The sequence below is a fragment of the Triticum aestivum genome, chromosome 6A (assembly GCF_018294505.1).
Source record: "Triticum aestivum cultivar Chinese Spring chromosome 6A, IWGSC CS RefSeq v2.1, whole genome shotgun sequence".
Classification (NCBI taxonomy): Eukaryota; Viridiplantae; Streptophyta; class Magnoliopsida; order Poales; family Poaceae; genus Triticum; species Triticum aestivum.
Window position 1 is genome coordinate 17,342,874 of NC_057809.1, and position 72,089 is coordinate 17,414,962.

A 72,089-nucleotide genomic window follows, 5' to 3' on the forward strand; every position below is an offset into this window, starting at 1 on the left:
ATATGTATATATGATTAAGGTGAGTGGTGTGTTTCTCAGGTTTACATTGCAATGACCACTGTTCCTAGAAACACGAACTGAATTTATGATTATACACTAGGCCCGCATGATTCAGTTTTATATAAATTCAGTTTTGTGTTTTGGCTACACATTTCTTTCGGCGCAGAACTGTGCCGAAGTTGATGACAGACGTATCGGGTATTGCGGGACTAGTTACCACCTTCCGTCACACGACATCACCCTGGGATTGGGAGAGAATGGTTAGTAGGTGGTGGTCGCAGTGTGGGAAGAATCCAAGCGTGGCGGTTGGGTTCTAAGCATGGAGGGTAGTAGTTCGTGTTTATCTGGGTCACCTCAGCGGTGGGTGAGCCGGAGCGAAGTCTGACAAAAACAAAGTGTGTACCTGTACCTGTAAGAAGCCGAACTCCATGCCGGCCTGGATGACATTGACATGGCTGAATGGTCTCATCCAATTATATTTTTCCAAAATCATGGTTGAACGAATTATGTGTTGTCAGTTCCATTTTTCCCATGTTCAGATTTTAAGAGTGATTTGGGAAGTATCAGTGTTCAGTGATGGGCCATCTTCAGATACTGGTCATTGGCTGATTTCGTTAGTGAAATTCTGCACTTGCTTTTCTTATTCTCATTGCGTCTTGTCATTAGTTAATTGCGCACATTGCAGTTAGCTCTCCATAGCTGCAGAATTGGAGAGAGTTCCATCCAAGAGTTTGCAAACTACAGGAGACAATATCACGTGGAAAATTTATATTGTCATGGTTATATTTTGCCTCTGTGACCTGATTGCTTTTATTTAGATTCGAGCCTCCTTGCTTAGTAGAGTGTAACAGCTATTTAGTCACTGCTATTGATTTTTCTTTTCTTTGAGATGTAGTAATGCCTAAGATGCATACTGCCTGAATCCTTTTAGGACAATGGCTGCTGTAGATATTTCTAATGCCTACTGCAAAATCAAATCATACACACACTGCTGCGAGTTTTTTAATGATATTATCTACTGTCGTCTATATTTTTTTAGTGGCTATTTTCAAATCGAAATCGAGGTTGTTTCCTGCTCATAAGCAGCCTGCCCCATCTCTTCCTCTGCCCGAGAAGCAAAGATGAATTATTTTGAACTTCGGATTATTTAAATTGGGAGCTATGTACGTACCAGTTACGTTTGATTAACAATGCATTCCACTTGTGTGATCATCTCCAGTGCTTTTTTTTTTAATTTCCAAATCCCTGTGTTTCACCGTTGCGGTGACCATCAGGCAGGCCTCACCGGCAAATTAAGTTTTGTGTATCATCAATGTTGTTCTGTTCTGATATATAGGCGAGCAGTAGTAGGAATCGTGGCGATGAAGCTTTTGGCTGGAAATTTGGTAGGAATCCTGAACTTGACTGGTATTTTGATACTGTTTGTTCCATGGTTTCCCATTTTGTAGAAGCTACAGTATGTAGATTTCAAAACTTGAAACCAGAAATTCCATATGTTTGAATGATGTATGTAGATCATCAGGCTTACAGTGCTCGAGAAAAGAAAATAATTAAGTTACATACAAGAGGCGGGCGGATTGATGGAATGGATGGCTACTTAGAATGCAAGTGCTACAGACTCCAACCAAAAGTGCTCCTCCACTTATATATGCATATTTGTTGAGTTCTAGGACCTTACTTTTTATCTGAATTTTAATTGGTGATCCTGTACAACCATACTAGAGCATAATATTTTTGTCTCTAATGTTAAACTCTGATTAAACAGGTTCTACAAACGGTCTTTTACTGCACTTGACTGAAGAAGTAGGTGCCCAGATATATGCTGCACTTGAGGTGAGTTGTGTTCCCAGGTTAACATTGCATTGCAATGGACACTCTTCTTCGAAACACAAAATCAAATTTCTACACTATGCACGCATAACTGTTTTTGTTAGGCACGACAATGCAGTAGTTGATGTATTTTGGGTTGATTATAAAAATCTAAAACATGGTTTACTTTGGCACCTGGATGGAATTACTGGTAATATCAGTTAATTTAAATTAAATTAGTATCAACATTCATTGTTTTACAGGATGTAGTCTCTTTTGAATTTATTAAGTAGACAGTACATTTAGGGGTACAAAGTTCCAAACTCAGGAGGTTCCATAAACTGATCCGAACACAAATAAACAGAACCCACACACAGACCAACAAATATTTATTCCCCTCTGCATGGCAGCAGCAGAAATCATGCAGTTTGTCACTCATCATCGAGCTGGTCATGGTTGATTTGAAGGACTGGAGCCTTCCTCCCTGCGTCATGCATATGCCTCCATGAACTCGCTGAAAGCAAATTCCCTGTACTTGGCCGGATTCATCGCCTCGTCCACTATTTCTGGCGCCGGTCTGATGCGGCACCCATCGGTGGGGTGCACGTGTGTGGCCACCGACATCCTCCGATCCTCGCCACAGCGGAGTTGGTGACGGAGCGGTGCTCCACGCTGGCCAGCACCCCGTTGGTGACGATCTCCATCTGGTGGCCAAAGTTGACGACGAACGCGCTGGGGATGGGATGGACGAGGAGCCACCTGTCACCGTGCCTTGCCTGGACATCAGCCTGCGAAAACACGGTGAGGAGGTGGCGGTCGCAGTGCGCGAGTAGGCCCATCGTGACGGTTGGGTCTGGGCAAGGCGGGTAGTAGTTGACGCTTATGTGCGTGTCGCCGCCACTGAGGTCGCCGGTGAAGAAGCTGCCGTCAAGGCCCAGCCCCTCGGCGATCAGACAGAGGATGGTCTGGGCTAGCTCGTGCACTGCCGTGGAGTACTCGACGAGGCTGGGCGTTAAGTTAGACGGCTTGGACGGCCAGTGGCGCGCGTTCTCATCGGAGGCCGGGTAGCAGGGGAACTTGATGTAGTCGCGCCAGTAGCGGGTCTCGCCGTGGTCGTAGGAGGTGCTGCTGGTGAGCCGGAAGCGCTTGCTCATGTCGTAGGAGCAGCAGGGGAGCTTGTCCTCCGCCGGAGCCCCCGCACCACGCCCTCCCCCATGCCGTGGTTCACCACCTGGAAGAAGCTGAACTCCTTGCCGGCCTTGACGATCACCTCGACCGCCTGGCGGCGGCGATGGTCGGAGATGGGGAGGTCGCCGCGGTGCAGGTCGATGACGGGGAAGGCGACGTCTGGGCTGTGGTCGTTCGGAGAGCGGGACGGGGCGCTTGTCGGGCGGGAAGACGTACCTGTCTGGCACGGAGTGGTGCGCCAGGGCATTGGACAGCAGCTCCATGCCTGATGGATCAAAGGAGCGTCCGTAGCCAGTGGAGTGGAGAGACCAGCTAAGAGCCTAATTAAGATGCGTGCTGATTAGCAGAGGACATGTGAGTATATTCCCTTCGTACTTTCAACTTCGTTGAAAAGTCAAAACTTTCTTATGTTTGACCGTATTTATACAATAATATATTAATATCTATGTCATTAAATTAGTAGCATTAGATTCATGATAAAATATATTTTTATCATATACTCCCTCTGTCCGAACATTGATATATTTTTGTATAAACTCGGTCAAATTTTAAGATAGTTTGACCCTCCAACAAAGTTGAAAGTACACTATTTTAAAAACGAAGGGAGTGTGTCGCAAGTGTAGTTAATTAACGAGGTGCTCTGTGCCTGCGAGTGGTGGGGATCACTGTCGGTTGTTGGATCATAACTAGCGTGATGTGCAACTACTATCTCGACATCCATGCACTCGTCTAGAAATTGATGACAATTCTGAAAAAAATCTGTAAAATTTAACTCAGAGCTTTAAACATTGCTCGAGAGAGGAAAACGACAAATCTCTGGGCGAATAGTGGCTAACCTATATGAGGCTGTAAATTCGGTCCATTGTCGGTACATTGGATTTCTTATTTTTGTTTCGGAAACTGCCGCTTGAATATATATATTTTTGCATAAGAGACCCTCACGTTAATCCTCGAGAAAATACAAATGAGGCCCGTTTGATTATCTAAACTCTGCATGATTATATAGTTTTTTCCCCAACCTCCAAGCATCTCTTCATAACAGAAAATTCTTAGCAAGCCTTTGCTGGAAACATCGAGTATTGTTTGGCGTCCCGGCCGGGAACCTAATTCATGTATTTGGTTGATGCATAGGGTCACATGTTGCATACTTGTATTAGGAGTTGGTGCCTACCGATTTTTTAATTTCTTGATGTTTGATTCTTGAAAGCCCGCGCCTAATTGTATTTTGTACATATGTTCATAAGATACACATACTTCTATGGAGATGCCCTCATGGCAAGCAAAATATGCATGTTCATGACACTTCTACTAATGTGCCTTACTTTTAATGATATGTGGCCATGTCAAATCCTCTGCGTGATTGCACTGGACGTTCTAGCATTATGTTGGACATTACAGGATTAGCCAGTTAAAACACACATACTTACAGGATAAGCAAAGCATCAGGTGTGTGAACTCAAAGCTCAGTGTAAGCTCACTCTAATTGAATGGACTGTAAGCTGCCAAATTTGTTTACGTGAAAAGTTACATGTGAAAATTGTAATGTAAAGAGAATGGCATTTTTTTCATTGTATTATTGTATAAATTGTATTTGCATGTCATTTATTTTCAGATAATGAATGTACTAGTACCTTGTTGAAATTGAGATTTTATGTTCATGTTGTCAGTTGATATAATGAATAGTATAATTGAGAGTTTGAGACTGGATTTGTTCATTAATAATTTATACTTTCATGGGAAACTACTTCTGGTATTAATCCCTGACGCTTTTTTTTGGGTTACTCCAGTATAGAATCAAGCTTGACAATGGAATCTTGGAGAGTATAGAACACCCTTCTCCTGCACATTCAGAATTTATGTACGAACTCACACCTATTAGCTGATAAATTGGTTCCCTTTCACTTTGATTTATTTTTTTACTAATTGATCAATTAACTTTATTCATCCAGTTTTGCATTGCTTTTCCTATAATTTTGTGTCTTTTGTCTCAGCCAGATCAAAGATAGTAAACCTCTTGTCGTAATGATGGGATTCAAATTTAGTAATGTCTCTTGATCTCTTATTTTATCGCTCTCTCCCGCCGTTGCCTTCTGAATCCACACCCTCCTCCGCACCACCTCGTCACACAGGCGCCACCCCCATCCCCCCTTGGGATGTAAATGCCCCAAAGCCCACTTATGGTCTAACAATTCAACAATTTTTTTTCCTGGGGAAAAATGAACTATCGAGCTAGCTAAAACTAACAAAAGCGCTGTTTATTTGCCATTTACACCCCTCCCCTCCTCATTCTCTTGCATCACCAGCGCTGCCCTCTTCTACTCCAGGGTTGCCAGCCTGCTGGATCGCTAATCAATCGACGCGTGTGGAGGGGGTTTGAGCAAGGTAGCTAGCAAGGCCGACCCTAGCATTATGGAGGCCCTAGTGCGACCGAGGCACAATGAACCTTAATAAAGTCTAGCTGGCCGGAGTGAGAGCTTCATGGCTATGCCTACTTGGCGCAGGCCTCGAGAGTTCGGATCTAGAGTCCAGGGGCGAGTCCGGCCTTTCAATGATAGGGGGAACCTGGACTGATTCCGAGTTCGCCGACAAGATCGCCTCCGAATCCTCGATAATGCAGTCTGTAGTGGAGAGTCCGGTGGGCTCCAAACTTCCGTCTTCGGACCTGTTAGTTTGCTCCGGATCTAGGGCCAGAGCTGTGGTTGGGGTCGCGAACCCTTCGAAGATCAAGTCTCGTCGGATATAAGTGACATAATTTAGGTTCCCAAAACTGATCTAATGACCAGGGGCATAGCTGTCGATCTGCTCAAGGTGGCCAATCGAGTTGGCGCGCAGTGCGAAGCCGCCGAATACGAAAATTTGGTCGGGGAGGAAAGTCTCCCCAAAATAGCGTCATTGTAGATGATCGATCGAGCCATCGAACCTTCTGTCGACAGCATAGTGGAACTCTCAATGAAAGCACCAATGTCGGTGTCAAAACCGGCCGATCTCGGGTAGGGGTCCCGAACTGTGCGTCTGAGGATCGAAGGTAACAGGAGACAAGGGACACGATGGTTACCCAGGTTCGAGCCCTCTTAATGGTAATACACTACTTCCTGCTTGATTGACTTTGATGTGTATAAGGGTTACAAGAGTTGATCTACCTCGAGATCGTAATGGCTAAACCCTAGATTCTAGCCTGTACAATTGTGATTGCCTCTACGGACTAAACCACCCGGTTTATATAGACACCGGAGGGGCCTAGGGTTGTACATAATCGGTTTAAAGAGAAAGGAATCTTCACATCCGAACGCCAAGCTTACCATCCACGCAAAGGAGAGTCTCATCCGGACACGGGGGAAGGCCTTCGATCTTGTATCTTCACAGCCCATCAGTCCGACCCAGGTCACATAGCCCGGACGTCCGGGGACCCCCCAATCCAGGACTCCCTCACCTACTATGACTAGCAGATTGTGGTCACTAATTACCTTTAACGACCACAATGTGACTTTTAGCAACCACATACATTGTCTTTAAAAACATTTTCCCTAGTAGTGATATGATGCATGTACTAAACAATAAATAAACACTAAATAAATACAACATGGTGGCGGGGCGGGGGCGTGGGAGGGGGGGGGGCATATGTCCCCTTCAATTCATACGAAAAACTCATATTAAACCAATCTATCATCAGCTAGCAAAAGTGTACAAGATAAAGCATCTTCGTAAAGTGTAGGCCCCTCCAAATGATCTCATCTTGATACGTATGAATTAATTAATTATAATAAATTAACCCCCACATTGCCGGTCACAGAAGAATAAACTCTACAAATCTTTTCATTCCATACAAAAATTGTGTTGTATGCAGAGGTTTGATAACCTTAGGGGCGACGATGTTTCGTCTCCTTAGGGGACGATGCGCAACAAGGACCACATGTGACGTATCAATCAGTTCGTTCTTATATATGTTCACCATCTTGTTTTCCATTCATTCACTTGTGCATATTGTCTATGTGGAACCGTCTGCTGATGTGTGTTCTCAACTTGCTCCCCCACTAGCATGAAGAACTAACGCACCACTATAGATGGTAATTGTAGTGTCACATAATCTTATTAGTTTTATGTATATGGCAATTGTAGTCTCATATAGCCATATTAGGTGTTAGCAAAAGTTCTGAAGATTTGGTCTTCTTTTCTTTGCCAAGCCTAAAATTTTGAGATTAGCATGCTAATTAATCCTTTCACTAGGCTGTGATATATAGCTTACGACTAAGAGTTTCATATATGTATGTATGCCACTTATTCTTGTGCAGAATGTAGTTTTTTCAAGCACAATAGAATAATGTCCAATGTTAATTAGTTGGGTATATACCAACAACCAAAAAGCTTAATTATCTTGCCCAGAAATAAAATAACTCAAGTCTTACCCGAATTAGACAAGAACCATAGAAATTAATATTTCCTTAAAATGTTTTTTTGTCACATATCAATTATATAAGAATTTGCATTAACACATGTTTAAACTATAGGTAATTCTGACTATAGGTAAAAGTATACAATTTTATTCACTTTTAACATGAATTCCTATGCTACTATCTTTTCTGCTAATTCATTTATATGTACTCACTTATAAATTATTTTTGGTTTTGTAGAATGGATGGTCCACTGTAATAGAAGCATCAACACGAGGGATTGTAGTCGACAACGAATGATGTGCACTCGAATACAATGACTTATGATGGCGTCCCATGACCAAAGATTATAAAAAAAAATCTCTTTTTTAGTTAGAGATGGACAGCTACAATGGTTGTCTAGAGTGTTTTTGGTATAATTTAAAAATAATTATATGATGCATGTACTCAACAATAAAGAAACACTGACTAAATACAATGTGGTGGGAGGGGGGGCATATGCCCCCTTGTCCATGTTGATTTTATGTTTTGCAAATCCACTTGCATTTACTCCTACGACCGGCTTGTACTAGACACAAGATGACCCATGTAGCAGAGCATAAACTCGAGTGCACTTGCCTCAGTGACATGCCGCCGGCGATGAATGGTGCCAACAACCTCGCCGAGCTCATCCTGTTGCTACTCATCGAGAAGCAGTTACTGCTGCCGCCTGTCAGCTCGCAAAGGCGACAATAACGTGGGTACTGGTTTCGGAGTGCCACCTCTCGGCCATGGCGGCAGCCAGCAACCACTTCGAGCCGAAGCCAACGGACATCTTCCTGGTGAGCTGCCCCAAGCCCGGCACCACCTGGCTTAAATCGCTGGCTTTCGCCACCATGCACCAATTTGTTGCTTTGAGCTGAGCTATAGGTCATTACACGACACTGAGACCTTCCACCCATTGTCCATTCTGACATGAAAAGTGGCAAATTGATGTGTTTAGTGATGTAATTGTATGTTTGGAATTTCTGATTGTGTTTAATGAGCAACCATGCCATTATATACAAACAGTCTCCACGTTCAAACACATGAAAGATCACAACCATTTCGATTATAAGAGAAAATTGATATAGCTATTGTTTTGTGTAAAAGATGCAAATGGCAAGTGCGGCTGATGATTGACAAGATGAGAAATAGTATATATTCAGTGGCAAAAAACTTTAATTTATGAATTAGTAAAAGTTGTACCCGAGTGCGCCTCTGCTCAGTTGCATCCACAGAGCATCAGCGGATCTAGGCTGTTGTTATTATTATTTTCATGCTCAGTGACTTGAACTGAGGTAAGTTCACTTTCTTTTCCTGAATTGCATGATCAAAATAGAGAAGAACTTAAGGGGCACAAGAGGGGGAAAACCGAACACTTGGGTAAGATCTACGTGTGCTTGTGTTGATCTGTGCTTTATGTTTATATATGGAGATGGATGCATTGGATATTAGGTTCAGATAGGATGTATCTAGGCCTATTACCACTAGGGATTCAGAAACTTTTCTTAAAAGTGTTTGACCTGAGCATAATTAATGGTTAAGGTAGCTCGATTTTCTTCACTGGGATTAGACTCATGTTTACTTAGAAGTTTCAGCTAACTATCTCCCAAGTAAAAGAAAAATAAACCTTATTAGTCTGATGTAATTTTTCTGCTGCACTGAAGCCTAATACGGTGACGTTGAATTACCATAAGTAAGCACGAACTGAATTTATGATTATACACTAGGCCCGCATGATTCAGTTTTATAAAAATTCAGTTTGTGTTTTGGCTACACATTTATCTCGGTGCAGACCTGTCCCTCTGTCTGGTTAATGTGAGGCGAGCCGCGAGCCCTTTCAGAAACCAGCATTGTGTTATGCCACAACTGTTTATGTTTGTATAGTTTCTAACCTCCAGCTACAATGATTTAAGTATCCACATGTTGCAAAAGAAAAGATTATCCACGTCCAGTATCTGGCATATAAATTCAGTACTTTTCTCCACACTGATTCATATCCAGTAATCATCTTGTTTCTTACAGCTAGCTCTGCTTTAGCTATATTTTATTGCAGTTAATAGTGCATCTACAGTGCCTTCTATTTTTTCGAAACGAAGGCAAAAGTTTTGCCACATATATTAATTAAGCAGAAGAGAGTTGGCTGGTTAATTAACAACAAACCGGGCTAAAACCGTCACAAACCGCCAAGCAACGCACACAAGATAACCCCACACACACCTCCACAAAGAGGACCTCATCTAGATACACTCTGGCGTTATCGTCATCACTTCTCCCCAACAGGCGTCATCGCCCTCCCTAGTCTCCGAGCAAGCGACTCCGACTTTGCCGAAGACAACCTCGACCCAACCCTCACCGTAGAGGCTGTGCAGAAACCCATAAGACTCGTGCCAGACCCAGCCACCCGCATCGAAGGCAGCGTGGCTCCGACTTTGATGTAGAGCTCCGAAGGAGGACCACGCACAGCTGGCACATGTTGGGGAACGTAGTAATTTCAAAAAAAATCCTACGCACACGCAGGATCATGGTGATGCACAACAACAAGAGGAGAGAGTGCCGTCCACGTACCCTCGTAGACCGTTAAGCGGAAGCGTTATGACAACGTGTTTGATGTAGTCGTACGTCTTCACGATCGACTGATCCTCAATACCGAACGTACGGCACCTCCGCGTTCAGCACACGCTCAGCTCGGTGACGTCCCGCGAACTCACGATCCAGTAGAGCTCGGGGAAGAGTTTCGTCAGCACGACGGCGTGATGACGATGTTGATGAAGCTACCGCAGCAGGGCTTCGCCTAAACACCGCTATAGTATGACCGAGGTGGATTATGATGGAGGGAGGGGGGGGGGGCACCGCACACGGCTGAAGAGATCTCAATGATCAACTTGTGTGTCTAGAGGTGCCCCCTGCCCCCGTATATAAAGGAGTAAGGGGGAGAGGCGGCCGGCCAGGAGGAGGCGCGCCAGGAGGAGTCCTATTCCCACCGGGAGTAGGACTCCCTCCTTTCCTAGTTGGAATAGGAGAAGGGGGAAGGAGGAGGGAGAGAGGAAGGAAAGGGGGCGCCACCCCCCTCCTTGTCCAATTCGGACTAGAGGGAGAGGGGGCGCGCGGCCTGCCCTGGCAGCCCCTCCTCTCTTCCACTAAGGCCCATCTTGGCCCATTAACCCCCCCCCCCCCCCCGGGGGGGAGGGGGGGTCGGTAACCCCTGGTACTCCGGTAAAATCCTGATTTCACCCGGAACACTTCCGATATCCAAATATAGGCTTCCAATATATAAATCTTTATGTCTCGACCATTTTTAGACTCCTCGTCATGTCCGTGATCACATCCAGGACTCCGAACTACCTTCGGTACATCAAAAGATATAAACTCATAAAACTGATCGTCACAGAACTTTAAGCGTGCGGACCCTACGGGTTCGAGAACTATGTAGACATGACCGAGACACGTTTCCGATCAATAACCAATAGCGGAACCTGGATGCTCATATTGGTTCCTACATATTCTACGAAGATCTTTATCGGTCAAACTGCACAGCACTATACGTTGTTCTCTTTGTCATCAGTATGTTACTTGCCCGAGATTTGATCGTCGGTATCCAAATACCTAGTTCAATCTCGTTACCGGCGAGTCTCTTTACTCGTTCCGTAATACATCATCCCGTAACTAACTCATTAGTTATCATGCTTGCAAGGCTTATAGTGATGTGTATTACCGAGAGGGCTCAGAGATACCTCTCCGACGATCAGAGTGACAAATCCTAATCTTGATCTATGCCAACTCAACAAGTACTATCGGAAACACCTGTAGAGCACTTTTATAATCACCCAGTTACGTTGTGATGTTTGGTAGCACACAAAGTGTTCCTCCGGTATTCGGGAGTTGCATAATCTCATAGTCATAAGAACATGTATAAATCACGAAGAAAGCAATAGCAGTAAACAAATGATCAAGTGCTAAGCTAACAGAATGGGTCAAGTCAATCACACCATTCTCTAATGATGTGATCTCATTGATCAAATAACAACTCACATGTCTATGGTTAGGAAACTTAACCATCTTTGATCAATGAGCTAGTCAAGTAGAGGCATACTAGTGACACTATGTTTGTCTATGTATTCACACATGTATTATGTTTCTGGTTAATACAATTCTAGTATGAATAATAAACATTTATCATGAAATAAGGAAATAAATAATAACTTTATTATTGCCTCTAGGGCATATTTCCTTCGGGTGAGGAAGCAAAACAGTGATGCCTCCAAGAAGGTCGACGACGCCCACAAACGTCGCCATCGCTGGTCATAGGCCGTAGGCCGAGCCATGGTTTTCACCCGAGCTTCCAAACACGCCCTCAACGGCCCATGCCGGCGTTGGCAAGAGCACCAACCAAGGACTGCCCATCGACGAAGAAGCGCAGAGCAGTCACCCGCACCTCGCGGAGGCCACCGACGGCCAAAACAACAGCCGCCAAAGTCAGATCCGGCCCAACAAACCAGCGTGGAGCAGTCACCCGCACCTCGCGGTTGCCCGGGGTTCGAGGGTCGTCGAGCGGACGAGGGTCGTCGAGGGGTCGAGAGTCGAGGATCGCCGAGGGGTCGAGAGGTTGCCTAGTGTCAAAGTATTGAAGAAATTCATGCCTTCATCATTTGCCGGAAGTAATCGGGGCATGTTGGTACAAATTTCTACAAAGTTGTTTTGGAACGGAGTCCCGGATAGAATAATTTGCCTTTTTGTACGAATTTCAGCAAAGGCCTTCCAAAAAGCGAATTATCCTATCTAGGACTCCGTTCCAAAACAACTTTGAAGAGCTTCGTACCATCATGCACCTGTTACTTTCGCCTAATGATGAAGACATGGTTTTGTTGAATCCTTTGACACTAGACAAACGTGACATGAGGGGGTCGAGGGTCGGGAACTAGGTTAGAGGGTCGTGGATTGCCGAGCGGTCGAGGGTTCGAGGGTTGTCGAGGGGCCTAGGGTTCGAGGGTCGAGGAACGCCGAAGGGTCGAGGGTTCGAGGGTCGAGGAACGCTGAGGGGTCGAGGGTCGAGGAACGTCGAGGGGTCAAGGGCCGCCAAGGGTTCGAGGGTCGAGGATCGCCGAGGGGTCGAGGGTCGAGGATTGCCGAGGGGTCGAGCGTCGAGGATCGCCGAGGGGTCAAGGGTCGAGGGTCGCCAAGGGGTCGAGAGGTTGCCTATTGTCAAAGTATTGAAGAAATCAATGGCTTCATCATTAGCCAGAAGTAACCGGGGCATGATGGTACGAAGTTGTGCAAAGTTGTTTTGGAACGGAGTCCCGGATAGAATAATTCGCCTTTTTTTGTACGAATTTCAGCAAAAGGCCTTCCAAATAGCAATATTCAGAAGGCTCTTGCTGAACTTTGTACGAAAAAGCGAATTATCCTATCTGGGACTCCGTTCCAGAACAACATTGCAGAACTTCAAACCATCATGCGCTTATTACTTTCGCCTAATGATGAAGACATAGTTTTGTTGAATCCTTTGACACTAGACAAACATGACATGAGGGGGTCGAGGGTCGGGGGTCATCCAGGGGTCGAGGGTCCAGATTTATTAAGAATGCCCCCAATATGGATGTGCACAAGTTGATCCAAACCCTAGAAGCGCTGCCGAGGCCACCCAAATTTACCAAGTTAAAAGAGCATTGTCGTCGAGGCCACCCCGAACCCTAAAAGCGTTGCCGAGGTCACCCCAAACCTCGTAGATGATTGCGATATTGCCAAGCTGTGTGTCCGTGTGCCGAGGATCATGAGCACCAACCCAGAGCGCGTCCGGGAGATGGCCGCATATGCTGAAAGATTAGGCGTGCCCCGGGGTTCTGGGATGTATAGAACTGCGCTACATGCCGTCGCATTCCTCAGCGAGGAGAAGATCACCAACAAAGTGGACTACCTGAAGAAGATGTTCAGCTGGTCTGATGCTGAGGTTGTCATGGCTTTGTCTAAAGCTCCAATGCTGCTGAAGAGGTCAAAGGACATCCTGCGGCGCAGGTTCGAGTTCCTTGTCTCTGAGGTGGGTTTGGAACCGGCCTACATTGCTCATCGGCCGGTAATGCTCTATTATAGCCTGGAGGATCGGCTCATGCCCCGGTGCTATGTTCTAAAGTTCCTCAAGGAAAATGGATTGGTAGATCACGACCTGAGCTTCTCTAGTGCACTCTCAATTCAGGAAAAGTATTTCATGGAGAAGTACATACGCCCTCACAACGAAGCTGCGCCACACCTCGCCGATGACTATGCAGCCGCTTGTAAAGGGGAGGTGCCAGCTAGTTTCAGATTTACTTGAACCAAAAGTGGGCTAAGGATCACTGTGTATGGCGCAACAAAGTTTTCACTCTGCGTATTAAGCTGGTAGTTCCTGTTTTGGTCTTCTTTGCCAAACTAGATGTTGGTTATTTTCTGTAGTATGCCTGCTACATGTCGGTTTGGTCATTGCTAAATGTTAACTCCTATGAAACTATAATTTTATTACTGAACCCTGATATGTTGATGTTGTCTTTCCTTAGAGAAGATCCCTGAAAATGAGAAGTACATGGATATGTTTACGTTTCTGACTTTTGTGGAATATTATGATAACCAGAAAAAATAAGAATAATGCTGTGTCGTTTTCCACCGAAATGTATCAGTATGATCTGCTTTTATGCCAAAATTTATCTATCATGCATGTTCCATTTTCATTTGATTATCTTTTAGGTTCCATCATACTCCTATGTTACTTTGTTTAATATCTAGATTATACTTGGAAGTAAATTTCTAATGGGTGTCTGTTTTTTGTTTGCCTTTTGATTTCTTTACCATTTTCCCTAAGGATCTATTGTCTCCTTTTCTAATTACCATAGTTGAGTTTACTCTAGTTGTGAATTTTCAAGTTGGAAAAGATAAAAAGATAACCTATCTGGGACTAAAGCATGATCTACCAAATGAATTAGCCTTATCATATACATCTGTCAGTAGTCAGTTGAGCTAAACCGGCGGAGGCCCCATAAAAACAAGCAAATCCAATGAAGGATGAATTTATATTTGTTGATGGAAGGTGAGGAAGAAAAGAATATGACAATTGGCTACTGCAAGCTGCTTGGACCAAGGACAAAGTTCTTTGTTCTTGTCTGTCTACTGTTCAGTGCTTGCATATGTGAAACCATATCCATTCACAAAACCACATATATATGTTTTGGTAGCAAAACTAGCCAATGTGAAACTGTAGATTTAAGAATCGCAAAGCCACAAAATTCAGACCACTTTGTTGCTTTGAACTGACCTATAAGCTATTGCATGGCATTGCCATCATTTTTTTTGAAAGGTCCATGGCATTGCCATCTTACACTGCTGTTCATTATAATGTAAAAAGTGGCAAATTGATGTGTTTAGTGATGTAATTATGTGTTTTGATTCTGTCTAATGATGCAAGAAGGGTAACTACCCCCTCTATTGTTCCATGCCAATATATATCATTTTCTGGAGATCAATGGATCAAACATTTTCCTTGTTAAATCACATGAAAGATCTCTGCCATTTCGATACGAAAATGAAGAGAAAACTGCAGCAATTACTTCATTTGCGTAAAAACTGCAAATGGTAACGCGCCTGATAGGCAAGATGAACAATATAGTATTGTATACGTTAAAATTACACTAATGTTCATGAGTGGCTGTAATTCCTGAAAGTTGCTTCACATTAATCACAGGATATGACACGATGAAAGCAATGATTCACCAGAGCAGATAGATTTGGTTACAAGCAAGGCCAAAACAGATAATTTGATTTTGCTTTTAAGTAGTACTACATGACACAGATAAAGGCCAGATGCAGCACTTGTATACAAGCAGCAAGCCTGCTTGCCCTTCCCATGCTAGGTTGGGGCACGCTAAGATGGTAAGCTTGATTTTTGATGACAAGATGTCTCCGAATATTAAATCAGTAAAAGCGAAATGATTAAGCTGGCCTTGCTGACGGCTGGCGGCGCCCTCGCAAGGAACATGATGAATCAGATGCCGTCCTCATGGGAAGACAAGGCGGTGATCCTTGATCTTGCTCCTTTGTCTGATGTTGATGTCCCTGCACCTCACCCTCTCCTCTGCTTAAGTGAAGGCGCTGGATGAGGTTAGCCCTTAATCATTCCATATGATGTATGATCCATTGTTCTAGCCTCCAATATTGTGCAACTACAGTACTATTTTTGTTAATGTCAAATTTTAACAGATGATGTGTTGCCAGTTAATTGGGATGTGCCGGCATTCGTTCCATCTTCAGATACATGGACACTGGCCAAAACCGCTGCCAAGATGGTGCTCAGGTATACCACACGCTGTCCTTCCACCAAGAAGCCGATGTAGCCGACCTCGGCTTACTTCTCATTTTTGGGAATTACCCCTCATTTTATCTGCTTGATTTGATCTTTTGTTAGTAAGAAATCCTTGTGTTTTAATGTTACTCAGATATGCTTCTTCCAGTCATTAGTTGATTTACTTAGTGAAGTTCTGCACTTGCTTTCTATTTCACTCATTGCTTCACTTTATTAGTTAATTTCATGCCTTGTAGTTACCTGTTTATAGCTGCAGAATTGCAGAGTTTTTCATCTAATAGTTTGCAAACTACTGAAAACCATGTCATGTGGAGAATTGATATTGTCATGGTTATATTTTGCCTTTGTTTTATGTGGTTCTGTTTTCTGCTCACCATCTTGTTTACGGATTCTATGTTTGTATTGCGATCTTGTGCTTTGGTTGTTAGACTACCGCTGTTTGTGATTTGGTAACACAATTCCCTTGGTGTTCCGTGTTCCTTAACTTGCCCACTCATTTTTTTCTCTTTTGTTTTCCATACAGGTTAAATGGGGTCTACAGCGCTGATAACTGTTGAAAAGAAAGTACTGTTTTAGTTGCTGCCATAGTATAAGGCCGCAGCACAGGTGATGGTCACAGTACAAAAGCCATGCATGGAAGATGAAGAAGGGATACATGACAGCCGAACTGGCTAATCCATGCATTTCAGGAAAACCTTCATGAAGTTAGTTTTCCTTTTATAATTATCATGTAGATGCTGTGTGCTTCATTCTATTTTGACCTTCATTTAGAAACATGGAAAATGTACAAGGCATATTTATGATTACTTCTTTACCAAACTGCTGAAATGTTGGAGGGCAGTATCTTTGAAGAGCAGAGTTTTGCATGAAGACGTGGAGATAGATAACCCTGGACACAAGCTTGGAGTTTCCTCCACTTAAATATGCATAATTTGTTGAGTTCTAGGACCTTACTTTTTATCTGAATTTTAATTGGTGATGTTAGTATTTGAAGCCAAGGTTCAGCTTACTCAAATGGTAGGGAGGTTCATAGTGATCCTGTACAACCATAGTAGAGCATAATATTTGTCTCTAATGTTCAACTCCGAGTAAACAGGTTCTACAAACGGTCTTTTACTGCACTTGACTGAAGAAGTAGGTGTCCTGATGTATGCTGCACTAGAGGTGAGTTGTGTTCCCAGGTTTACATTGCAATGGACACTCTTCGAAACACAAAATCAAATTTATATACTATGCATGCATACCTGTTTTTGTTAGGCACAACAATGCAGTAGTTGATGTATTTTGGGTTGATTATAAAAATCTAAAATATGGTTTAGTTTGGTAATATCAGTTGATATTGCTTTGTACTGTGGGATGGTAAATTAAATTAGTATCAACATTCATTGTTTTACAGGATGTAGTCTCTTTTGAATTTATTAACGAGACAGAACATTTAGGGGTACAAAGTTCCAAACTCAGGAGGTTCTAAGATCCATAAACTGATCCGAACGCAAATAAACAGAATCGACGAGGCTGGGCGTGAAGTTGGCCGGCTTGGACGGCCAGTGGCGCGCATTCTCGTCGGAGGCCGGGTAGCAGCGGAACTTGATGTAGTCGCGCCAGTAGCGGGTCTCGTCGCGGTCATAGGAGGTGCTGCTGGCGAGCTGGAAGCGCTTGCTCATGTGGTACGAGCAGTAGGGGAGCTTCTCCTCTGCCGGCATCGCGAAGAACCCCGCCGCCGCCTCCCGGAACCCCCGCACCACGCCGTGGTTCACCACCTGGAAAAAGCCATACTCCTTGCCGGCCCTGACGATCTCGGCGGCGACCTGGTGATGGCGACTGTCAGAGACGGAGTGGTCGCCGCCGTGTAGGTCCATGACGGGGAAGGCGACGCCTGGGCTGTGGTCCTGAATTTCAAGTTGAGATGAAATTCAGGAGCTCACCACCTGTAGCAGCAGTTTCAGTAGATCGTTCCTCACCCTCCGAGGTCCGAGCCTCCATCCACCTCCCGCCGTCGGCCGAGTGCTCTTCGGAGGGCAGCATCAGGTGGTCGGAGCTCACCGACGACGGCGTCCTCGCCGAGCAGCTCGACGAGAGCAGGAGGCTCGCCTCGCTGCCAATGCCGCTGACTGAATCATCGGTCATCTCGGCCACGGCTTGCAGCAGGCAGCCGGCGAACCCATTCAGCAGCTCCTGGGAAACGCGCGTGTATCCGGACAGCCACCGTGCGGTGACTCCTCCCCGACGCTCGGCGAAGCGGCATCTTCTGGCTGCCGACACGGCATCTTGTCTCCCGCGTCACGGCTACCGACGACAGCGGCAGCCACGGTCCGTCTCCATGCGCCACGGCGACGGCCCGCAGCGACTTTTTCATGGGCCTCTTCTGGCCCGTCCTCACCTGAGTCCAACGTTGCTGGACCAGCACTTGTATCCATAGCTGATGTCAAAGCCCAAAGCCCATATGGTGATCACTGACGTCACCTCACTCCTCTTTTTGTACAGCAATTTACTATGCGATCTTCTCAAAAAAAGAAAAGTGATCTTCTCAAAACAGAAATGAAGCAATTTACTACGCGAATGTGTACCTAGCAGAGTCGGTTAAAAATGTAAGTAGCTACTGCTTCCTTCCGGATCGGTTCCTAGGGGTGCAAGCGGCAGCCCGCCTCATCCCGCGAAACTCATCAATTAGCTCACAATTTGCCTAAATTTACACTGGGAATATATTACGTACTAGATAACAGGGTATTACAATCCTGAAGGATCATGCCCATTATTAATCATGACTTGACCGCAGCCAGGCAACTGTTTCCCTCGTCACTCCTTGCAAAGTTTGCAAGCACCTTTCACTAGATTTTTTAGCCGCAAAAAAAGAAACCTTTCACAAGATTTACCATATGCTTTATGTGACACTGCCACATGAGTGCTTTTATCTCAGTACATCTGGAACCATGTTGTGCAAGCACCTTTTAAATCTTATTATGTGAACAGAAAACTAAATTACTCAGATGGTTGTGATCGGCGGCAAGACCATCTTTATTACACTCGCTTAACTAGGAGTAGATTTTCCTGCCTCCTGCAGTGTTACACCCAGCTTAATTATCTTGTACCCCCTCTGTTCTATTTACTCTGCATATTCACTTCGTGTTAAGTCCAACTTTGTAAACTTCGACCAATTTGTAGAACATCTTTAATGCCAAATCAATACTATTAGATTCATGATAGACTATATTTCCACATCATATGTATTTTTAATTACAAATGTTCATACTATTTTTTTTATAAACTTAGCCAAACTTTATAAAGTATGACTTACGTCAAAGCTAATATGCATAGTAAATAAAACCGGAGGCGGTATATTTGTACATCTGGGAGTAATACAACATATATTTGGATAATGCGTTGGGGAATTAATACATCCCTCTGTCCCTGGAGAAGCCAAACCACCCTTTCAACAAGCCCTAATGCCAGTCTACTCTCCTATTTATCTATGGTCACACTGCGTGCAATTATGAAAACCGACCTTACAAAGACAGTGTTAAGCCAGTGCCACCAACCTGGTTACCAATCTTGTTTAATGAAAATCGGTCAATTATTTAGCCCTCTATACTAGCTAATCTGTTTTATGTTGGGTCTTATTTCGTGTGTCTGGCTTGTACTTTTTAAGCTTTGTGTAGATTAGGGATTAGTATCATACTTGGATAACAGTCACGCAACCTGCACAAGGACACCCACCGTACTCTTTGCATACATGTGTAGGTGGCTAGCCATCCAATGTCTTGTGCAGCAACATCTTCAACTGTTTGGACGGTTTCCTACTTAGCAACACCAACCACTGCCTTGTGATTGGCCAAATATAGTAGCAACCAGTTGTGTAGAGAGTCAATTTGCTTCATATAATCAATCATGTAATGCACTTAACAACGAACGATCACAATCATACATTACATACATATATAGGTTATTATCATATAGACTATAGGAACAGTATGACAACCCCGATAAGTTCAAAGGGACAGACATGCTATGAGTCTCTCGAACCATATATATCTCATTAATATGAATATCTTGGTTAGACTTAGGCCGCTGGTTTTAACTAAGCACTAAACAAAAGCTGCACTGCATAAACAAAACCAAGCGTCAAACAAATAATGCTATACATTAATCCTGATGAGTAGATCCATCGTGGAAAAGGAAACTTTCCTAATCGAAAAAGAGAACTGAAGTTTAAAACTTGAAATGAAGAGGCAATTTCTGAAATAGCTTGTGGAAGCTCTACTAGCTAGTGATCTGAAATGATAAGATGTTGCACGGTATAAGACAAGTCTAGGCGATAACTAGCTCCCCATCCCCGTGTTGCTCCCTATGCGACGCCAGGGGTGAACCCTAGTGCCGCCACCAACCAACCCCACCGAGATTCGTCCTTCCACATACCTTCGACTTGCACCGTGGTGGCGATGGGTGTCACTCACGTTTAGGGTTGTGACTTGTGATAGATGATACCATCAAGTGCAGTTCTACCCTTGGTGGGGTGGATCTTGGTACTCCCTCCGTTTCTTTTTAGTCCGCATATAAGGTTTGGTCAAAGTCAAGCTTTGTAGAGTTTGACTAACTTTATATTAAAAAATATAAATATTCACAATATGAAATCAATATTATCAGATGCACCATGAAACGTATGTTCATACTATACAGTTTTAGTTTTAGTATTGTAGACGTTCATATTTTTTTCATATAAATTTGCTCAAACTTTGTGTAGTTTGACTTTGACCAAATCTTATATGCGGAGTAAAAAGAAATGGAGGGAGTACTCCTCTTGTTCCGTTGGCGTAGTTTTCTACTTCAGCTGGTGACACTTAATGAGGTAGCAGCTGGCTGATGTGCAACTCTATCCACTCAATGGCCTTCGGGTCACGTTGTGTCTTGTTCAAGCACTCTGAAAGGTGGATCTGGCCAACCTCATATGATGATGTCCATATCCCGGTCGTTGACCGGTGTGACCTAGGTGGAGGGGTTCACTAGAATTGGTCGTCCGGCTTTACTCGGCAGGCGACCCCAATGCCTCCAGCCCTTACGACAAATCATCCCAGGTAGCTATCTATCGTGCTCCGATGATGGTAGGTGTGCGCCCCACAGTGGTGGAGATAGGAGGGTGCCAGCAGGGGCCCCGACCCCCCTAACACCCAAGATTTGTTGATAATTTACTTGTAAACAGTGTAAAATTAGTCATTAGTTGCTGCTAAATATCCCTCTTTCAATGGTTTAGCCCTCCCCAACCTGATTCACCATCACTCAGCCCCCTTGATCGATTTTTTCTGGCTCGCCACTGGCGCCCCACACTGTTATGACTCGAGGTTTTGTATATGATGGCAGATCTGACATATCAATAAATGCCCGATCTACGGATTTCACCATGATCCATGATTCTGATGGTGACCAGGACATTGTGGCGGAACTGCTTCTCTGGCAAATTGCTAGCAGTAACACACGTCTGGACTTTGTCTCTGGTGGTGCTTTGCATATTTGTTTAATTTTCTTGTACTCCCTCTGTTTTATTGACCGTGCATATGAACTTATAGTCAAACTTTGCAAACTTGGACAAATTTATAAAACATCTATAATGCAAAATCAATACTTTTAGATTCTTCATCGAATATTTCCAAATTAGATGTAGTTTTAATTACAAATGTTCATATTGTTTTTTATAAACTTGGTCAAACTTTATAAAATTTGACTTACGTCAAAGCTAATATGCATAGTAAATAAAAACAGAGGCAGTATATTTGTACATCCGGGAGTAATACAACATATTGGATAATGTGTTGGGGTATAAATACATCCCTCTGTCCCTGGAGAGGCTAAACCACCCTTTCAACAAGCCCTAATGCCAGTCTACTCTCCTATTTATCTATGGCCAGTTGGCCACACTGCGTGCAATTATGAAAACCCACTTTACAAAGACAGCGTTAAGCCAGTGCCACCAACCTGGTTACCAATCTTGTTTAATGAAAATCGGTCAATTATTTAGCCCTCTACACTAGCTCATCCGTCTTTTTTTGTGTATGTTTGGCTTGTACTTTTAAGCTTTGCGTAGATTAGAGAGAGATTAGTACTATCATAGTTGGATCACGGCGACGCAACCTGCACAAGGACAACCACCGTACTCTTTGCATACATGTGTAGGTGGCTAGCCATCCAATGTCTTGTGTGCAGCAACATCTTCTCAGAGTCAACTGTTTGGACGGTTTTGTACTTAGCAACACCAACCACTGCCTTGTGTGATGGGCCAAATATAGTAGCAAACCAGCTGTGTAGAGAGTCAATGAGCGTCGTATAATGAAATCATGTAGTGCACTTAACAACAAACGATCACAATCATACAGCACATACATAATATAGCCATATAGGTTATCATATAGTAGAGTCACAGGAACGGTATGACAACCCTGATAAGTTCAAAGGGACAGACATGCTACGGGTCTCTCGGACCATATATATCTCATTAGTCTGAATATATCTAAGTTAGACTTAGACCCCTGGTTTTAACCAAGGATTGAGCAGAAGCGGCACTGCATAAACATAACCAACCGGAAAACAAATAATGCTATACATTAATCTTGATGAGTAGATCCATCGTGGAAATGGAAACGTTCAGGACATAAAAGCTAAACCAAAGTTTAACACTTGTAATGAAGAAGCTATGCCTGAAATAGCTTATGGAAGCTCTACTAACTAGTGAGATCTGAAATGACAAGAAGTTGCACCATACGACATAAGTCTAGACGATGACTAGCCCTGAGAACCATACCCCTCGCATTGCTCCACAGCCGGGACTCTTCCTTTTGTTACCTGTATGTAGGTAAGGTCACCACCTGTCCCCGTCTAAGTATGTATGCTGTCAGTGTCAAGGTTGACATGGTTGCAGCCCAATTGTGTGTGTGTGTCGCAAAGTCAGAGCATCGACCGCGTGCAATGTACACGTCCTTTGGTTTTGAGGAAGACCGGAATGCAACATGTGTGTGTACGTATGCGATCGCGGCCGTTGCATGGCGGCAAAAGCTGCACGCAACAAACAATCAATTTGAGCCATGCATGCTTCTGCTGGCCGACCTGTGGTCCGAAACAACAATCAATTTGTTTGCATTAGCAGGCAAGTATCAAACTATCGATTCACTGCAGTCAAATTAAGCTGCAGCTTTCTCAAAATAAATAAATACTCCCTCTGTCCCATAATATAAGAGCGCAAAAACGTTCATATATTGTGGGATGGAGAGAGTAATAAGTACTAGGCTGCAGCTAAGCTATCAACAGAGCAGCACATGCGATTGCCAGATGCAGACAGAGCACATGCACGGAATCGTGCAGAGTTGCTGTTCCAGGTAACTCGAGAGGAGATCTGAAGTGAGACCGCAAGAGAACAGAAGCTTGCAAAGTCGCAGCAAGTTTGTCCAGCTGCAAGTCGGGTGATCGCCAGCAGGGAGGGAGGCAGATCGAGACCTGGACAGTGCATATTCTGATCTGATCCTTGGTCCATCCCACGGGCCGAGGGCGCGGAGATGCGCGCGGCGGCGAGGTTAATCGCGCTAATTAATCCCTCTCTCGACTGCGTTGCGCGCCCGTTGTTTAGTCCCACTTGCTGCTGCTGCCATGATTCCGTCAGATGCAATAATAGTCTAATTCTTCTGTCTATCTGTCTTACCCTTCAGCTAACCAAGAGAGACGCAGCTTGATCCCAATGTCAACTCCTGCACTCTACTATAAATACCGATGGATCCCGGATCCAAAGCACCAAACCACAGCCACCACTGCAAGTAATTAAGCTTAGCTCCAAGGAGCAAAGCAAAGAAGAAGCCTAGCTAGCTCCATCAAGCTAGATCAGTAGATAATGGAGGTGGAGGCGAGCTCGCATGGCGACGCGCCGGCGAGCAAGTTCTCGTTGCCGGTGGACTCGGAGCACAAGGCCAAGTCATTTAGGCTCTTCTCCTTTGCCAACCCCCACATGCGCACCTTCCACCTCTCCTGGATCTCCTTCTTCACCTGCTTCGTCTCCACCTTCGCTGCCGCGCCGCTCGTCCCCATCATCCGCGACAACCTCAACCTCGCCAAGGCCGACATCGGCAATGCCGGAGTGGCGTCCGTGTCAGGGTCTATCTTCTCCAGGCTGGCCATGGGAGCCATTTGCGACCTTCTTGGGCCGCGCTACGGCTGCGCCTTCTTAGTCATGCTCTCGGCTCCCACAGTCTTCTGCATGGCCGTCATCGATGATGCGTCGGGCTACATCGCAGTCCGTTTCCTCATCGGCTTCTCGCTCGCCACCTTTGTATCATGCCAGTATTGGATGAGCACAATGTTCAACAGCAAGATCATCGGCACGGTCAACGGCCTAGCGGCTGGGTGGGGCAACATGGGTGGTGGCGCCACACAGCTCATCATGCCACTCGTTTTCCATGCCATCCAAAAGTGTGGTGCCACGCCCTTTGTAGCATGGAGAATTGCCTACTTCGTGCCAGGAATGATGCACATCGTGATGGGCTTGCTCGTGCTCACCATGGGGCAAGATCTTCCTGACGGAAACCTTGCGAGCCTCCAGAAGAAGGGAGACATGGCCAAGGACAAGTTCTCCAAGGTCCTCTGGGGCGCCGTCACCAACTACCGAACATGGATCTTTGTCCTCCTCTATGGCTATTGCATGGGCGTCGAGCTCACCACCGACAACGTCATCGCCGAGTACTACTACGACCACTTCCACCTAGACCTCCGCGCCGCCGGCACCATCGCCGCTTGCTTCGGCATGGCCAACATCGTTGCACGTCCTATGGGAGGATACCTCTCCGACCTTGGCGCTCGCTACTTTGGTATGCGTGCTCGCCTTTGGAACATCTGGATCCTCCAGACCGCTGGCGGCGCTTTCTGCATCTGGCTCGGTCGCGCCTCAGCCCTCCCCGCATCAGTGACTGCCATGGTCCTCTTCTCCATCTGCGCCCAGGCTGCTTGTGGTGCTGTCTTTGGCGTCGCACCCTTCGTTTCTAGGCGATCCCTTGGCATCATCTCTGGGCTGACCGGCGCTGGTGGCAACGTGGGTGCGGGACTCACACAACTTCTCTTCTTCACTTCGTCTCAATACTCCACCGGCAGGGGTCTTGAGTACATGGGCATCATGATCATGGCATGCACTCTTCCCGTCGCTCTCGTTCACTTCCCTCAGTGGGGCTCTATGTTCTTCCCAGCCAGCGCCGACGCTACCGAAGAGGAGTACTACGCCTCCGAGTGGTCAGAGGAGGAGAAGAGCAAGGGTCTCCATATCGCAGGACAAAAGTTCGCTGAGAACTCCCGCTCGGAACGTGGCAGGCGCAACGTCATCCTTGCCGCATCCGCGACGCCACCCAACAACACGCCCCAACACTTATAAGATCCAAATTTTCTTTTATGTAATAAATGTACAGCTCGCGGAGTATATATACACACCGTATATATCTACGCCTGCAATCCCATGTAGTTCTGCCAGTATATGTTAGGAAACGTTTCTTCATCTGTACGCAAGAATTGTGCATGCATGCGGATGATGGTTTGCACTATCAAAGTGGCCTGAAATTACATGAACAATTCTGAAATTTTGTGCATTTTTGGTTCTGACTTAAAGCATGAACAGTTCTATCAAAGTGGCCGAAATTACATGAACAGTCTGGAGGTTTGCGGTTACACATGCAGAGCCAAATTTGAGGGGGGGGGGGGGGGGGGGGGTAAATCACTATATTCGTCAAAACTATCTTGGCCAGGTACTCAATAACCACAAATACTGGCCAGGATCAAGAGAAACCGCAGCCTTAGCTAAATTATGCACTTCAAAAGTGGACTCCCTTTTCTCGTGCTTCACAAAAACACCACCTATTTCATCCATTGTTGCATGGACCTCCCTGATGAAAATGCTACTAGGTCCCAAATAAACTGAATTCAGATGCTTCACTGTATTCGAACAGTCTGTTGCCAGATGACACACACAAATGTTGAGATCGGCCGCAAAGAGATAGTGTTATTGCCTCAAGAGTCTCGTGATCATTCATATCAGGAGCCCCCAATTTAAACCATTTGCACCACTGCACTGCACACAGCAGCCGAAGAGCCTTTATCTCGGTGTCTTGAAACAACAAGAGCCTTTAGCGCTAACCATTGATTCCTTACATAAGATACAGCCGGTGCAATCTTTTGAGCTTTCCCCGGGATCAAATCCAAGTCAGCAAGATACCTTGTGATAAACATTAAGATTGAAACAGGCGGTTGGTCTTCCTCCCGACCCACCATATCACCCACAATGTGACTAGGTCTTACACAACCAGCTTGTCCGACAGACCCCAGGAGGTCAATCAGCCACAACAACCTTTCATCTAAAAGAGACCACACACACTTCGGCATATGGCAGGCAACCAAAGTGTGTGGTCAGCTTTTCGGAATACACTGTTTTCTCCGCGAGAATCTTATGAGAGAAAGGAGTATATCACGTGCATTACTGATCTGTACTTGATCACAGCCAGGAAACCGTTCTCTCCTCCAACCTTGAAAAGTTTGCAAGCGCGTGACCAACCATATTTTTCACTCTATCAATCTGCACAAGATTTACCATATGTTATGTGACGCAGCCTCATGATGAGTGCTTCTATCTCAGAACATCTGGAACCATGTTGTTAAAGCACATTTTAAATCTTATTATGTGAATGGAAAACTAAATTACTCAGATGGTCATGATTGGTGGCAAGACCATCTTTTTTTCCACAAAGGGAATATATTAATATTGTGAAGATATCAACTACACCCAGTCTCTACACCAACAAGATGTCCAAAGGCATCCAGGATACACACATACAAAAAAGAAAAAGAACAAAAAAAAGACCCGTCAAGATGATCAATCACTAGCATCAGCAGCAATCTAACCACCACCGAAGACAACACCCGGATTACAAAAAAGGTTCTCCAAAACAACGCCTCCAAGAAGGAAACAATGCACAAGCGTTGTCGTTGCCCGATCGAAGATCTTGGGTTTTCACCCTGGAGAAAGTCCAAATTCACCCAAAAACAATGCCTTCAACAAGGACATTGGCAAGACCATCTATACTACACTCACTTAACTTTGCTGTATGTATGTACATATAGGATTAGTTTTTCATGCTTCTTGATGTGTAATACCTCACTTAATTTCCTTGTACTCCCTCCGCTTTACTTGCTCTGCAAAGTTGACCAAAATTTATAGAAAAAAAATATTGACATCTACAATGCCAAATAAATACCACTAGATTCATAATTGAATATATTTTCACATGATATATATTTTCCATTGCAAATGTTCATATTGCTTTTTATAAACTTATTATGTCAAAAGCTAATATGCAGAGTAAATAAGAACAAAGGAAGTTTATTTGTACATCTAGGAGCAATACAACAAGAGATTGGATAATGTGTCGAGAAAGAAATGCATCCCTGTCTCCCTGGAAAGGCCAAACCACCCTTTCAACAAGCCCTAATGCCAGTCTACTCTCCTATTTATCTATGGTCACACTGATTACAATTATGCAAACCCACATTACATAGACAGCGTTAAGTTAGCGTCACCAACCTGGTTACTAAACTTGTTTAATTAATACATCTTGGCCAATTATTTAGTCCTCTACACTAGCTCATCTGTTTTATGTTGGTTTGTGTGGTGTGTGGCTTGTACTTTCTAGCTACGTGTAGAGTGGAGTTTAGTATTATACTTGGATCACGGTGGTGCAACCTGCACAAGGACAACCACCGTACTCTTTGCATACATGTGTAGGTGGCTAGCTATCCGATGTCTATTTGGCAGCAACATCTGCAGAGTCAACTGTTTGGACGGTTTTGTACTTGGCTTCACCAACCACTACATTTTGATGGGCCAAACATAGTAGCAACCAGGTGTGTAGAGAGTCAATTTGCTTCGTATAATCAATCATTTAGTGCACTTAGCAACGAACGATCTCAATCATACATACATATAGGTTATCATCTAGAGTATATGAACAGTATGGCAACCCCGATAAGTTCAAAGGGACAGACATGCTACCCCTCTCAGACCATATATATCTCATTAATTTGAATATCTTAGTTAGACTTAGGCCGCTGGTGTTAACCAACCATTAAACAGAAGTTGCACTGCATAAATAAAACCAAGCGTCAAACAAATAATGCTAGACATTAATCCTGATGAGTAGATCAATTGTGGAAAAGGAAATGAAATAGAAATAGAAGTTTAAAACTTGAAATGAAGAAACTATGTCTGGAAAAGCTTATGGAAGCTCTTCTAGCTACTGATATGAATTGATAAGAAGTTGCAACGTACAAGATAGGTACACAATTTTGACGGCAAAACTCATGGAGTCTTATTTGGGCACTTGTGCAGATGGATCTGGCTGGCATGCATGATCCGATGATGGCCGGGTCCCTTGCATTGTCCCCAGTCTATGGACCTAGGTGGAGGAGTGCACTTCTTTTTGGCATGTTTGGGTTGGTGGCTGCTCAATGGTGGTGTGCCCGCGACTTGGCCCTCTAGCTTCACGCGGCAGGCTACCCCTACGCATCCCACTCGTATGACGCATCGTCTCCGGTGAGTATCCATTGTGTTCTGGCGATGGTCGGAGTGTCTCCGTGTCCGTGCAGCTGTTAGCACACTTAACCTTTGTCTACAAGGGCAAATCTAGTGTATGAGCAAATGCCCAATCCGTGAAGTAAATCTTGATCCACGATTCTGATGCGAACTGGGGCATTGCAGCAGCACTTTCTCTGGTAAGTTGGTGATGTCAACACATGGGACTTTTTCTCTCGTGGTGCTATTTGAGTACCAGATCTCAAGTTTTAGGGCGAAAACACTAGGTCTGACGTTCACTCATTGTAAATGACAATGATGGTTTATGCTCCCTTGTTGAACACACCGTCTAGAGTTTGCTTGAATTTTCTCTTTTGAGTGAAAACTCATGATCTGGCTTAAGCTGTTCGATTCCACCACGATGACGTTCATGAACCATATTTCCTTGCGGAAGGCATCACCGCTAGGGAACCTCCTCGCCGCCCAGGTGCTGGTGAACCATTTATGAATCAATAGAAAAACGTCCTTTATCGGAAAAGGGGTAGCGCACACACACATCTCTGGATGCAACTGAGTTATTTCCAACACAATAAATAATACTATTAATAACGTAAAATTTAAATTAATTACTGTGCCAAGAGGCGTGCAACAAGGGAAATTGAAAGATGTACGTGAGGTCACTCCCTGTCCCCTTCTAAGTATGTATATGCTGTCAGTGTCAAGGTTGACATAGTTGCGAGCCAAGTGTGTGCGTGTGTTGCAAAAGTCAGAGCGCGCATCGACTGCGTGCAATGTACACACCCTTTGGTTTTGAGGAAGACAGGCTCGTCGCCGTGGCCGTTGGATCGCAGCAAAAGTTGCACGAAACAAACTGAAACCGTGTGCATGTACGTACGCGATGGGTGCTTCCTTGAGGTGCTTGTACTCCGTGCTGTGGCCGACCTGTGCCCTCGAAGTTGTACTACAACCGAAATAATCATTTCGTCTGCATTGGCGGGTAGTAGTATTAATCCACAGCAGTTAAATGGATTAAGCTGCAGCTAAGCTAGCAACACAGAGCACATGCGATTGCCAGAAACAGAGAGAGAGAGAGAACACATGCAAGGAATCTTGCAGAGTTGCTGTTGCAGAGAGTGGTAATTAAGAGGAGATCTGGACTGAGACTGCAAGAAAACCGAAAATTTGCAACAAGTTTGCCCAGCTGCAGGTCGGGTAGTCGCCAGCAGGGAGGGAGGCAGATCGAGACCTGGACAGTGCATATTCTGATCTGATCCTTGGTCCATTCCAGGGGGCGAGGGCGCTGAGATGCACGCGGCGACGAGGTTAATCGTGCTAATTAATCCCTCTCTCGACTGCGTTGCACGCCCGTTGTTTAATCCCAATTGCTGCTGCCATGATTCCGTCAGATGCAATAATACATTCTTCTGCCTGTCGGTCTTACCCTTCAACGCTAACCAAGAGAGATGCATCTTGATCACCCCTAAAAAAAGAGAGAGATGCATCTTGATCACAAATTCCCGATGTCAACTCCTGCTTTGTATCCTACTATAAATACCCAATCGATCCGGGATCCAAAGCACCAAACAACACAACCATTAGCAACTCCTAATAGTTGCCGGCCACTGCAAGTAGTTAAGCTTAGCTCCAAGGAGCTAGCAGAGAAGAAGCCTAGCTCGGTAAGGAGAGGAGAGACAGATATGGAGGTGGAGGCTGGCGCTCATGGCGACATGGCGGCGAGCAAGTTTACGCTGCCGGTGGACTCCGAGCACAAGGCCAAGTCATTCAGGCTCTTCTCCTTCGCCAACCCACACATGCGCACCTTCCACCTCTCGTGGATCTCCTTCTTCACCTGCTTCGTATCCACCTTCGCTGCGGCTCCGTTGGTGCCCATCATCCGCGACAACCTCAACCTCGCCAAGGCCGACATCGGCAATGCCGGAGTGGCGTCCGTGTCAGGGTCTATCTTCTCCAGGCTGGCCATGGGCGCCATCTGCGACCTTCTTGGGCCGCGGTACGGCTGCGCCTTCTTGGTCATGCTCTCGGCTCCCACAGTCTTCTGCATGGCCGTCATCGATGACGCGTCGGGCTACATCGCAGTCCGCTTCCTCATCGGCTTCTCCCTCGCCACATTCGTGTCGTGCCAGTACTGGATGAGCACCATGTTTAACAGTAAAATCATCGGCACGGTGAATGGCCTCGCGGCCGGGTGGGGAAACATGGGTGGCGGCGCCACACAGCTCATCATGCCCCTCGTCTTCCATGCCATCCAAAAGTGTGGTGCAACACCCTTTGTGGCATGGCGTATCGCCTACTTTGTGCCGGGAATGATGCACATCGTGATGGGCCTGCTCGTCCTCACCATGGGGCAAGACCTTCCCGACGGCAACCTTGCGAGCCTCCAGAAGAAGGGAGACATGGCCAAGGACAAGTTCTCCAAGGTCCTTTGGGGAGCCGTCACCAACTACCGGACATGGATCTTCGTCCTGCTCTACGGCTACTGCATGGGTGTCGAGCTCACCACCGACAACGTCATCGCCGAGTACTACTACGATCATTTCCACCTAGACCTCCGCGCCGCCGGCACCATCGCTGCTTGCTTCGGCATGGCCAACATAGTCGCACGTCCTATGGGCGGCTACCTCTCCGACCTTGGCGCTCGGTACTTCGGCATGCGTGCTCGCCTTTGGAACATCTGGATCCTCCAGACCGCTGGCGGAGCTTTCTGCATCTGGCTCGGTCGTGCATCGGCCCTTCCTGCGTCAGTGACTGCCATGGTCCTCTTCTCCATCTGCGCGCAGGCTGCATGTGGCGCTGTATTCGGTGTCGCGCCATTCGTTTCCAGACGTTCCCTTGGGATCATCTCTGGGCTCACTGGTGCTGGTGGCAATGTGGGCGCGGGGCTCACACAACTTCTATTCTTCACTTCGTCGCAATACTCCACCGGGAGGGGTCTCGAGTATATGGGCATAATGATCATGGCTTGTACGCTGCCCGTCGCTCTTGTGCACTTCCCACAGTGGGGCTCCATGTTCTTCCCAGCCAGCGCGGACGCCACGGAGGAAGAGTACTACGCCTCCGAGTGGTCGGAGGAGGAGAAAAGCAAGGGTCTCCATATCGCAGGTCAAAAGTTTGCCGAGAACTCCCGCTCGGAACGTGGTAGGCGGAACGTAGTCCTTGCCACATCTGCCATGCCACCCAACAACACGCCACAACATGTATAAGATCAAAATTTTCTTTTACCTACCAAACATAAAGTCACCGCATAAACATACATATCATGTATATCTACGCCTACAACACCATGTAGTTCTACTTGTATATGTTAGGAAACGTTCAAAGTTCATCTATATGAATGAAACGTGTATGCATGCGAGGGTATGTACTATCAAAGTGGTCCTGAAATTACATGAACAACTTTGAAATTTTGTGTACTCTCTGTTCTTCCTCCAAGCAACTTTAAATACGTGCAGTTATGTGTGGCCGGCCAGGAGGTCTGTACTTACATAAAGAGTGCAACTTATAACAGTTTGCCATATCTTTTGCGTTTGTTTTAATAGAATCAAAACTTCTAGCCTAATTAACAACATTGAGCCCAAATCTTGCCATTGGCCTCTATAATATATAGGAATTCTGACCTATCAAAGCCACATGTCAAGCCCTACTCAACTCCAAGGTGCACACCATTTGAACATGATATTGCCACACACTACCAAGATATAAATATCTACTCCTATTAAAGATCGAGCTGGTGATGATGGTGTATCTGCCATCTAAAATTTCTGACCATCCTATCTAAATCTAACGCATGTGATGTAAGCCATGGTGTTTTTTGCATAAAGAACCCCGCCAGTCTACTCCTAATTTGCAAAAAAAAAAACGTTTTAGTCTCTCCAGACAAGTCCACCCCCTTCACACACAATCAAATAAGAGGAATAATTTTCTGGCCATTTCTAACATATTCAATGATACATGCGGTGCGAAAGAGAAAGGAATGGGAGGAGGGAAGTGGGTACACCAATGCTTATGGGCATCATACCAACGAGAGAAAAGGTTCTTCTCTGTCCGAACCAGCTAGGAGCTGCACTATGGCAAGTTTTTGCCATGTAGGGCCTGGCACGTGGGCCTGTTCTATCATAATTGTTCTTAGTAGGGCCCGAGAGGAAGACCAGGGCTCAACGTTGATAATTAAGCCAGAAGCTGTGGTTTTTTGGAAACAAACTCAAAATTTGTGGTGAACTATATGCGCTGAAGGTCAGTTTCCTTGTATTAAACTTTTTCTAAAATAAGAACACTAGCTCATCCTTGATGCCAATTAATGGAACTCGGACTTTAGGTCATACTCTTCAGTGCTAATTTTCCTTTTTTTGTATATAGAAGATATTGACTATCCCTTGTGAAGGGACTCTCGCTCGCCTCTCGCTCGTGACCACGGCGACTCCACGCCTCTCGCTCTCCATTACCGACACCTCCATAGATCTAGCCACCTCAACTGCGCGGCATGCCTCCGCGCCGGCGAGATCCGCGAGCGGCGACCGCGGTCGCATCCCATCCGCGCCGGCGAGATCCGCAAGCGGCGATCGGGGCCGCACCCCCTTCCCCTCCTCGACTGCCCCTCCACATCCTCGAATCCTTCCCGGAGATGGTGAGGCTGATCTCACCGGTTCCGCAGGGGATACTCATGGCGACCGGGGCTCGGGGATGGGTGGAGCGGGCGACCAGGATCCGCGACGCCACCGCGGTGTGGATTCGGCGCGTACAGGAGTGGAAGGCGGCAGATCAGGCGGTGTCAGCGGCGATAGATCCGAGCGTGAGATCTGTGGCGATGAGATATGCAGAGAGTTGTCAGAGGAGAGCAGATCTAGAGCAGAGGATTTTGGCGAGGGTGATCTACGACGAGGCCACATCGGAAGAAAGAGCAAGGATGCCCGCCTTCCCGCACTCCCCGCCGGCTACGTTTGTTCTGTGGGCGAGGGCAGAGGCGAAATCAGAGGAACCCCAGAGGGCGCTGCGGTGGGAATGCTTGCTGGGAGTGATGCCATCGGGTGCACCACTGCAGCTCTCGTCCTCGCCGCCGGAGACCAACCGTATTTGAGCCCATCTTCGCTGGCAGATGCCACCATCTCCTTCTTCGGAGCCGATCGATCCATACCTGTTGCCGGAGTTCTGAAGGGATCTGGGTTGGGGACACCTGAAGTTTCTGAACTTGGAGGTACGCTAAAGAGCAGGCAGGTTATGTTTGATCCTGGTGGTTCAACGTCAGATTGTGTGACTGTACATGGAAATGATATGGTGGAATCGAGGCTTGGAGGAAGATTTTGGGCCCTGGATCAATTGGGTGATGATGATGATGACATTCTAAATGAGGACACAAAGCAACACAACCCTTATCTGGCGACAATTACAGACACATTTGCTTGTGCTAAGCATGTGAAGAAGAATGGGAAGAGAAGAGATAAGAATCTGAACAAGAAAATCAGTAGCAAAGATGAAGGGGGAGGAAAATCGGCAACTAAACAAGTAAGTGATATTCCCAGTCACATGCCTTTTATATTGCCATCTGCTAGATGTGGCCTGATACAAGATGGGAGATGGTATAAAATTGTTTATGGTAGGAAGGTAGATATGGGGATTGGTGTTGAACCCAATTGGATGCATATGGGACATGGGTGGAAATAGGGGTGGTTCTCAGCACGATCGCTGATTGAAGCTCCTCTCTCAACACGATCTCCAGCACCCCAAGTGGGGGAAACAGGAGAGGATTTTGAATTCAGGGGAGATATGTTTATCTCCATCCGCACGTTAAACCGGACCGGGCCAAAAGGAGGCAAGATAAGTCAGGAAAAAGTATTTGGGATGAGTGGGAGAAAAGTAGGCCAAAAAAGTTGGAAAATATTAAGGCCCACAGAAGAGGCAGGTTATATAGCACGGGGGTTGGCCCTAGGGGTTGAAACTGATCTCTTCCTACGTTCTAGGGTTTCCCACCCGTGGTGTACACCCCCCATCGCCACCGTAGGAACCTGTTGCCCCCAAACCTCGAGGATGGTTGATCGCTTTGCTCAAGGAAAGGGGGGAGGTGGAAGAGATGTAGAGAGAGGAAGTAACTGGAAGCCGACTGCTGGCTATGGGGGAGAGCCTCAATTCGACAGGCACGATCAGGGATATCAAGCTCGACCTCGACCCCCCTTCAGGAACTTCTCAGGTAACCAATTCCAGAATCACTTTGGTAGAGATGGATATGGGAACTGGAACCACGAAGGGGGTAGTAGTGACACGCGTCAATTCTAGCATAGACCGCTAGCTCAGATCAACTTGCCCCCCGCTGTTAGCAAATACCAACAGAAAACCAGTGCTGCGACGAGCAGTGGGGGAGGGGGAGGTAATGAAGCCCAGACTGCCAAAGACAATTCTGCTGGGGCAATTCTAACTGGAACTCGGGGATCAGTTGGAATTCCTGAAAGCAAGCTACTGGCAACTGAAAAAATTATCTGCCATAAATGTGGAGAGAAAGGTTGTGAGGCAACAGTCAAGTGTTCCATCTATACAAAAGACACTCATATTGCTGAATTCTGCGCTTGGCTACATCAGAAAAAGCCGGCGGCATCGCTGGTAGGTTTTGGAGGAGAAGGGCTGGGCATTCTTGTGGCTGAGAATGCAAAAGACTTGGCTGGCAGTAGCAAAAATGATGCTATGGCTTTGGTTAGGCTCAGGGAAGGATATGATATAGATATTGACTCAGATGATCTTATCAGAAGTCTGGCAAAAACTTATCCTTGGAGATGGGATTGGAAAGCAAAAAAAGTATCTGATGGAGTGTTTTTGGTGAATTTCCCATCTGCTGCAAGGATTAATGAAGCTGCCATATATGACTGGGTTCCTTTGAAGGGTGGTAACATTTTGATTAATGTGAAAAATCTGGAATGATGATGCTATGGCTGTTGGCAAATTGTCAGTGGTGTGGGTCAGAGCTAAAGGAGTGCCTAAAACCATGAAAAATTATCATGGATTGTGTGAGGTTGGTTCCATGATTGGGTATACACAAGCTGTTGACATGGATTTCCTGAATATGAGTGGTCTAGTCAGGCTGAAGATTGTTGTGGTTGATCACACAAAAATTCCCAGATGGACTAAACTGACAACTCCTAACCTCATGGTTTACATAATTTTCTTTGAAGTCGAGGAGGTGGTAGATGAGGGGTGGGCTAGAGATGAAGATGAGCTTTCCCAGGGATATGAAGAATGGATGGATCTCCAACATGAAGAGGGTGAAAGCAGGGATGCAAAGAAAGCAAAGACTAGGGAAAAGAGACTCTGACTGTTTATGCCAGCACCAGAACGATAATGGCCTTGGAGGATAGAGATGTTGTCATCAAAGAATAAGAAGCTGCTGACAAGCTGGCATATAACAAAAAGCAAGATAATGACAAAAAGAAAGTGGATACCGAGGAAATTGGATCTACATGATCAGTCAACGGAGAGGAGGGGAAAGGAGATGAGAAGGAGATTCCAGAAAAAGTGGCTGGAGATAACCATGATGAGGAACCATCTCACTCAGTTAGCATTGGCACAAAACTTGGGATAGAGGTTCCGGAAGATATGGTGATTGAAAATGCAAATGGTGCTGAACAAACTCAAGGGTTTCCGAGATGCAGTGGGAGGATTGCTTCGAAGAACATAGGTGGTATTCCTATACTAGATAGATCTATGACTTTGGCCAGGGCCAAAAATTTAGCACTATCTTAAGGTATGTCTGAAAAAACTAATGTTTCTTTTCTTGAGAATGTTGAGTTAATTGATGTGGCTAACCTAATTGGAATAGATTTGGGGGTTACTTTATACATGGTGGACTATAACCTGAAACTTATTCATTCATTAGAGCAAGCTAGAAGAGGGCTTTATATAGCAAGTTCCAAAGAAAAAACAGATACACAGGAAGAAGAACTTGTATTGGAACCTGATGATGTTAACAACATACTTCAGGACTTGTTATCACTTAATAAAGATGATGATGATGAACAAGTAGACATGTTAATGCGAGAAGTACCTGGGGGGATTAGAGGGGGTCTGAGAACAAACAATGCTTCTTTTGAGGCTGTTGCAGTCAAGACCCCTATTAAAACTGTGTTGAGGAGGAAGCAAAAAAAAGGGAAAAATCAGTGATTTTTTCCCTTGCATTTTCTTTCTTGCCCTCTAGTTTTTGTTTTGAATTTGATTAGAGATGAGAGGCCTGATTTGGAATTGTAGAGGCATTGGAGATAAAAAAGAAAGATCATATTAAAGATCAAATTGACAAACACAATCTTGATTTTGTGGGTATTCAGGAAACAATGAAAAATGAATTTAGCTCATTGGAATTGTCAACCTTGTGTGCTCAAGAAGATTTTGATTGGGAATATTTATCTTCTAGGGGTAGGTCAGGTGGGATTCTGGTAGGGATTAATAAGACCACTCTAGTTAAAGAAGAGGTGTAATTTGGTGAATACTCTGTCAGAATTAAAGTGCATAATGTAAGTGATGGTTTTACTTGGAACTTGGTGGTGGTGTATGGGGATGCTCAGCCTTTGGGCAAACCGAAATTCCTTGTTGAATTGGTTCATATTTTTAAGAAATCCAACAAACCCTTACTGGTTGCAGGAGATTTTAACCTTACTAGGAAAAGTAGTGACAAAAATAAAACTAGAGGATATAATAAGTGGAGTCTTCTTTTTAATTCCATTATTACTTTTGGTGAGATGATGGAGTTGCCTTTGGTAGGCAGGAAATATACTTGGTCTAACAACCATGAGGACCCCACTTATGCGTTGTTGGATAGAGTCCTAATTTCACCTGCCTGGGAAGACAAATTTCCTCTAGTTCACATTGAGACCCTAGGTAGAGAGCTATCAGATCATACCCCATTGATAATCAAAACTGGAGAAATACCTGTGAAACCTCACGTCTTCAGATTTGAAAAATGTTGGTTTTAGAGAGCAGATCTAGATAAGGTGGTTGAGATAGTATGGAGGAAGAATTACCCTGGTAATTCTGTCCTAGATAAAGTACATAATAAGTTGAGGGAAATGAGGAAAGTGCTGAAGGTTGGAATATTAACTTTGAAGCAAAAAAATGAGAAGGCAGAAAAAGATGCCGCTTGAGGAAATTGATAGACTAGGTAAACTAGAAGAAAATGAGATTCTGAGTGGCATGGACAGGGGCATCAAAAAAATCTGCAGGGATAATTTGAAAGTAGTTTTGAAGGAAGAGGAAATCAAATGGTTACAAAGATCCCATGATACTGAATTGCTTGAGAGAGATTTAAACACCGGATATTATCATGTTAAAGCGAATGGGATATTAAGGAAAAATAAGATTATTAAGCTAGACCAAGATGAAGGAGTGATTGAGGGACAGAACAATTTGAAATACTATATTACTAATTTCTATAAGAAACTCTTTTGTGAACCTGAGAATAATACTCTTGAAATAGACCCTAGTGGGATGGAAACACTCACTGAGGGGGAGCAAGAATTTCTCAGTAAAATATTTACAATGGAGGAACTGAAAAAGGCAATTTTTGAAATGGAAAAGAACAAGGTTGCTGGCCCGGATGGTTTTAATATTGAATTTTACCAACACTATTGGGATTTGATGAAAGGTTATCTGTTTGCATTGCTTGAGGAATTTTATGATCATAATTTATACTTAGACAAACTAAATTATGGGGTTGTTCCCCTTATCCCGAAAGGGAGTGATGCAGATAGAATACAAAAATATAGACCTATATGTTTGTTAAATGTGATTTTTAAGATCTTCACTAAAATCCTGGTAAACAGACTTATAGTTGTTATATCAGGGGTGATTAGAGCATCTCAAACCGCTTTTATCAAAGGAAGATATATACTAGAAGGTGTGCTGGTGTTACATGAAACTTTGAATTCTATGCACAAAAATATAAAAGGGGGTTCTTTTTAAGCTCGATTTTGAAAAGGCATCTGACAAAGTCAAATGGCCTTTTCTTCTTCAGGTCCTTAAGATGAAGAAATTTCCGTACAAAATGATAAATTGGGTAATGAAAACAGTTACTGAAGGGAAAGTTGTTAAAGTTAATGGTGAAATCGCCCCCTTTTTCAAAACTCATCAAGGGCTGAGGCAAGGGGATTCGATGTCTCCTTTACTCTTTGACATTGCAGTAGATATCTTAGCAATCCTGTTTGACCGAGCTGTGGAGAAGGAACTGATTAGTGGACTTGCTAAAAATCACAAGGAAGATGATGTGTCTATTCTGCAATACGCGAATGACACTATCATAATATTTCAAGATGATTTGGATCAAGCAAAAAATGTGAAAAGAATTCTGAATCTGTTTGAGATTATGTCGGGGCTGAAAATTAATTTCCATAAAAGTGAAGTGATTTGTGTTGGGATGGATGATGATAGGGCTAAACAGTTTGAAGAGATATTGACTTGTAAAAAAGGTAATATCCCCTTTAAATATTTAGGAATACCTCTAGATGAGAAAAGGTTGAAAGGACGTGATTGGACTCCATCTGTTTCAAAAATGGAGAAGAGAATGGGGAGCTGGTTGGGCAGGTTTTTAAATATTGTGGGCAAAACCACATTGATTAACTCTTCCTTGACCAGCTTAATTCTATTCATGCTCTCCTTTTATGAGATGCCAAAGGGAGTGAAAAAGAAAATGGATAGACCCATGGCAAGTTTTTGTGTAGCAGGGAAGAGGATAAACATAAATATCACCTAGTTGCGTGGGAAAAAGTGTGCAGACCTAAAAACCTGGGAGGCCTAGGGATTTTAGACCTGGAAATTATGAACATTGCCTTATTATCAAAATGGTTATGGAGACTTTTTAATGAAAAAGGCTTATGGCAAAGAATTCTATGGAATAAATACATAGGGAAATGCACCTTTGGACAGATTCAAAAAAAGCAAGGGGATTCACACTTTTGGTAGGGTGTGATGAAATGCAAAAGCTTATTTTTGACTTGCTGTAAATTCAAGATAGGTAATGGAGAGAAAACGAGGTTTTGGGAAGATAACTGGATTGGAACCAAATGCCTTTCACATACCTTCCCTGGTCTTTATAATGTCTCTCTAGATCAACATGTTACTGTTTATGATGTTTTGCCTTCTAATCTTACCCTACTAAAATTCAGAAGAGCCTTGGTGGGAGATAGGGCAATTCAATGGCGGGAGCTGTTAAAGATGTGTGAAAAGATTACTTTAACTAAAGAAGAAGATAAAACACTCCTGGATTCCGGAAGGATCAGGAGAATATAGTGTCAAATCCTTTTATTCTGTGTTGCAGGTTGGGGAAAAATGCCCAAAAAGATTTCTATGGAAAGTCAAAATACCACCTAGAATTAAAATATTTATATGGTTAGTTACTAAGAAAAGTATTCTAACCAGAGATGTTTTACTTCATAGAGGGGGGGAAACGTGAGAAATGGCGCCTTTTCTGTGGGAGTAATGAGTCTATAAATCATCTCTTCTTCTAATGCCCCCTGGCTAGATACTTGTGGAGTGTAGTTAGTTACATTACAGGAGTTCAATGTGACTTTTATGACATATAAACATTTTTGGATGAATGGCTGGGGAGATTTGGGGCTAAAAAGAAGACATTGATCTTTATAGGGGTAGCTGCTTTAATTTGGAGCATATGGAAAACCAGTAACCTAGCTTGTTTTCAACATGTCTGGCCTGCTGATCCTAGTGTCGTGATTTTTAGGATGACACATTGGATTAATGACTGGAGTAACTTGCAGGTGAGGGAGGACGCAAAAATTGAACTATAACAGGGCGCAAGACTGCTGGAACGAGTCGCCAGTGATATCTTTCAGGCGCGACAAAGCTGGGCGTCTTGGATTCCAAGGATTGATGGGTGAATTGAAGATTGAAAAGGAGGATGAAGCAAGAAGATGAACGTGGGGATGAAAGCGGTAGTGATGTTGTCTGATGAACTTTGCGGATGGATGAGGCGTTGAGGTTGTTAGATGGTAAGATAGTGTGGCTGTCATAACAGTAGGGTCCTGAATTGTTCTTTTCTCCTTTATTTGCTTATCCTTCCTGTGAGAGGGAGGATTGGGGTGTTTCAAACGCTGGCAGGTTTGGATCGGGTGGGTGACGGGTGCGTTCTGGTTCTAATCAGAGATTTATGGTTTCGTTAATGAAATCGAGGGAAACCCCCTTATTTTAAAAGAAGGTCATACTCTTCAGAGCAATACATAGTGTGTGTAAAATTGTGAGAAAACATGTTGCATATTAGTTCACCTTCTCATTTTATATACCTCCCAAATGATCATACTATCTACATGGATGTAAGATTATTATTATTATCTTATTTATAAAAACTTGAAATACACAATTTTTCTTGGTTAAAAATAGGATTTGAACACAAATTTGCCGTCAGATTTCTAAGCATGTGAAATCTAACGTCCGGGATGGAAAATTATATTACAAAGGATGACAATTTCCTTCAGCAAGCATGGAAAATCGCTGCCATGCTTAGTTTTTTGGCAGGATTTGTCATGTTTGTTGAAGAGAGTTGCCATGATCGCGACAACATAATTTTCCATCCTGGGCATCAGATTTGTTATGCTTAAAAATCTAACATCAGATTTTTTATCATTCCCATAAAGAGAAGCAATTCCTTCTTTGTGACATAGGATCCAGATCTATTATTAGAATTCATCAAAGCCCTCCAAACATAATAAAAATTACATTAAGGTCTCAGAACCACCTTATGACCATTGCCGCCTCCGGAACGAGCCGCTCACGAGTCGCTATTGCCGTTGCCATGCCAGAGTTGGCCTAACATTGTCGGATAGTCAGGAAGTCTTCATGCAAAGCAGTAGTTAGCTCCGTTAAACCCTTGAATCGATCCGAAGAACCTAATACCAAATCTCACTGTTGCATGTGGACGGCGAGAAACCCTAACCCGACTGCCTCGAGGACCTTGCAGGAATCTACCTGGAGCTCCATTTAATCCGTACTGGCAGAGGAACTTTAGGAGGATAATAGCTCGTGGATTGGCCTCCCCTCTACCTACAGCTCCGGCGGCTGGCAGCGAGGAGGGGAACCCTGGTGCCTCAACTCGGCTAGTAGATAGGTTAGGTTTTTAGTCGCTGCGGGGGCAAAAACAAAAGAAGAAGAAGCAAGTTTGTATATATGGATCCATGTTAAGATTAGTATCGCACTTAGTTATTTTTAAATGGGTACACTTAGTTTATGATGATGCAACCTGCAAAGGACAGCCACCGTACACTTGCATGTGTAGGTGGCTAGCTAACTTGTGCCTGTTTTGCAGCAACATTTGCAGAGTCAACTGTTTGGGCGGTTTTGTACTTAGCAACACCAACCACTACCTTGTGATGGGCCAAATATAGTAGCAGAGTCAATTTGCTTCATATAATCAATCATGTAGTGCACTTAACAACAAACAATCTCAATCATACATACATATAGGTTATCACATAGAGTATGTGAAGAGTCCCGCAACCCTGATAAGTTCAAAGGGACAGACATCCTCCGTCTCTCAACATATATATCTCATTGATCCAAATATCTTAGTAACTAGTTGGAGCCATGGTATAAATTAATAAACAGAAGCTGCATAAACAAAAATCGATGGTCAGGCAAATAATGCTATACATTATCTCGATGAGTAGGCCGTGGAAAAAAGAAACGTTGAAAACCGAAAAAGAAAACAAAGAGTTTGAAGAAACCATGTCTCACATGTATAGCTATTGGAAGCTATTACCAGTGATCTGAAATGACACAAGATATGCAACTTCTTAGTCTAACTGATTGCAGATGCATCTACTGTAAATTAAGTAATTACTGTGCCAAGAGGCAGGAAACATTCAATGGAAGAAAAGGCGTACTTGCGTGAGGTCATTTACCTGTGCCCTTGAATTTGAATACATGCTGTCAGTGTCAGGGTTGATATAGTTTGTCAAGTGTTTGTGTTGCAAAGTCAGAGTATCGACTGCGTGCAATGTACACGTCCTTTTATTTTGAGGAAGACCGGAATAATGTGTGTGTGTGTGTGTGTGTACATATGCCATCGCGGCTGCTGGCCGGCCATTGGATCGCGGCAAAAGTTGCACCTGCTGCATGTAAACCATACACTTGCTTCATCCAGTATGTACGTACGTACGTAGGCGGTGCCCCGTTTTCTCACTTTGATTTGCACTGGCCGACATGGGTTCTCTCGGAGGGAACCTGAAGCTTCCGCTGTCCAAGTTGCATCAGTTCACACGGATTGTTGCATCGCGGGTAAGAAACCTGATGCTCAAACTGTTCGTGGAATCTGGCACCGCAGGTAACTTGCAAAGTTCAGAAACCCTGTCACTGTCTGTCCAGTTCAGACACTCGATTCTGGACACGCATCCTGTGGGCTCCACGTGCTGAGCTGTGCATATTCTGGTCTGATCCTTGGCCCATCCCACGGGCCGAGGGCGAGGAGATGCGCGCGGCGACGAGGTTATTCGTCATCATCTTTCTCTCACGACTCCGTTGTACAACCGCTGTTTAAACCTTTACTAACCGCAAGTTGCAGCCATGATTCCGTCAGATGCAATAATACATTCTTCTGTCTGTCCGTCTGTCTGTCTTACCCTTCGGCTGATCAAGAGAGGTGCATGTTGATCCCAATGTCAACTCCTGCGTCATATAAATACCCGATAGACGGGGATTCAAAGCACCAAATCACAGCCATTAGCACCTCCTAGTTACCACTGCAGCTAATCAAGCAAGCTAGCTGCAAGCCGAGGAGCCTAGCTCGATCAAGCAAGGTCGAAATGGAGGTGGAGTCTAGCGCCCATGGCGACGCCGCGGCGAGCAAGTTCACGCTGCCTGTGGACTCCGAGCACAAGGCCAAGTCCTTCAGGCTCTTCTCCTTCGCCAACCCCCACATGCGCACCTTCCACCTCTCCTGGATATCCTTCTTCACCTGCTTTGTCTCCACCTTCGCCGCCGCGCCGTTGGTGCCCATCATCCGTGACAACCTCAACCTCGCCAAGGCCGACATAGGGAATGCCGGTGTGGCATCTGTGTCAGGGTCCATCTTCTCCAGGCTTGCCATGGGCGCCGTCTGCGACCTTTTGGGGCCGCGGTATGGCTGTGCCTTCCTCGTCATGCTCTCAGCGCCAACGGTCTTCTGCATGGCCGTCATCGATGACGCCTCGGGGTACATCGCTGTACGCTTCCTCATTGGCTTCTCCCTCGCCACCTTTGTGTCCTGCCAATACTGGATGAGCACCATGTTCAACAGTAAGATCATTGGCACGGTGAATGGCCTCGCGGCCGGCTGGGGCAACATGGGGGGCGGTGCCACACAACTCATTATGCCACTTGTTTTCCATGCCATCCAAAAGTGCGGTGCCACACCCTTCGTGGCATGGCGTATCGCCTACTTCGTGCCGGGAATGATGCACATCGTCATGGGGTTGCTTGTCCTCACAATGGGCCAAGATCTCCCCGACGGCAACCTTGCGAGCCTCCAGAAGAAGGGAGACATGGCCAAGGACAAGTTCTCCAAGGTCCTTTGGGGCGCCGTCACCAACTACCGGACATGGATCTTCGTCCTCCTCTACGGCTACTGCATGGGTGTCGAGCTCACCACTGACAACGTCATCGCCGAGTACTACTACGACCATTTCCACCTAGACCTTCGCGCTGCAGGCACCATCGCCGCCTGCTTTGGCATGGCCAATATCGTCGCACGTCCTATGGGAGGTTACCTCTCTGACCTTGGCGCTCGCTACTTTGGTATGCGTGCTCGCCTATGGAACATCTGGATCCTCCAGACCGCCGGCGGCGCTTTCTGCATCTGGCTCGGTCGTGCATCGGCCCTCCCCGCCTCAGTGACTGCCATGGTTCTCTTCTCCATCTGCGCCCAAGCTGCATGTGGCGCTGTCTTTGGTGTTGCACCATTCGTTTCCAGGCGTTCCCTTGGCATCATCTCTGGGTTAACCGGCGCTGGTGGCAATGTGGGCGCGGGGCTCACACAACTTCTCTTCTTCACTTCGTCGCAATACTCCACCGGGAGGGGTCTCGAGTACATGGGCATCATGATCATGGCATGCACATTACCTATCACTCTGGTGCACTTCCCACAATGGGGCTCCATGTTCTTCCCGGCCAGTGCTGATGCTACGGAGGAGGAGTACTACGCTTCCGAGTGGTCAGAGGAGGAGAAGGGCAAGGGTCTCCATATCGCAGGCCAGAAGTTTGCAGAGAACTCCCGCTCGGAGCGTGGTAGGCGCAATGTTATCCTCGCCACATCCGCCACGCCGCCCAACAATACACCCCAGCATGTATAAGGCCCTTGTTTTCTGTCACCTATGAATTGTACGGTTCGTCACGTACATATACAAACCGTATATCTACGTCGGCAGCCCCAGCGTAATAAGTTGTATGGGGATTTATCTTTCTACTAGTAAACTTAAGGAAACGCTGGTTTTGCGTTCCTGCTCTGTTCACATGAAATGTATTATCAAATTGAGTCCGAAATTACTACATGCACAGTTTTGATGTTTGTGTGCTTCGTACACCTTCCTTCAAGTAAATTTCGAATGCTTGCACTTTCAATGTATTATCAAATTGCATCCGAAATTACAGCCAATGTGCATTTCAAAATATATAGACGGATACAAAGTCCATTTTGCCGTCCCACATATTATTTGTTCTGACCCCAAAACTGGCAAAGACTCATGAGCTGCAAAATCGAATAAGCAAAGCCATGAGACTATTCAATTTAAACGGCTTGAATTGGTCGATGCGTCCTAAATATTGTAGCCACTGCCACGCCAGATATAGATAGCTGATCCTAGCTATAGTACTAATAACCATTACTTCCTCCTTCCATCTATATAGGGCCTAATGCGTTTTTCGAGGCTAACTTTGACCAAATATTAGAGCAATAATATATGACATGCAACTTACACAAAGCACACCGTTAAATTCGTGTGTGAAAGGAGCTTTCAATGATATAATTTTCACATTGTGCATGTCATGTACTCCCTCCATTTTTATTTACTCTGCATATTAGAGTTGACAGAAGTCAAACTTCGTAAAGTTTGACCAAGTTCATAGAAAAAAATATAAACATCTGTTTTAACTAATCTACATGATATGAAAGTACGTTCAATAATAAATCTAATAGTATTGATTTGTTATTGTATATGTTAATATTTTTGTTTATAAACCTGGTCAAAGTTTATAAAACTTGACTTATATAGATGGAAGGAGGGAGTAGCATAAGCGGGATCCACATGGCAGAGCCTGGAAGATAATCTTAGTTGTTTTTTTGTCTTCTTACGTTAATTCATCCCAATGCGAAATAGTTAAGAACTGAATTTTATAGGAATGGAATCTATAAGGGCCTCTCTTATCAAAGCATTTTTGTAGGAATTTTAAGGGATTGGAATCATTAGGATTTTTTCTAGCAAGGTTGGTCTTTTGAATCGTACGGATTGAATCCTATGAGATTTCTCCTAAGAATTTTCTGTACTACATTTCATAGGCATTTTCGTTTAACACCATCTCATTTTTAAAATAAAAGGAATCATTTGGTTTTTCCTCTGATGCAAAGAAACGAACCAAATTCTTATTGCATTCAAATGGAAATGACGTTGCATTTCTACGTTTTTGTTCTGTTCCTGCGGTTTTTGGAATTCTAAAAATCAAAAAGGCCCTTTTTTCTTCCTATGGTGCCGGGCCCAGGTCTGTACGTGCCTCATCCGTACAACGTGCATGATTAGCTACTGGTGGACGTACGTCATGTTCCGTACGCACGTCGTTTGGAGGCCTTATCAGTTGTCGTGTCAGCTGATTTGTCCACCGAACTTATCTTGTCAGCTCCAAACAACGGAGGCAAATTTGACAAATTTGACCTGTGGACGAAATCAAATCACAGAATGAACTGCTCGTGAAACTATTTCACGCGGCTGACCTTTTTGTGTGACGCCCGACACGAATGCGTCACACTACATTGTGCAACGCCTCACAGATAGACGCTACACGCCTGGCCAACGTTGTATCCCAAACTGCCTAAAAATTGCTAAGTTATTGTGCAGAGCCTACGAGCTAGGCGCTGCACTGTATAGTGTGGCGCCTAGCTCTCAGGCGCTACACTAGTGGTTGCACTACAAAATGAAGCAACCACTAGTGCAACGCCTAGAAGCTAGACGCTGCACTGCATAGTGTGGCGCCTAGCTCTCAGGCGCTGCACACTGACTTAGTAATTTTCGGATCACATGGGTGCGACGCTGGCCAGGCATGTAGCGCCTATCTATGAGGCATTGCACAGTGTAGTGTGGCGCCTTGATGTCGGGCATCACACAAAAAGGTCAACCACGTGAAATAGTTTCACGGACAGTTCATTCTGTGATTTGATTTCGTTCATAGGTCAAATTTGTCAATTTTGCCCCAAAGGATAGCCAGCTAATAGCGTGTAAATGAGTTCTTATCCAAGAGCATATTCAAGGATGTCACATATTTATGTTATGTTGGTCAAACACAACTTCAAATGATGAAATGAACGGACACCGTGTTGAATTCGTCTGCAAATTAGAGCATCTACAGTCACAACGAATAAATCTTGGCCCTTAAACTTCTGCGGACGCGCCCGATTAGTGTCCAGGCGTTTCCATTTTGAGCCCCTATTTGTCTGTCTATGCAGCCATACTTGTCATTTTCTACCTCATATGTCCGGTCACTTGCATGTGATTGGTGACGATGAAGGGCAATAGTTGCATAGTTTGCTCAATTCAGCAGAGGTAACTTTTTGAGTTTTCTTTATGTAAAAGTCTACTCACACACACACACACACACACACACACACACACACACACACACACACACACACACACACACACACACACACACACAATGTATGTATATATACGGCATTAAATTTTACACCCAGAATTATAGTGGAAGAACGCTTCAATAAATTTTTATAATTAGCTTCAATTTCTTCCTCATTTAAAAAAAATTAAAAGGGCAATTGAACAAGTGTCACCATGAAGTAGCAAGAATCTATCAATAAGTAATTTCTTGTCATAGTGACACAGCATGCATGATCCTTGGAAATTAGTGGACAACCACAACATAGAGTTAAATACTACCACAAGTGCTGGCCACAAGAACTTCAAAACAAACATATGTACGTTTCTGCTACAAACCATTCGTGGCAGCCCAAAGTTCATGGAAGCGTCCTTGATTAAACAAATAAAAGTACAGCTCAGATACTTCTTGAAGCTGATCAACCCACGTCGAATGACTTATCACCACCGGCGACGGCGACATTGCAATACATAATTCAGCTACAATTAATCTTTCCTTGTAAAGGAGGATGATCCCGGCCTCTGTATCAGGGCGATGCGTGCAGCTAAAATTAATCAAGTCAAGCTAAAGGGGTAAAAAGTAATAGCTAGATGCATAAGGTTGGCTAGCCTGGACGTGGGCAGGTGTTTAATAAATTTTACATGTCTCATATTTTTTTCTTTTCTTTTCTCACATCTATTTTCTTAATCAGAAAAACATACATAAATAACCCACTACAAATGTTCTTAGGAATCCCTATATATGAATGTAGTGTCCATTCGGAGACATCCGATTTGATACATATGTAGTAGTACTAGTTCTGCATTAGTGTGACATGTGATCTATTTCGTGTTTTGTCTAGGCCTTGAGCAAGTCATCTTGTATATTTGTAGTAATGTTTAAAACTTCACCACAAATATTGATGTGTGCATAAATGGATCCAGAGGCCAGGGTCCACCATTTCGGGGAAAAATGGATGTGGATATCATTAGTGTCGAACAAAAAATCAGAATGAATTGAGCAGCAATCACATTCAGTCACATGGATATATTTCTTTTTTTTGCAGGGACATGGATATATTTCTTGACTGTCAGAGATATTGCTAATTTGTTTCCATGACTAACTATCCCGTGAATACATGATGTGCTTAAATTTTATGTAAAACAAATACATAGTAGGTTGGGCACTTGAGTTTACAGTTTATCAAATTCTGAACCATAATTTTTACTCTCTTCGTCCTATAATATAAGACCGCTCTAGTGTAAAAAACGCTCTTATATTATGAAACGGAGGGGAAGATACTAATATCGAAGTTGTATGATTTTAAAATTATTTAAGACTGCGGTGGGTGGGTGGGTGTGCAAATGGCCTGCCTGGCCATGTTGGAGCTCAGTACGATATGTGTTGGAGCCAGATATTTTTGCCTCGGCTTTAGAAAAATCTTGTGAACAACGATCAGGTGGTTGTGTGGTTGGTAGCATGGATATCTTACCCCCTTTTAAAACATAGGCAGGGAAATTGCAGTGTCCTGCTTCCTGGCATGAAACACTCTTAATTTGCTTCTAGAATACATCCCTGTCTCCCTGGAAAAGCCAAAACACCCTTTCAACAAGCCTAATGCTAGTCTACTCTCTTGCTATTACATAATCATCATTCATATTGCGTTCAATTATACACACCTAACGGACATATGTTGTTTAATTGCACCAACCTGGTTACCAAAATACTACTAGCTGATGAGATTACCGACGATGCAGTGAGAACATCAATCACCACATATAATATTTCATATGTAATAATAATATGTCTATTTGACGAAGAAATGCACCTACCTAGCTAACCCTTCGGAGTCAACTCCTTGCATGGTTTTGTACTTGGCCAGTAGCAATCAGTTCAACATGTCGATTTGTTAATTGTGAAAAAACAATGAAATATATATTACCAGGCTCTCAATTATAGATATAACACACATAAATATACTTAGACGACCCTGATAGATTCTAAGGGACAAACAGGCCCGTCTCTCATTTATATCCATGTTTATAATTTTAGCTACCCTGGTGTCAGTATTATTAATGAAACACAAATAAAAAAAGGAATCCAACCAAGAATGTTACAGAAATCTTACTGAACGATTGTTTCCTGGCAGTGTTTTTTAGGGAAGGGTCTCTGGTGCATCCAATCCTGCCCGTGAATCTCAAACGTTGAGAGTGTGGGAATTCCAGTTCGCTCCCATGCATCATCCTGGGCGAACTACACAAACCTTCGCTCCCATGTAGCCTCCAGAGTGCACGATGCAAACATTCGCTCCCATTCAACCTCCCGACCGTATGACCCCATGTGTAACATGACACTCCCCTGTGATGTAGCATGACGATAAATGGAAGCACGTATGACAATTTCTTCATGTATGGCAACTTCTCTACATAGTATGGCAATTCACGCAGCTGTAGTATGGCAATCCGGAACATGTGGGCAACTTCCCCTTTTCTGAGCCTGGCAATTGTCTCTTTGCTGTAGCATGCCGAATCGCTAAAACGCAGCGCAATGTTCTCTATTGCAGTAGTCCAATCCCTGAAATGTATGACAATTCTTTCTGCTATAGCATGGCAATTATTTCTTCTTAGCATGGCAAATCTACCCATTATAGAATGACAAATCTCTGTTATAGCATGGAAAATCCTAAAACGTTCTTGAGAGTCGGGTCTTGAGGGAACACTCTCTAGAGGCGTCGTGCGTTCGAATGGATCTTCCAGAGCGAACGATTGTTCGTGCTAGGGACACCAGGAAGGACAAATTCTCTCCCTGTTGGAGTAGTAATGTTATACATGACGGAAAATGAGTGAAATATTGGAAGGGAAAATTAAATTGTGAATTTCCGGTACCCAAAATGACTTTTGAAGATGCCTAGTTTGAAACCATAAAAACATTTGCAACATAACAAGTAAAATAAATTTCGTCGGGGAGGCCCGATACTATAATAAATAGGAAATTATATTCGAGTCCATATGAAAATAAGCTTAGTTGGTAGGACTGTACATCTACTCTCTCATCAAAGTGAATTAGCCTCACTACCATCCTAGTACATTTTCCCTCCAAGTATGAATGGATGCCCCCCCCCCCCCCCCGGCCATGCAGCGATTCAAGCATATAATATTAAAAAGAATACCAAATGCATTAAGCTGAACAAAACCAGCATACAATATATATAAAAATATAATGACTATCAAAATGCATGTGGCCTGCTTTGGGAAGAGCAACATTGTGGAAGTTCAAAGCCAAAAAACATACAAAGCAACCAAGGATGAATTAGAGCTAAACAATGAACCCAACCAAGGGATTCACCTTGGAGAGCACATCACTACCTCCCAAGACAATGCATTCAAGGAAAGAACGTACATTCGCCAACGTGTGGATCAAATCAAAAACTTTCAGTTGAGTGGCCTGACACCAACATACACTAGTTGGACCAACTAGTAAAGAAACTACATCCTCAAGAAGATGATAATGCATGTATGTTGATGTTGTCTGATTGAGCAATTGAAGGCTAGATTAAGGGTTTTCACCCCCGAAACCATGAATAGACGCCCCTACACCCTACAGAGCGCCGCAGTTTCCCAAGTGCACAATGGTTTTCCACCATATCTGAGAGTCTATGCATTATCAGTATATGCAAAATTGCTGACGCAGATAGCCTCACTATCATCAGTGCAAATTATCTAGCTAGTCTGCATAAGCAAGAATTAACTAAAGATACACGAGGTCATTACTTGTCCCCTTGCATGCTATCAGTGTCAGGTTTGACATACACTTTCCAAGCAACAGCGGCCAGTTTGCAAAGTCAGCGAATGGACTGTGTGTGTAATGCGTGTATGCCGTCGCCGTACGTCGTGGCTAGCTGTCCGTTGGATCGTTGCAAAGGTTGCAAGTAGCAAACTGAAAAGTAAGAACAAGCTGTGGACCAGGCTGGCTGGCTTTGAAGATTCTACTGTCCTTAATTAGGATATTTGACGATACTGTATAGCCAACAAGTGAGCAAATAAACATCGTACATAATCTTTCTCTATCACATTGGGACAAGGTAAACTTTTCCTTTCTGTAGTGTGCACAAGAAATTCGATTCTGGACATGCATCGTGTGACCTTGCATATTCTGATCCTTGGTCGATCCCACGGGGTGAGGGCGCAGAGATGCGCGCGGCGACGAGATTAGTGCGTTATTTAATCGCAGCTGCTCTTGCCATGATTCCGTCAGATGCAATAATACATTCTTTCCTGGGTCGACAATGCTAATTGCACTTAACCTACAGCCAAGAGTTGTGGTGCGTTTATGCCTATCCAAGTGTCAACTCTGCTAATAGCATATGCATGTGAGCGTGTCTCGCTATAAATACCAAACCGATGCGAGATACAAAGCATCAGCCATACTACCACATCACCATTACTACATTCAAGCAAAGCTCAAGAGCAGCAGCAACAGCCACCATTAGCTGTTTTTAGTTGCCAGGAAATATGGAGGTCGAGGCGGGTGCGCATGGTGACACCGCCGCGAGCAAGTTCACGCTGCCCGTGGACTCCGAGCACAAGGCCAAGTCCTTCAGGCTGTTCTCCTTCGCCAACCCGCACATGCGCACATTCCACCTCTCCTGGATCTCCTTCTTCACGTGCTTCGTCTCCACCTTTGCCGCAGCACCGTTGGTGCCCATCATCCGCGACAACCTCAACCTCGCCAAGGCTGACATCGGCAATGCCGGTGTGGCATCCGTGTCCGGGTCCATCTTCTCCAGGCTTGCCATGGGGGCCGTGTGCGATCTACTCGGCCCGCGTTATGGATGTGCCTTCCTCGTCATGCTCTCCGCGCCGACTGTATTTTGCATGGCAGTCATCGATGACGCATCGGGGTATATCGCCGTTCGTTTCCTCATCGGCTTCTCGCTCGCCACCTTTGTATCATGCCAGTATTGGATGAGCACAATGTTCAACAGCAAGATCATCGGCACGGTCAACGGCCTAGCGGCTGGGTGGGGCAACATGGGTGGTGGCGCCACACAGCTCATCATGCCACTCGTTTTCCATGCCATCCAAAAGTGTGGTGCCACGCCCTTTGTAGCATGGAGAATTGCCTACTTCGTGCCAGGAATGATGCACATCGTGATGGGCTTGCTCGTGCTCACCATGGGGCAAGATCTTCCTGACGGAAACCTTGCGAGCCTCCAGAAGAAGGGAGACATGGCCAAGGACAAGTTCTCCAAGGTCCTTTGGGGTGCCGTCACCAACTACAGGACATGGATCTTCGTCCTCCTTTACGGCTACTGTATGGGCGTTGAGCTCACCACCGACAACGTCATCGCCGAGTACTACTATGACCACTTCCACCTAGACCTTCGCGCCGCCGGCACCATCGCCGCCTGCTTCGGCATGGCCAACATTGTGGCGCGTCCTATGGGTGGCTACCTCTCTGACCTTGGTGCTCGCTACTTCGGCATGCGTGCTCGCCTTTGGAACATCTGGATCCTCCAGACCGCTGGTGGAGCTTTCTGCATCTGGCTCGGTCGTGCATCGGCCCTCCCAGCCTCAGTCACAGCTATGGTCCTCTTCTCCATTTGCGCGCAAGCTGCCTGTGGTGCTGTCTTTGGCGTCGCACCCTTTGTTTCCAGGCGTTCTCTTGGTATCATCTCCGGGCTGACCGGCGCGGGTGGCAACGTGGGTGCGGGGCTCACACAACTTCTCTTCTTCACTTCGTCACAATACTCCACCGGTAGGGGTCTTGAGTACATGGGCATTATGATCATGGCATGCACGCTGCCTGTCACCCTCGTGCACTTCCCACAGTGGGGTTCCATGTTCTTTCCAGCCAGCGCAGATGCCACAGAGGAGGAGTACTATGCCTCCGAGTGGTCCGAGGAGGAGAAGAACAAGGGTCTCCATATTGCCGGCCAAAAGTTTGCCGAGAACTCCCGCTCGGAGCGTGGCAGGCGCAATGTCATCCTTGCTACATCCGCAACGCCACCCAACAACACGCCCCAACATGTGTAGGACCCAAGTTTTGTTTTCTACCTTCGAAGCATACATTTAAGTATATACAGGCCATACATATGTATGCCTGCAACCCCACGTAATTAATAAGTTGTATGGGGATTTACCTTTCTGCTAAACACTAGCTTCCATGCAAGCATGCATGCGAACGAGGGTATATGTGCTATAAAATTCAGTCCGAAATTGCATGAACATTTGAAATTTTGTGTACTTTCGGTTCTTCCACCAAGGAAATTTAAATACTTGGAGTTACATGTTCGAGATGTTCGAGCAGGTCTATAGTCACGGTGAAAGTCTAAACTAAACCAAGTGATATACTCCAACTGCAAATATACGAATATGTACGAAGTCAATTTTACCGTCCCAACTACCCCTAAACTCATGAGACTATTTCAAAAGTTTGAAATGATGTGGCCGAAATGTGGTAGCCGCGCCAGCTAATTGATTCTAATGACCAAGTCAATCAATATTTTTAGTAAAATTTTCATACTCGGTTTTCTTAAAAAAAACTACCTTCTTCCTATTCGGCATTCGCTAGGGGCAAGCAAGAGCCAGTGATGATGCATAGGTAAATGGCGACATGCAACAATCCCGGTAAAGACGAGGGCGTAAATGAGGTATAGGGTTATAGGGATTGGAGTGCATGGGGTTAAAGGAGCCAAAATCGGGCATATGAGGCGGGTTGTAGTTGCTACGCCAGGAGAGGCCGAGGGATGTGAATTGTGGAAAGGGAGTAGGAGCAGTTGTGTGTGAAGAGATGGGACCTCTAAAATATGAGATGGAAACCCCTAAAATATAAAGTGTAGTTTGATTGTCCAAATATACACTTTAACCAATAATTACTTCAAAGATATGCTGTTTATTTTACATACATATAGACACTATTAGATTTTATTCAATTGCACTTTTCCGTATGATTGTGATTTTATAACGATTGAGTTAATTTGAGTAGTGGAGATGGGGAAGATTAGCTCAATTTTTGTAGCCCAGCAGTAGAATGTAGCATTTTTTTTTCTTTTTTATTAGTAGCAACTGGTTGACTCGCCATGTTCCGTACATACGTACTGCCTCATGTTGTTGGAGTCCTTATCAGTTGCCGTGTCCGCTGATCATGTGCATATCCTTTGGTCCACCGAACTTATCTTGTCAGCTCCAAACGGATAGCCTGCTAGTAGCGTGTATATATGCTCGAATGGAAGTCAAATTAAACCTGTAAGTAGCACATATTTTATTAGTTCTTCACAAAAGTATTTAGTTCTGAATACAAAAGAAGAAAAGTCAAGTTTCTGACCTCTGCATTGAGATGCACACAACCTCACAAGTACATTAAATATCTCGAGAAAGCACCTGGTGAAAAATGTATTGCTACCAAAAGAAGAAAACATCTCCATAAACAAGAACATGTCTTAGCTTGCTGCCCTATTGTGAAGACTAGGCTGACATCCATGTTGAGTAAAGAGCATAACTAGTGTTTGCATAAATGGGTTCATATCTGAGAGCAAATTCAACCATGTCAGATATTGAGCGTTTATTGGTCAAACTAAACTGAATCTTGGAATGTGAGGATACTATGTTGAATTTGTGAACAAAATGTTTAAGCTGAGACGGAGGCTGGAGGCCATGCCGGAAGGGCAACAGCATTAGCTGCATAGTTTGCCGTTTGCTCGATTCAGCAGAGGTAACATTTTGAGTTTTCTTTATGTATAAGTCCACTGATTGACCCATATGTACAACATTAAAATTTTATATTCGGAATTAGAGTGGAAGAGCGGCATGATTCAATAAAGATTTATAATTAGAGTCAATTTTTAAAAATATGGTCAATAGGAGAAGTGTCACCATAAAGTAGCAACCATATATCAATCAACAAGGAATTTCTTGTCACAGCTAGACAGCTTGATCCTTGGAAATTAGTCGACAACCACAACATAGAGTAAAATACTACTACAAGTGCCGACCACACAAGAACCATTCAAAAGAAACATGTGTACGTTTCTGCTAGCAAGCTTTCGTGGTAGCCCAAAGTTCATGAAAAGCGTCCTTGATTAAACAATTAAAAGTACAGCTCAGGTACTTCTTGAAGCTGATCAACCCACGTCGAATTGTTTATCACCATCGAGAATGATATTTTATTATGAAACTCAGGTAGATATTAATCAGGTCATTAAGCGGGCAACAAAATAAAACAGCTCGGCTTGCACATGGGAAGCTCTATAATAGATTTTACAATGTGTATATGTTCTTATATCCTACTTTTCGCTAGATCGGCAGAATGAACTTAGATGAAGATCCCACATACGAGTGCTGAATAGAAATACGTAATGAATATATATGAGTCTTAAACTCGTTATCATGTTCAGTCACATAGATATTTGTTCAATGTAATATATATTGCCAAATGTTTTCCATAACTATCCCATGCATATGTGAGGTGCTTTATTTGTTGATAAAAGAAAATAAATACTTTGAGTTTAATCTTTACCAAATTACGTGTCTTAATTTAAGTGTTGCTATATAATTTGAAGTTTTGTGACTAATAATTTATCAAGGATTACGACAAGAGGGGCCGACCACATGGCTAGTAGCTAAATACTCCTACCGTTCCAAAAGCGCGCACACATTTCAAGAATCATGTTTGACCATATATGACCAATGAATGTAGGTTATGTGCCACAAAACTTAGAGCATCTCCAGGCGCGCCCCCAACAGCCCCCCCCCCCCCCGCCCCAGGCCACTTTTTCGGCGCTGGCACCGAAAAAACGCCCCAGTCGCGTCCCCAGGATGCTGAAATCCGCTGGTTCGGCCCGTTTTTGGGCCCGACGATCGCAGGCCGAACCCGGCGCACTGGGGGCGTTCGGGGGCTCCAGCGCAAGGGAAAAGCATGGCTGGCCCACACCATCAGACAAAAAGTCAAGTTTTTTTTCCCCGACTCGCCTCCCAGCCCCCGTGCGCTCGGCCGCCAACAGCTGTATCCCAGCACCGCCCACCGCCCTTCACCGCTAGATAGCCAATCCCCGTCGGGAAAAGAGCAGAGGTTCGCCGAGGCAGCCCCTCCACCAGCAGCTGGGCATTTTTCACGCCATTTCCGACCGCGGAGGGGCAGTTTAGCGGCGGGGACGCGCCCACCGGGCGCAAGGTGTTCGGCGATTTGCCTACCTCGGCGATGGACTCGAACGACGAGGAAGCGCTCGTCGTGCTGCTGAAGGAGGAAGCCGAGGCCGACGTCCAGGAAGAGGAACATCTCATGGTCCTCGCCGCCCTCGCCGCCCTGCTGGCGAGCAATGAAAAGTCGCGGCTAGGTGGCTCGGCGCCGGGGCGGATGAAAGCAAAGAACCGGCATCGTCTCGAAGGCTAATGCATGCTCTACTCCGACTACTTCGCCCACGCTCCACTGCACGGCGACAAAACATTTCAGCGTCGTTATCGAATGAGCCAAAACTTTTCCTCGGGATTGTGAATTCCATCCGGGAATTCGACAGCTACTTCAAGTGCAAGAATGATTGCACCAGAAAAATTGGATTCACCTCGATCCAGAAGTGCATGACAGCGATGAGGATGCTTGCATATAGAGCTCCCGGTGATTCGCTCGATGACTATGGGCGGATGGCCGAGTCCACCACCATTAAGTGTTTCTACAAGTTCTGTCGGGCAGTCGTGGCAGTATTTGGACCGCAATACTTGCGAACACCCAATGCGGAAGACACTGCTTGGATCCTAGCACAGAATGCAGCAAGAGGATTTCCTGGAATGCTTGGAAGCATCGACTGCATGCATTGGGAATGGAAGAACTGCCCATTTGCTTGGCAGGGTATGTACAAAGACGCCAAAGGCGGTTGTAGTGTGGTACTTGAGGCGGTGGCCACACAGGACCTCTGGATTTGGCACTCCTTTTTTGGTATGCCAGGAACTCACAATGACATCAACATGCTGCAGTGCTCCCCTGTCTTTGCCAAGCTTGTTGAAGATCATTCTCCTCCGGTGAACTTCAAGGTCAATGGGCGGCACTACAACAAGGGGCACTACCTAGCTGATGGCATCTATCCGAGATGGTCTGCATTTGTGAAGACTATCTCAAACGCTGTGCCAGGAGGCAAGAAGTCCTACTTTGCCAAGGTGCAGGAGGCTTGCAGGAAGGATGTCGAGCGGGCTTTTGGTGTGCTCCAATCTCGATTTACTGTTGTCCGCTACCCTGCTCAGACCTGGTCTAAAGATCAAATGTGGGAGATCATGACTTGCTGTGTCATCTTGCACAACATGATCATCGAGAGCGAGCAGAAAGAGCCAGTGTTTGACACTGAACCATACTACAGGCAGGGTCCTCTAGCCGAAGTTGATCACCAGCTACCGGCAACCTGGACTGCCTACCTCAGTATGCGTCAGGGGATCCGAGACCCACAGGTGCATCATCAACTGCAGCGGGATCTGGTGGAGCACCTATGGAGGCTCAAGGGCGACGCCGGGCTCAACATGTGATGAAATATGAGTTTTTATTTGTTGAACTATATAATTTGTATTGAACTATTTGTTGTTGAACTATTTGATTTTCTGTGATGAACTATGTGATAAAAAAATATTTATGTTCATAATTGAACACCGAGCCACGACGAACCACGCCGAATATGGGCTGATTCTTGCCCATATGGGGCCTTTATTCGCCGAAAGTGGGCCAAAAACTGGGCCAATCTCGGCGCCTGGGGGCGGCGACTAGATGCCCAACTGCCCCCAGCGCCGATTGTATCGCCGGCTCGCCCCCAGGGGGGCGATTTTTATGCCTCTTGGGGGGCCAATGGCCGGAGATGCTCTTACATCACTAGACTTGTACTGTCAAGAAATTTTTGGTATGATTTTGGTTTCACATGACTCATATGTTATTGGTGTAATTTATGATAGAAGTTAAATCTCAAACTGCATGTGCAACCTTATAAACAAGAATGAAGGGAGTACCTGGCTGTGTAGGCCCTTTTAGCTTTTGACTCAGCTTTTGAAATATCTTGCGAACAAAGATCAGCTGGTTGTGCTTGGTAGCAAGGACATATTTTTTCCTTAAAAAACAAAATCGGCATGAAAATTGTATTGTCATGCTTCCTGGCACTTAACACTATTCGCACCTTCTATATACAAAAGAGTAACTAAAACTATATATTGTATTCGAGAATTCATCCATGTTTCCCTCAAAAAGCCAAACCACTCTTTGAACAAGCCCTAATGCTTGTCTACCCTCCTGCTATCACATAATCAGCATGCACACTGCATTCAATTATACCCACCTAATGGTCATCATTTAATTTCACCAACCTGATTACAAATTAGTAGCTTATTAGATTACGATGATGGAGGAAGAACAACAACCAAGATATATAGTATTGCATGTGTTGTGTAATAACATATGTATTTGGAGAAGAAATGCAGCTACCTAGCTAACCATTCAGAGTCAACTCTTTGCAAGAATTTGTACTCGGATAGTGGCAATCAGTTCTGACATATAGACTTGTTCTTGTGGAAAAGTGACGCAATATATATATTGCCATTGTCTCAGTTATATATATATATATATATATATATATATATATATATATATATATATATATATATATATATATAACATACACATGAATAAACTTCGACGGCTCTGATAAGTTCAAAGGGACAGACATACTGTGTCTCTCATTCTCTACATATACATGTGTTAACACTCTTGAATACTCCAGTATGATTTACGAAAATGAAGTTACACAAACAAAAGAAAGCATCTAACCAATAATGATATGCATAATGTTAATTAGTAGATAACAGAAAACCTAAGATTTATTATATGGGAAAAGGCAAACTGATAATTATTGAAGATGTCTATAATGTTAAATCATAAAACATTTGCAACACAAAAAGTTAAAGGGAAACTATATGGGAGGCCTGATATTGTGATAAATAGGAACCTAAGTCCAACATAAGTAACATCTGTTAGTAGGATTGCAAATATGCCTCTCACCCAAGTGAATTAGGCTCGCTAACTCCCTATTGCTAGGATATCTTGAACCATTTTTTAGTTCAAGAAGGAATGACCCCTCCCCCTCCACCCCCATATGTGCATCGATCCATACATATAACTTTGATAGTGATGTGCAAATAAGCCAAAACAATACAAAGCAGACAAGGATAAACTAAAGCTAATAAATGAACGATAAACCAAGGGATTCTCCTTGGAGAGGACATCACTATCTCCCAGGACATCACTATCTCCCAAGACATCACATTCAAAACGAAGAGAACACACATAAACAAAAGGCTTGATCTCCAGCATCATCGAAGAAACTATACCCTCAACAACATCATGATGTATGTGCATTGATGTTGTTTGATCTAGTAACCAAACACCAGATTAAGGGTTTTTCCCCAAAACCATGAGTAGACGCCCCTACGCACCCAGTATACCGCCCCAGGATATACCAAGAGTGAAATGGCTCATTGCTGCAACATCTCGAGACTAATTTGTAATAAGCGTGCGCAGGATTGCCGACGCAACACTTGTTTTTGAGTTGCCTGAAACTGATTAGTATCGCACGTCAGCGTGAATTAGTCTGCCAAGGTAAGAATTAACTAAAGATACACGAGCTCATTACCTGTCCCCTACTCCCCTTGCATGCTGTCATTGTCGAGTCAGGTTTGACATATGCTTTCCAGGCCGGAATGGCCAGCTTGCAAAGTCAGCTCATCGACTGTGTGTATGTGCGTGTGATGCGCGTACGCCATTGTCGCCTCGCCGGTAGTCGTGGCTGGCTGGCCGTTGGATCGCTGCAAAAGTTGCAAGCAACAAACTGAAACCGTTGCAGCCATGCTCCCATTTCAGTAACAAACTAATAACAACCTGTCGGCCTTGGCTTTGAAGATTCTACACTAGTCCTACTTGGCTCCCTCGAAGCAAACTGTCATCTTTTTACACATTTTATTTATGTTGTCAGCCAAATATTTGGACGCTTCTATTAGAAGGCACCAATTCATATGCATGAAGGTTCCTTGTACCGCTAAGTAATCTTTGTACACATTTTATGTTGTTATACTTGTTAGACACATGTTTGTCACATCATGATCGTATGTGTTTTCTTCAACACAAAGGCCGGAGTGAAATGCGCGGCAGTCCTAATAGTTTTCTTCGTGTAGAAATGCGATTCTGGACACGCATCCTGTGACGTGCCGTGCATATTCTGATCCTTGGTCCATCCCACGGGGTGAGGGCGCCGAGATGCGCGCGGCGACGAGATTACTTAGCTGTCCTGCTCATTTTCCTACCTCTCTCGACCCTGCTGTACGTGCCTTGTTTAATCCCATGATTCCGTCAGGTGCAATAATACACATTCTTTCCTTGTTAGACAATGCTAATTGCACTTACAGCCGGTTAAGAGATGAGAGTTGAGAGAAGTTCAATCATCCCAATGTCAACTCTCTGCTGCCTGCAAATGCAAATGTATGCACGCGCATCTGTCTATAAATACCTCGCTGATGCAAGATCAAAAGCACAAACCCCATCGCCATTACATTCCAGGCCAAGCTCAACAGCAGCAGCCACCACCGTTAGCTGCTCATAGTTGTGAGTGTAACTAGGCTAGTTCAAGAAAGATGGAGGTGCAGGCCGGCTCTCATGCCGACTCCGCCGCGAGCAAGTTCACGCTGCCGGTGGACTCCGAGCACAAGGCCAAGTCCTTCAGGCTCTTCTCCTTCGCCAACCCTCACATGCGCACCTTCCACCTCTCGTGGATATCATTCTTCACCTGCTTCGTCTCCACCTTCGCCGCGGCGCCGCTGGTGCCCATCATCCGCGACAACCTCAACCTCGCCAAGGCAGACATCGGCAATGCCGGTGTCGCGTCTGTGTCCGGGTCCATCTTCTCCAGGCTGGCCATGGGCGCTATCTGCGATCTCCTTGGACCGCGGTACGGCTGCGCCTTCCTGGTCATGCTCTCGGCGCCCACCGTCTTCTGCATGTCTGTCATCGATGATGCGTCAGGGTATATCGCCGTCCGCTTCCTCATTGGCTTCTCACTCGCCACCTTCGTGTCATGTCAGTATTGGATGAGCACCATGTTCAATAGCAAGATCATTGGCACTGTCAATGGCCTGGCTGCAGGCTGGGGCAACATGGGTGGCGGTGCCACACAGCTCATCATGCCGCTTGTCTTCCACGCAATCCAGAAGTGTGGTGCCACACCATTTGTAGCATGGCGTATTGCCTACTTTGTGCCGGGAATGATGCACATCGTGATGGGCTTGCTGGTGCTCACCATGGGGCAAGATCTCCCTGACGGGAACCTTGCAAGCCTCCAGAAGAAGGGAGACATGGCCAAGGACAAGTTCTCCAAGGTCCTTTGGGGCGCCGTCACCAACTACCGGACATGGATCTTCGTCCTCCTCTACGGCTACTGCATGGGTGTCGAGCTCACCACCGACAATGTCATCGCCGAGTACTACTACGACCACTTCCACCTAGACCTCCGTGCTGCAGGCACCATCGCCGCTTGTTTCGGCATGGCCAACATCGTTGCACGTCCTATGGGTGGCTACCTCTCCGACCTTGGTGCCCGGTACTTCGGCATGCGCGCTCGCCTTTGGAACATCTGGATCCTCCAAACCGCCGGCGGCGCTTTCTGCATCTGGCTCGGTCGTGCATCAGCCCTCCCTGCCTCAGTGACTGCCATGGTGCTCTTCTCCATCTGCGCCCAAGCCGCGTGTGGTGCTGTATTTGGCGTCGCACCCTTTGTTTCTAGACGTTCCCTTGGCATCATCTCCGGGCTGACCGGTGCTGGTGGAAACGTGGGTGCGGGGCTCACGCAACTTCTCTTCTTTACTTCATCACAATACTCCACTGGAAGGGGTCTCGAGTACATGGGCATCATGATCATGGCATGCACGCTGCCTGTCGCTCTTGTGCACTTCCCACAGTGGGGCTCGATGTTCTTCCCGGCCAGCGCCGACGCCACAGAGGAGGAGTACTATGCCTCCGAGTGGTCGGAGGAGGAGAAGAACAAGGGTCTCCATATTGCCGGCCAAAAGTTTGCTGAGAACTCACGCTCGGAGCGTGGCAGGCGCAACGTCATCCTTGCCACGTCCGCCACGCCACCCAACAATACGCCCCAGCACGTATAAGATTGGATTGTTTTTCATGTACTATGTACAAGTACTAAACTACAGTGCATGCAAATATACACATCGTATATATACGCCTGCAACATCGGCTGTAATAAGGCGTACGAATTTAGATTTCTAGTGTAGGCCTGTGTAATGCGTTTCTTACGCACGAAATGTTTTGGTGTGTGCATGCACGCATGCGAGGTACCTGTACCTGTGGTCTGAATTTACAACAACTTTGAGATTATGTGTCTTGTGTACCTCCGATTCCTCTCCTGGCAAGTTTAGATACATAATCTGCAAAAATGGCAGTGGCACTCAGTTAATTTTCTCCATACATGAGTTATTAATTTCTTAATTTAGGTGCCAATAGTATACCTAAATCGTGAACCTAGGTTAGCACCTACCTTAGAAAAACAAAATACTTCATTCAAATTTGAGGTTTCACATTTCAATTTTTCTTTTGAGGTTCCAAGCCCACCAAATAATTCCACATCTCCTGCAAGCTAATACTCCCTCCGTCCCAAAATAAGTGTCTCAACTTTGTATTAACTTTAGTACATAGTTGAACTAAAGTCAAGACACTTATTTTGGGACAAAGGGAGTAGTTGTTTCATTGGGGAACAAGACTTCCACTCTCACCCACATTCCAAATAAATAGTACTCCCTTCGTCTCATAATGTAAGACGTTTTTTGACACTACACTAGTGTCAAAAAACGTCCTATATTATGGGACGGAGGGAGTAGTATACTAATGACTAGAAATTTCAAATTAGCAACTAGATAATTAAATTTTGAAAGAGTTTAGGTATTTTGATTGAGAGGGCATGGCGGAAGTACGGAACATGTTGACGAGGCTTGAAATAACCTTTATAAATGAGATTCAAAACTTCAACTAGGGTCCAGCCTTCCGTGGACTTCTAATTGAATTTCAACTACCATTATTACAATGGAAGTTTCAATTTGACCTTATATACTTTTCAATGGTTTGGACAAGCTTTTTTGGTAACCGAAATTTTTGCACCTATATCCAAACTACACTTTGTTCATCCATTTTCCCATTCAATTATTGGGGTCCTAGAAGACACCCAATATTCAAAAAATGTAGTCACCGGTCTTGATTTTTAATGCAATATTTATAACGTAAGGTGTGGAGTTATAAGCAAAACTGGTAGCAAAATCATGTAAAGAGAGCATATTGATGCTTATATCTAGAGTACGTAAGTTCCATTTGTAACAGGTATATGCGACAAAGTGTAACTTTTTTACCATATTTGGTTTCTGTGGCATACTAACCATTCAGGACTCAAAATCATGTCAGACTGAGCAATTGGGCAAATTTGACACGGCGCTGCCATGTATTTATCTACCAAGGTCGCTCTCGCTTGCTCAGCTCTGATCACAACTATAAGTTATGCATACCTCAAACTTCTTTTGACTTTGCCAAATAATTTAAGCTTAGTTTCCACCCTAGCTTTGGTTTCGTGTCTCTTCCATATTCTAATTAACTAAAAGAGGTGACAGTTTAGTTATCCAAAAGAAGGTTGCAATGCCAAATAAGTTCACACAGGAGCTTCCATATCTTATCTATCGATTGCACTCTCTAAGTTGACATTGGATCAGGCAGTGTCCAAGACTCCAACTCCACTTTTCATCTGATTATATACCTTTCTCATTTTAATATGGAAATGTCGTTTGTAGGTGGTGATAAGCCATTTGCCGTGGATTCGTCAGCTCCAGCAAGTACCTGAGTTGTACCTTTTATTTGTTTAATGATGACACTTCCATGAACTTTGGGGTACCTACCACACGCGTATCCTTGCTGTCTGGATGGCCAAAATGTTTCTTTGAATGGTTCTTGTAGTTGACACTTGTAGTAGTGGCAGTACTTAACTCTGTTTTGTAGTTGTTGACTAACTGCAATGGATGATGCTGAGTCACTACAAGAAACTAGAGTTTAATATTTTCCAAGATAATTGATGTATTGATTGTTGGCATTTATTCAGTTGACCATAATTTTTCCACTCTAGTCCAGAACAGAGAATTTTGAGTGCGCGCGCGCGCGCGCACACACACACACACACACACACACACACACACACACACACACACACATATAGGAGTAGGATTTTCTACAAGTGCTTGCCACAGAACTAGTTAAGGATTTCAACGGTGCAAAAGTTTTTAAAAATTCTGAAAAAAAATACTGAACCAACACACCTATAATATAACATGATCTAACGGAGGGATTAAAAAATACTACTGTATGTGTCATGGACAAAAAAAACAAATAGTTCAGTATATATTTATGTTGAGTGAGCTGAAATGCTTATTATTTTTGCCGAGGACACATATATAGATACATATTTTGACAATCCCTCCGTTGGATCATCTTATTACATTATATTATTTTTGCCGAGGACACATAGATGCATATTTTGACAATCCCTCCGTTGGATCATCTTATTACATTAGAGAGATGCTCCCTAATGTAATAAGATGATCCAACTGAGGGATTGTCAAAATATGCATCTATGTGTCCTCGGCAAAAATAATAAGCATTTCAGCTCACTGCGACATATATATATGATCCAACCCAGAGTCAACTTTCTCAAAAGAGCAAAATGTTTAGTCAAGTATCAATTAGAAAGTATAAGGGCATATTTGAGCATATATAGACTTTTTACAGGAATTTAGAGTGTTGCAACATTTGTGAAAAAATTATATGTGGATTGCTTGATTTACATGTATGTATGATTGTGTTCAATAGGACTTTCTTCATGTATAGGATATCATTTGCATCATGTTTTGTGAGAAACTTTCCATTGTTTCGTATATCTCCGAAAATCCATACAATTTTCCTATGGTGCGTTGTATCCGTGGTGTCATAATCATATATACACGCACGGAGATTATATTTTAGCTCCATGGACTTTGGCTGTAGGGAGCCTTAGTCACCGGAGGATAAGGTCCATGGACTTTGGCCAGATAGCAATATATTTGTAAACGTTGGTCGGATATCCACATGAACTGACAGGATAACATGATAAGCTCCGACAGAGCCGGCCTGCATGCCAATGTGATCTGATCGGCAGAGAAATTTATATCTGTCGGCAATGTCAAACGCCAACTAGCTTTGCCAATCATGCATGGAACAAACTATTTAATCCAGGTACGCCAAGCGCAGCTTAGTTAGCCAACTTTATTTTCATATATACGTATACGTTTCCTGTACGGTTCAGCCGTATGCCGATCGAGATAAGGCTGATATTTCTAGCACGTACGTGTGGTCGATACTGCATTTGTCTCGCTTCATCCAAACATAAGTCTTGTAGTAGGGGATGTGCTAATTGGTGGCACCCGTTAGGGAAGGACCTGGTGGTCATTTTTGGACCAGGTGCATTTTCCCTTTCGGTAATTTTCATAAATTGCAATGTTTCAGAAATTTCAAAGTGCTTGAAAAATAAAAATAAACGAAATTCCAACATTTGTATAAGAAAACTTAGAAAATTCAAGCTTCTAAATTTTAAATTTGACAAGAGAGAGAGCCCAGTGGGCTGGTCCGTGAAATTTCACAGGAGAGAGAAAGAGGAGGGAGAGAACATATGGATGGGCTCCACCTCTTTTGTCTTGTCTGCATAGGGAGTGGCACACACGCAGGCCACCAGGGAGTTGCTTGGAATTTCATAGGAGTTCAAGTAAATCGATTATGTTGATAAACAAATGATTGCTAGGTCTCCTTTGGTTTGTACAAATACTATATACATATATATATACACACACACACACCTAAATAATTCATCCCCACTGTCTCTCTTATCTTAACATGAACATATGTCACCTCATCAAAGACCCACCAATACATGCATGAGTACTTTTTTTCTATTTAGTTAAGCCCATGCGCACATCCCATCTCACTCCACATGCCGCCTCATCAAAAGTACGCTCAACATGCATGGGAAAAAGTTTTCTATTATAGTATGCCACTTATATTCAAAATATTTTTGACTACACAATTATCATATGTGATATATAATATTTATTTTTAGTTTTATTTGATATATTATTAATTCTACTATGCATGTTTTATACAATCAATCATTGAAATGTATTGCAATCTATTCCCGCGGCAACGTGCGGGATATTATCTAGTTTAGTATGAATTCTATATGATAGGGTCCGTATAGGAAAATTTCCTTTAAAGCCCTTTGGTATGTATGAATGAATTCTCTTCACATTTGAAAGCAAAAAAATATTAGCTCGGACATAGTGGAAAAACTCCTATTCTATGAACCAAGCTGCATTATTAGAGGGATTGGGATGCATGTCATCTCAGTGTTGGAAATATGCCCTAGAGGCAATAATAAATTGATTATTATTATATTTCCTTGTTCATGATAATCGTTTATTATCCATGCTAGAATTGTATTGATAGGAAACTCAGATACATGTGTGGATACATAGACAACACCATGTCCCTAGTAAGCCTCTAGTTGACTAGCTCGTTGATCAATAGATGGTTACGGTTTCCTAACCATGGACATTGGATGTCGTTGATAACGGGATCACATCATTAGGAGAATGATGTGACGGACAAGACCCAATCCTAAGCATAGCACAAGATCGTGTAGTTCGTATGCTAAAGCTTTTCTAATGTCAAGTATCATTTCCTTAGACCATGAGATTGTGCAACTCCCGGATACCGTAGGAGTGCTTTGGGTGTGCCAAACGTCACAACGTAACTGGGTGGCTATAAAGGTACACTACAGGTATCTCCGAAAGTGTCTGTTGGGTTGGCACGAATCGAGACTGGGATTTGTCACTCCGTGTAAGCGGAGAGGTATCTCTGGGCCCACTCGGTAGGACATCATCATAATGTGCACAATGTGATCAAGGAGTTGATCACGGGATGATGTGTTACGGAACGAGTAAAGAGACTTGCCGGTAACGAGATTGAACAAGGTATCGGGATACCGACGATCGAATCTCGGGCAAGTATCGTACCGATAGATAAAGGGAATTGCATACGGGATTGATTAAGTCCTTGACATCGTGGTTCATCCGATGAGATCATCGTGGAACATGTGGGAGCCAACATGGGTATCCAGATCCCGTTGTTGGTTATTGACCGGAGAACGTCTCGGTCATGTCTGCATGTCTCCCGAACTCGTAGGGTCTACACACTTAAGGTTCGATGACGCTAGGGTTATAAAGGAAGTTTGTATGTGGTTACCGAATGTTGTTCGGAGTCCCGGATGAGATCCCGGACGTCACGAGGAGTTCCGGAATGGTCCGGAGGTAAAAATTTATATATAGGAAGTCCCGTTTTGGTCACCGGAAAGGTTTCGGGGTTTATCGGTAATGTACCGGGACCACCGGGAGGGTCCCGGGGGTCCACCAAGTGGGGCCACCAACCCCGGAGGCTTGCATGGGCCAAGAATGGTGAGGGACCAGCCCCTAAGTGGGCTGGTGCGCCTCCCACAAGGCCCAAGGGGCAGCTAGGAGGAAAAAAGGAGGAAACCCTAGGCTTAGATGGGCCTAAGGCCCACCCTAGACTAGTTGACTCGGATCATGTAATCACTTAGATGACTAGAGGGATGTCTATCCGAGTGGGAGTTCATAAGATGAACTTAATTATCCTGAACATAGTCAAAAGGATTTTGCAAATTATTTCGTAGCTCGCGCTTTAGTTCTACTGTTTAGATATGTTCCTAGAGAAAATTTAGTTGAAAGTTGATAGTAGCAATTATGCGGACTAGGTCCGTAAACTGAGGATTGTCCTCATTGCTTCATAGAAGGCTGATGTCCTTAATGCACCGCTCAGTGTGTTGAACCTCGAACGCGGTCTGTGGATGTTGCGAACATCTGACATACACGTTTTGATAAGTACGTGATAGTTCAGTTAAACGGTTTAGAGTTGAGGCACCGAAGACGGTTTTGAAACGTCACGAAACATATGAGATGTTTCGAGGGCTGAAATTGGAGTTTCAGGCTCGTGCCCACGTCAAGAGGTATAAGACCTCCGACGATTTTCTTAGCATACCAACTAAGGAGAAAAGCTCAATTGTTGAGCTTGTGCTCAGATTGTCTGAGTACAACAATCATTTGAATCGAGTGGGAGTTGATCTTCCAGATGAGATAGTGATGTTTCTCCAAAGTCATTACCACCAAGTTGCTAGAGCTTCGTGATGAACTATAACATATCGAGGACATATATGATGATCTTTGAGATATTCGTGATGTTTGACACCACAAAAGTAGAAATCAGGAAGGAGCATCAATTATTGATGGTTGGTGAAACCACTAGTTTCAAGAAGGGTAAGGGCAAGAAGGGATACTTCATGAAACGGCAACTCAGTTGCTGCTCTAGTGAAGAAACCCGAGGTTGAACCCAAACCCGAGACTAAGTGCTTCTGTAATAAGAGGAACAGCCACTGGAGCAGAATTACCCTAGATACTTGGTAGATGAGAAGGCTGGCAAGGTCGATAGAAGTATATTGGATATACATTGTGTTGATGTGTACTTTACTAGTACTCCTAGTAGCACCAGGGTATTAGATACCGGTTCGGTTGCTAAGTGTTAGTAACTCGAAATAAAAGCTGCGGAATAACCGGAGACTAGCTAAAGGTGAGCTGACGATATGTGTTGGAAGTGTTTTCAATGTTGATATGATCAAGCATCGCACGCTCCCTCTACCATCGAGATTGGTGTTTGCGCTAAGCATAGACATGATTGGATTATGTCTATCGCGATACGGTTATTCATTTAAGGAGAATATGGTTACTCTGTTTATTTGAATAATACCTTCAATGGTCTTGCACCTAAAATGAATGGTTTATTGAATCTCGATCGTAGTGATACACATGTTCATGCCAAAAGGTATAGGATAGTAATGATAGTACCACCTACTTGTGGCACTGCCACTTAAGTCATATCGGTATAAAATGCATGAAGAAACTCTATATAGATGGATCGTTTGGACTCACTTGATTTTGAATCACTTGAGACATGCAAATCATACCACATGGGCAAGATGACTGAAAGCCTCGGTTTCAGTAAAATGGAACTAGAAAGCAACTTGTTGGAAGTAATACATTTTGATGTGAGCAGTCCAATGAGTGCTGAGGCATGTAGTGGATATCGTTATGTTTTTACTTCACAGATGATTTGAGTAAATGTTGAGTATATTTACTTGATGAATCACGAGTCTGAATTATTGAAAGGTTCAAGTAATTTCAAGGTGAAGTTGAAAGATCGTCGTGACAAGAGGATAAAAGATCTATGATATGATCATAGAGATGAATATCTGAATTACGAGTTTGGCACAGAATTAAGACATTGTGGAAATTGTTTCACAACTGATACAGCCTGGAACACCATAGTGTGATGGTGTGTCCGAACATCATAACTGCACCCTATTGGATATGATGCATACCATGATGTCTCTTATCGAATTACCACAATAGTTTATGGGTTATGCATTAGAGACAACCACATTCACTTTAAAAGGGGCACCACGTAATTCCTATGAGATGACACCGTATGAACTATGGTTTAGAGAAACCTAAGCTGTCATTTTTTAAAAGTTTGGGGCTGCGACGCTTATGTGAAAAAGTTTCAGGCTGATAAGCTCGAACCCAAAGCGGAGAAATGCATCTTCATAGGACACCCAAAACAGTTGGGTATACCTCCTGTCTCAGATCCGAAAGCAATAAGGGATTGTTTCTAGAATCGGGTCCTTTCTCGAGGAAAAGTTTCTCTTGAAAGAATTGAGTGGGAGGATGGTGGAGACTTGATGAGGTTATTGAACCGTTACTTCAACTAGTGTATAGCAGGGCACAAAGAGTTGTTCCTGTGGCACCTACACCAATTGAAGTGGAAGCTTATGATATTGATCATGAGACTTCGGATCAAGTCACTCCCAAACCTCGTAGGATGACAAGGATGCGTACTACTTGTGAGTGGTACGTAATCCTGTCTTGGAAGTCATGTTGCTAGACAACAATGAACCTACGAGCTATGGAGAAGCAATGGTGGGCCTGGATTCCGATAAATGGCTCGAGGCCATATAATCCGAGAGAGGATCCATATATGAAAACAAAGTGTAGACTTTGGAAGAACTACTTGATGGTCGTAAGGCTGTTAGGTACAGATGGATTTTAAAAGGAAGACGGACAATGATGGTAAATGTCACCATTTAGAAAGCTCGACTTGTCGTTAAGATGTTTTTTGACAAGTTCAAGGAGTTGACTACGATGAGACTTTCTCACTCGTAGCGATGCTAAGAGTCTGTTGGAATTATATTAGCAATTACTGCATTATTTATGAAATCTTGCAGATAGGATGTCAAAACATTGTTTCCTCGATGATTTTCTTGAGGAAAGGTTGTATGTGATACAACCGGAAGGTTTTGTCAATCCCGAAAGATGCTAATAAGTATGCAAAGCTCCAGCAATCCTTCTAAGGACTGGAGTGAGCATCTCGGAGTTGGAATGTATGCTTTGATGATGATCAAAGATTTTGGGTGTATACAAAGTTTATGAGAAACGTGTATTTCCAAAGAAGTGAGTGGGAGCACTATAGAATTTCTGATGAATATATGTTGTCGACATATCATAGATCAGAAATGATGTAGAATTTCTGGAAAGCATATAGGGTTATTTGGAAAGTGTTTTTCAATGGAAAGCCTGGATTAAGCTACTTGAGCATTAAGCATCAAGATCTATAAGGATAGATCAAAACACTTAATGGTACTTTCAAATGAGCACATACCTTGACATGATCTTGAAGGTGTTCAAGATGGATCAGTCAAAGAAGGAGTTCTTGCCTGAGTTGTAAGGTATGAAGTTAAGACTTAAAGCTCGACCACGGCAGAATAGAGAGAAAGGACGAAGGTCGTCCCCTATGCTTTAGACGTAGGCTCTACAGTATGCTATGCTGTGTACCGCACCTGAAGTGTGCCTTGCCATGAGTCAGTCAAGGGGTACAAGAGTGATCCAAGAATGGATCACAGGACAGCGGTCAAAGTTATCCTTAGTAACTAGTGTACTAAGGAATTTTCTCGATTATGGAGGTGGTAAAAGAGTTCGTCGTAAAGGGTTACGTCGATGCAAGCTTAACACCTATCCGGATAGCTCTGAGTAGAGATACCGGATACGTATAATGGAGCAACAATTTAGAATAGCTCCAAGTAGAACAGTTATTTGGAATAGCTCCAAATAGAACGTGGTAGCTACATCTAGGAGATGGCAAAGGGATTTGTAAAGCACACACGGACCTGAAAGGTTCAGACCCGTTGACTAAAACCTCTCTCACAAGCAACATGATCAAACCTAGAACTCATTGAGTGTTAATCACATAGTGATGTGAACTAGACTACTGACTCTAGTAAACTCTTGGGTGTTAGTCACATGGGGATGTGACCTTGAGTGTTAATCACATATCGATGTGAACTGGATTATTGACTCTAGTGCAAGTGGGAGACTATTGGAAATATGCCCTAGAGGCAATAATAAATTGATTATTATTATATTTCCTTGTTCATGATAATCGTTTATTATCCATGCTAGAATTGTATTGATAGGAAACTCAGATACATGTGTGGATACATAGACAACACCATGTCCCTAGTAAGCCTCTAGTTGACTAGCTCGTTGATCAATAGATGGTTACGGTTTCCTAACCATGGACATTGGATGTCGTTGATAACGGGATCACATCATTAGGAGAATGATGTGATGGACAAGACCCAATCCTAAGCATAGCACAAGATCGTGTAGTTCGTATGCTAAAGCTTTTCTAATGTCAAGTATCA

General features: G+C 44.3%; 6 protein-coding genes and 1 pseudogene across 6 annotated transcripts; 6 read left to right on the top strand and 1 right to left on the bottom strand.

The window, feature by feature from the left end:
- Nucleotides 1–2,298: 2,298 nt before the first annotated feature.
- On the bottom strand, nucleotides 2,299–3,260 carry LOC123129320 (2'-deoxymugineic-acid 2'-dioxygenase-like; annotated as a pseudogene).
- A 20,333-nt stretch (nucleotides 3,261–23,593) lies between these two features.
- On the top strand, nucleotides 23,594–25,117 carry LOC123130026 (high-affinity nitrate transporter 2.1-like). Its single transcript, XM_044549979.1, has one exon. It carries the CDS (start codon nucleotides 23,594–23,596, stop codon nucleotides 25,115–25,117), a length of 1,524 nt encoding a protein of 507 aa, XP_044405914.1.
- A 4,880-nt stretch (nucleotides 25,118–29,997) lies between these two features.
- Nucleotides 29,998–31,521, top strand: LOC123130027 (high-affinity nitrate transporter 2.1-like). Its single transcript, XM_044549980.1, has one exon. It carries the CDS (start codon nucleotides 29,998–30,000, stop codon nucleotides 31,519–31,521), a length of 1,524 nt encoding a protein of 507 aa, XP_044405915.1.
- Nucleotides 31,522–32,735: 1,214 nt separating this feature from the next.
- Nucleotides 32,736–40,137, top strand: LOC123130028 (uncharacterized). Its single transcript, XM_044549982.1, has 2 exons — nucleotides 32,736–33,817; nucleotides 40,057–40,137. Exons 1-2 carry the CDS (start codon nucleotides 32,999–33,001, stop codon nucleotides 40,084–40,086), a joined length of 849 nt encoding a protein of 282 aa, XP_044405917.1. The 5' UTR covers nucleotides 32,736–32,998; the 3' UTR covers nucleotides 40,087–40,137.
- A 2,905-nt stretch (nucleotides 40,138–43,042) lies between these two features.
- On the top strand, nucleotides 43,043–44,766 carry LOC543444 (high-affinity nitrate transporter 2.1). The gene has a single exon (XM_044549984.1). The coding sequence runs from the start codon at nucleotides 43,093–43,095 to the stop codon at nucleotides 44,614–44,616; it is 1,524 nt and encodes a 507-aa protein (XP_044405919.1). The 5' UTR covers nucleotides 43,043–43,092; the 3' UTR covers nucleotides 44,617–44,766.
- A 6,867-nt stretch (nucleotides 44,767–51,633) lies between these two features.
- LOC123130029 (high-affinity nitrate transporter 2.1-like) lies at nucleotides 51,634–53,157 on the top strand. Its single transcript, XM_044549983.1, has one exon. It carries the CDS (start codon nucleotides 51,634–51,636, stop codon nucleotides 53,155–53,157), a length of 1,524 nt encoding a protein of 507 aa, XP_044405918.1.
- Nucleotides 53,158–60,768: 7,611 nt separating this feature from the next.
- LOC123130030 (high-affinity nitrate transporter 2.1-like) lies at nucleotides 60,769–62,292 on the top strand. The gene has a single exon (XM_044549985.1). It carries the CDS (start codon nucleotides 60,769–60,771, stop codon nucleotides 62,290–62,292), a length of 1,524 nt encoding a protein of 507 aa, XP_044405920.1.
- Nucleotides 62,293–72,089: the final 9,797 nt, after the last annotated feature.

Coding starts and splice junctions, on each gene's coding strand:
- LOC123130029 (XM_044549983.1), top strand. CDS start 51,634: ATGGAGGTCGAGGCGGGTGCGCATGGTGACACCGCCGCGAGCAAGTTC.
- LOC543444 (XM_044549984.1), top strand. CDS start 43,093: ATGGAGGTGGAGTCTAGCGCCCATGGCGACGCCGCGGCGAGCAAGTTC.
- LOC123130027 (XM_044549980.1), top strand. CDS start 29,998: ATGGAGGTGGAGGCTGGCGCTCATGGCGACATGGCGGCGAGCAAGTTT.
- LOC123130030 (XM_044549985.1), top strand. CDS start 60,769: ATGGAGGTGCAGGCCGGCTCTCATGCCGACTCCGCCGCGAGCAAGTTC.
- LOC123130028 (XM_044549982.1), top strand. CDS start 32,999: ATGGGTGGAGCGGGCGACCAGGATCCGCGACGCCACCGCGGTGTGGAT. Junction 33,818..40,056: donor GAAAATCGGCAACTAAACAA/GTAAGTGATATT, acceptor AGTAACTTGCAG/GTGAGGGAGGACGCAAAAAT.
- LOC123130026 (XM_044549979.1), top strand. CDS start 23,594: ATGGAGGTGGAGGCGAGCTCGCATGGCGACGCGCCGGCGAGCAAGTTC.